Source organism: Triticum urartu, chromosome 6A (assembly GCF_056163025.1).
Source record: "Triticum urartu cultivar PI428250 chromosome 6A, HENAU_Tu73, whole genome shotgun sequence".
In the NCBI taxonomy this organism is placed as follows: Eukaryota; Viridiplantae; Streptophyta; class Magnoliopsida; order Poales; family Poaceae; genus Triticum; species Triticum urartu.
Genome location: NC_141878.1, coordinates 426,868,438 through 426,932,047, shown reverse-complemented (window position 1 = coordinate 426,932,047; position 63,610 = coordinate 426,868,438). Strand labels below are relative to the sequence as shown.

Genomic DNA, 63,610 nt, shown 5'->3' with positions numbered 1-63,610 from the left:
AGAATGTGAGATACAACTCTCTGTTTTTCGTTAAGGTGCTCCAGAAACTCTAGTTAAATAGTCCTTATGGAGTTGAAGAGAAATTACCCATCATTACCACCGGTAAATGAATACCCTTTCTTTGTTTTCCCACATAATCCAACCAAATAGACCTTTCTCACAAAAAAAATCATTGTTGAAGCTGAAGTTAGCTGAAAGCTAAACATGATAAACTGTTATTTGCTGGAGCTGCAACTCCTGAGTGAAATTGCTTTAAAATGGATTTGATAGTGTGAAAGCTGATTTTGGTGTAGCGGAGTAGTCCCAAACAGGGCTTAAATGTTTTTTTTTCTAATTATACAATCTCATTGGAAAACAAGAGTTATTTCTTGGCCTCTTTGGTCACACGAATTTTAGTGCAGCATGCTAGACGGTTTTTGAAATTATTTAGGAATTCCATTAACTCCTTGTATAATACTTCCTCTGTTTCTTTATATAAGGTGTATTTGTTTTTTATAATATTTTTTAATATAAGGTGTATTTCTTCTAATTTCTCATAATTTTATTTTTAGCCCTTTAAAAAAAGGATAGTATCTCTCCCCTAATTGCATGTATATCTCCTTGTAAAAAAGAAAAGGAAAGTATCTCTCTTGATTACGTATATTTCTTTCTTTCTTAGGCTAAATGATTTACTTGCCGATAATAAACTAATTAGCCAAGGGTAATTTCGTTCTAGATTGTCTATAATTATGTGTCTTAGTCATCATGCCGAAAATAATACTACTTACATGACAAAATGGAGGGAGTAACTAGTCTAAGCTTTTTCTTTGCCTAAATTCTAAAAAGTGCTTACGGACTAATTAGAAGAAACGAGCGGCCGGTCTTACACACGCATGCATGTAGTTTTATAGTCTAAATTTCGTCTTTATTCGTGACGTGGCATGTACTACTAGGATGGTCATATGGGCAAGACACCGCATTATTGCATGGATGCGCATGTCCATTTATCCGGGTTTTCAAAATTTTAAAAAGTCATATCTTTTAAACCGTGCTTTGGAATTTAGATCCGTTTTCACTATTGAAATCCTCTCGACGAGATCTTTGAAACTAGATCCCGCATGGGTATGTTTTGACGAAATTTTTTTGATACCAACTTTGACGCTATATTGTGCAACTCTATTACCACATGGTGCAACTTTAGTACCGAATTGTGCAACTTTTTTGAAAACCAAGTTTGCAGCTGCATGATCCAATTCTTTTGATATTGCAACAAAGAAACCATGACAACCAACTTTTTATGCCGTGCAACTAGTCTACTACCTCGGCCAACTATGTAGTGGTCGATATGTAACCCTTCCCCACTTTCCCTACCAATGGTTTGTGCAACTTAGTCTGTTGTTTACGCCAACTGCCTATTAGTCAATGTGCAACTCCTTCCCCTACCAACTTGTGGATACGTATTAGTTTTAGTTGGCGGGAGCAATAGACGGAGTTGCACATAGTTTGCTAGGCAGTTGGCCGGGGCAACACACGAAGTTGCACATCCACGAGTGATAGAAGAGAAAGTTGCACACATTGTTAGATAGTTGGCCATCGTAGCATATGAAGTTGCACATCTACTGCTAGGCAGTTGGCCGATGCAGTAAATAGTGAAAGCACATCCACGGATAGGAGAAAAGTTGCACGTCAACTACTAGACAGTTGGCCTCGACAAGAGACGAAGTTGCACATCTCACTCCAAGTGGGTACTTTTGGGGGTGGAGGCGCCATTAGTAAAAACTGCACGTCCACATGGTAGGTGCGAAGTTGCACATCCATTATGGTTAGTTGCACATTGACTGCTAGATGGTTGCACAAAATATGTACTAAAATTGCACAAAAAATATTTCATAGAAACATACCCATGCGGGATCTAGTTTCGAAGAGCACGTCGCAAGGATTTCAAAGGTGAAAACGGATCTTAATTCGGATTCATGGTTTAAAAGTTATGGCTTTTCAAAAATTCATAAATCATGAATTAAATGCTAGAAAGTCATCCACCCACGCCATGCAGGAAAAAGCCAACAACCGAATACATGCATGTGGATCATTTAATGCCCTGTTAATGGGTTGTTTTTGTTTAGTCATTTGAGACAATAAAATCTTTTCTAATCAGATGGAGGAGACAAATACTTGCCAAAAAAGATCAAAGTTTTTTTTATTTTTGCCGGCTACTCTGGAACGTCAGGGAGCAGTCGGCCGCTGTGTAGACGCGTCCTTTTCTTTGAGATGTAGACCTCAAAACAAACATACTAAATATTCAAGTCCGATGGTAGTTATACTATTCCATTTCGTGTTTAAAAAATACTTTTCCATTTTGTCCAAAAAAATCAAAGGCAATTCTTTAAAATTAAATATAGTTTTTAAATATAAAAAGAAAACATGGTGTTCTCTTAAAAAAATGCATGCACATATATACCTAATAGATTCATCTCTACTATCTTATTTACCTTGACAATGCAGTCTATCCACATCATCAAGTAGGCCCACCATCTAAAAACGCTGTCCAACTAAGGCTGGTCATAGTGGGGAGTAACTTATAGGGTGTGTCTAGGATACATCTAGATGTGCTCTAGTTATTGCACATCTAAATGAGTGAATCAAGCATAAAGAGAAAAAAAAAGAAAAAAAATATTCACACGAATCTTAATGTAAGATCAATGACATATGAGTGAATCAAGCATATGACACTAGTGTCGTGCATATGACACTAGTCTAAATTACTACCTCCATAATGCAAAGTATCTTAGTAGTAGTGTCATAGATTGTTTCATTTATTGCCTTATAGACTCATTTTACCTAGGGAAACGCTACGTTACAGTAACATATTATGTTACTCCAAACACCTCTCTCCTTATTAAATACTTGCCACATAAGCAAAATTATCCTGGGGTGTGTTAAGTTACTACCTAAGTTACCCCCACTATGGCTAGCCTAACTCTTCGTCCACATGCTATCACCTGCCATAAATAACCATTAATTATTTTTTTCATACACTCTCAAGCACTTTACTACCTCTCCCTCAGTTTATAGGGTGTGCGCGTGCCCTTAGGTCGTCAATTTGACCAACCTAATACAAGTCATATATTATAAAAAATATACCAATATAAACTTCAGATGTTCTATTTTCAAACCGTATAATTTTTGTGTTATATAGTTTATATTAAAGTGATAACATTGACAACCTAAATATATGCGTAGGACTTGTAAACCGAAACGGAGGTTGTATCTTAAGTTTCTTTTAAGTACTACTCCCTCTGTTCCAAATTACTCGTCACAGAAATGGATGTATCTATAACTAAAATACATCTAGATACATCCATACTTGTGACAAGTAATTCGTACGGAGGGAGTATTTGTATATGTCTTGAAGTCATCTGATTCACTCCAAAAATCCAACAACCATTTGGTTATACTTGTGACATCAAGTCTGACGAGAGTAATATTCTACAACTAATAACTCATTTATTTTGAGACCAACCCACTTCCTATCTAGGATTTTATTTACAAGGTCAGCAATACCCCCTGTGAATACTCCGCCAGTATGAAAAGTTCTTAATATTAGTTGAGTCTCTGGCTCCCTAATTGATTGACACCACTTAATCTTAATTTATTGTATCTTCCCGGAGTTTTCTCTCCGGAATTTATCTTTTATTATTTCAGTATATTACTTTATTTATACCTTTAATTGATGCGATCGTCTGATTCCGAAAGCCAAACGATCGTTTTTTCTGATTCCCATTCTCTTGCGCTTCCTGTCCATCTCTTTTGCTCCTCACATGCTATAAAATTCTTTTTTTTTTTGCGGGTGACATGCTACAAAATTCTTAACTGCCCCATCTCTGTTGTTCATGCCACGCTACAGTCAGAATACTTGTAGATTTAGCTGTTGCATGCGGTTGACTCCTTTTGACATTTTCTTGTGCTGCTCACTCCTCGTGCCCAGCTCTTTAGAGCAAGTGTAGTAGAGTCCTTACATCCTCAAACCCCTAAAAATAACTGCTTTTTTTTACAGTTTTTATCGAAAAAAAGCCGTAGACTAGAACCTCTAAATCCTCAAATCCGTAAAAGAAATTAGAGGTCCAACTCTCAAACTGTTTCCCAACCTGTAGAAGTGAGGGTTGGGAGGAAAAACTCCCCCAACCCGCACTCCTCTTTCCTCTCGCGCGGGAGGGAAAATTCATCCCCGCCTCCCCGGCTCCTCCCGCCGTCTCGCCCCGCGCCGGCCATGGAGGCCTCCGCCGCCGCCGCGCCCTCGCCCGCCGCCACGCCCGCCCCGCCCGACTCGGGCCCCGCCCCCGCCCCCGCACCCGCACCCGCCCGTGGCCGACGTGGTGGCGGCGACCCACGTCGGGGCCAAGCGGCGGCGGGCGGGCCTCGCACCGCCTCCCCGGCTCCCGCCCCGGCCCCCGTCCCCGCCCCGGCGCCTGCCCCCAAGAAGAGTCGGTCGAAGGCGGCCTCCCGTGGGCCGCGAGGGGCTTCCTCCAAGGTCGTCGGCTCGTCCCCGGCCGTGAAAAAGCCGCGGAAGAAGCCCGCAGCCCCGCCCGCCACTGTCGCCGAACCTCCTCCCGCCGCGCACGAGGTGTTCGAGGAAATGGCAACCCCATCCTCGTTCATGGACCTCCTCCAAGACGCGGAGGTGGACCTCGGGGCTCCGCCTCTAAAACCCTTTACGGTTGGTGACGACTTGGAGGAAGATGAGGAGGATGAAGGGGGTGACGAGGAGGAGGTGGCCAAGATAGGGGAGGAGACATTCACCGCCGCTTCCCGCCCACACGCGCGGTCGACAAACTACACAGAGGCGGAAGATATCCTCTTGGTTCGTGCTTGGGCAGCTGTGGGGATGGATGCAACCACCAACACCGATCAAACCGGTAAACGGTATTGGTAAAGGATCGAGGACAACTATTGTAGGATCAAGCCAAAGAATAGTGGGTTCATCTCTCGCACTTACCGGTCGCTTCAAGGCCGGTGGGAGTTGATGAAGCCCGCTTGTGCTCGTTGGAGTGCGGCCATGTCACATCACAACATGCCCTGCAAAAACAAGTTAGACGTCCTCTACTTTATTGTTGCAAGTTTTACGTGGCTGCTACGGGCTTAAGTAAGAACCAATCTCACCTACGCATCAAAACCACAACGATAGTTTGTCAAATAGACTCTGTTTTAACCTTCGCAAGGACCGGGCGTAGCCATACTTGGTTCAACTAAAGTTGGAGAGACAGTCGCCCACAAGCCATCTATGTGCAAAGCACGTCGAGGGAACCGGTCTCGCGTAAGCGTACGCGTAAGGTTGGTCCGGGTCATCTCGTCCAACAATACCGCCGAACCAAAGTATGACATGCTGGTAGGCAGTATGACTTGTATCGTCCACAACTCACTTGTGTTCTACTCGTGCATATAACATCAACATAAATAACCTAGGCTCGGATGCCACTGTTGGGTTTCGTAGTAATTTCAAAAAAAATTCCTACGCACACGCAAGATCATGTGATGCATAGCAACGAGGGGGAGAGTGTTGTCTACGTACCCAACGCAGACCGACTGCGGAAGCGATGACACATCGTAGAGGAAGTAGTCGTACGTCTTCACGATCCAACCGATCAAGCACCGAAACTACGGCACCTCCGAGTTCGAGCACACGTTCAGCTCGATGACGATCCCCGTACTCCGATCCAGCAAAGTGTCGGGGAAGAGTTTCGTCAGCACGACGGCGTGGTGACGATCTTGATGAACTACAGCAGCAGGGCATCGCCTAAACTCCGCTACAGTATTATCGAGGAATATGGTGGCAGGGGGCACCGCACACGGCTAAGGAATAGATCACGTGGATCAACTTGTGTGTCTAGAGGTGCCCCCTGCCTCCGTATATAAAGGAGTAGAGGGGGGAGGCTGGCCGGCCAAGCTTGGTGCGCCAGGAGAGTCCTACTCCCTCTGGGAGTAGGATTCCCCCCCCCCCCCCCAATCCTAGTTGGAATAGGATTCGCGGAGGGGGAAAAGAGGAGGAGGGGGCCGGCCACCTCTCCTAGTCCTAATAGGACTAGGGGAAGGGGGGAGGCGCGCAGCCCATCTAGGGCATCCCCTTCTCTTTTCCACTAAGGCCCACTATGGCCCATATAGCTCCCGGGGGGTTCCAGTAACCCTCCCGGTACTCCGGTAAAATCCCGGTTTCACCCGGAACACTTCCAATATCCAAATATAGGCTTCCAATATATCAATCTTTACGTCTCGACCATTTCGAGACTCCTCGTCATGTCCGTGATCACATCCGGGACTCCGAACAACCTTCGGTACATCAAAATGCATAAACTCATAATATAACTGTCATCGTAACCTTAAGCGTGCGGACCCTACGGGTTCGAGAACAATGTAGACATGACCGAGACACGTCTCCGGTCAATAACCAATAGCGGGACCTGGATGTCCATATTGACTCCTACATATTCTACGAAGATCTTTATCGGTCAGACCGCATAACAACATACGTTGTTCCCTTTGTCATCGGTATGTTACTTGCCCGAGATTTGATCGTCGGTATCCAATACCTAGTTCAATCTCGTTACCGGCAAGTCTCTTTACTCGTTCTGTAATACATCATCTCACAACTAACATATTAGTTGTAATGCTTGCAAGGCTTATGTGATGTGTATTACCGAGAGGGCCCAGAGATACCTCTCCGACAATCGGAGTGACAAATCCTAATCTCGAAATACGCCAACCCAACATCTACCTTTGGAGACACCTGTAATGCTCCTTTATAATCACCCAGTTACGTTGTGACGTTTGGTAGCACCCAAAGTGTTCCTCCGGTAAACGGGAGTTGCATAATCTCATAGTCATAGGAACATGTATAAGTCATGAAGAAAGCAATAGCAACATACTAAACGATCGGGTGCTAAGCTAATGGAATGGGTCATGTCAATCAGATCATTCAACTAATGATGTGACCTCGTTAATCAAATAACAACTCATTGTTCATGGTCAGGAAACATAACCATCTTTGATTAACGAGCTAGTCAAGTAGAGGCATACTAGTGACACTTTGTTTGTCTATGTATTCACACATGTATTATGTTTCCGGTTAATACAATTCTAGCATGAATAATAAACATTTATCATGATTATAAGGAAATAAATAATAACTTTATTATTGCCTCTAGGGCATATTTCCTTCAGTCTCCCACTTGCACTAGAGTCAATAATCTAGATTACACTGTAATGATTCTAACACCCATGGAGCCTTGGTGCTGATCATGTTTTGCTCGTGGAAGAGGCTTAGTCAACGGGTCTGCAACATTCAGATCCGTATGTATCTTGCAAATCTCTATGTCTCCCACCTGGACTAGATCCCGGATGGAGTTGAAGCGTCTCTTGATGTGTTTGGTATTTTTGTGAAATCTGGATTCCTTTGCCAAGGCAATTGCACCAGTATTGTCACAAAAGATTTTCATTGGACCCGATGCATTAGGTATAACACCTAGATCGGATATAAACTCCTTCATCCAGACTCCTTCGTTCGCTGCTTCCGAAGCAGCTATGTACTCCGCTTCACATGTAGATCCCGCTACGACGCTTTGTTTAGAACTGCACCAACTGACAGCTCCACCGTTTAATGTAAACACGTATCCGGTTTGCGATTTAGAATCGTCCGGATCAGTGTCAAAGCTTGCATCAACGTAACCTTTTACGGTGAGCTCTTTGTCACCTCCATATACGAGAAACATATCCTTAGTCCTTTTCAGGTATTTCAGGATGTTCTTGACCGCTGTCCAGTGATCCACTCCTGGATTACTTTGGTACCTCCCTGCTAAACTTATAGCAAGGCACACATCAGGTCTGGTACACAGCATTGCATACATGATAGATCCTATGGCTGATGCATAGGGAACATCTTTCATATTCTCTCTACCTTCTGCAGTGGTCGGGCATTGAGTCTTACTCAACTTCACACCTTGTAACACAGGCAAGAACCCTTTCTTTGCTTGATCCATTTTGAACTTCTTCAAAATTTTGTCAAGGTATGTGCTTTGTGAAAGTCCAATTAAGCGTCTTGATCTATCTCTATAGATCTTAATGCCTAATATGTAAGCAGCTTCACCGAGGTCTTTCATTGAAAAACTTTTATTCAAGTATCCCTTTATGCTATCCAGAAATTCTATATCATTTCCAATCAGCAATATGTCATCCACATATAATATCAGAAATGCTACAGAGCTCCCACTCACTTTCTTGTAAATACAGGCTTCTCCGAAAGTCTGTATAAAACCAAATGCTTTGATCACACTATTAAAACGTTTATTCCAACTCCGAGAGGCTTGCACCAGTCCATAAATGGATCGCTGGAGCTTGCACACTTTGTTAGCTCCCTTTGGATCGACAATACCTTCCGGTTGCATCATATACAACTCTTCTTCTAGAAATCCATTCAGGAATGTAGTTTTGACATCCATCTGCCAAATTTCATAATCATAAAATGCGGCAATCGCTAACATGATTCGGACGGACTTAAGCATCGCTACGGGTGAGAAGGTCTCATCGTAGTCAATCCCTTGAACTTGCCGAAAACCTTTTGCGACAAGTCGAGCTTTGTAGACAGTAACATTACCATCAGCGTCAGTCTTCTTCTTAAAGATCCATTTATTTTCAATTGCTTGCCGATCATCGGGCAAGTCAACCAAAGTCCATACTTTGTTCTCATACATGGATCCCATCTCAGATTTCATGGCTTCAAGCCACTTTGCGGAATCTGGGCTCACCATCGCTTCTTCATAGTTCGTAGGTTCATCATGATCTAGTAGCATGACTTGCAGAACAGGATTACCGTACCACTCTGGCGCGGATCTTACTCTGGTTGATCTACGAGGTTCAGTAGTTTCTTGATCTGAAGTTTCATGATCATTATCATTGGCTTCCTCACTAACTGGTGTAGGTGTCACTGAAACAGTTTTCTGTGATGAACTACTTTCCAGTAAGGGAGCAGGTACAGTTACCTCGTCAAGTTCTACTTTTCTCCCACTCACTTCTTTCGAGAGAAACTCCTTCTCTAGAAAGGATCCATTCTTAGCAACGAATGTCTTGCCTTCGGATATGTGATAGAAGGTGTACCCAACAGTTTCCTTTGGGTATCCTATGAAGACACACTTCTCCGATTTGGGTTCGAGCTTATCAGGTTGAAGCTTTTTCACATAAGTATCGCAGCCCCAAACTTTAAGAAACGACAACTTTGGTTTCTTGCCAAACCATAGTTCATAAGGCGTCGTCTCAACGGATTTTGATGGTGCCCTATTTAACGTGAATGCGGCCGTCTCTAAAGCATAACCCCAAAATGATAGCGGTAAATCAGTAAGAGACATCATAGATCGCACCATATCTAGTAAAGTACGATTACGACGTTCGGACACACCATTACGCTGTGGTGTTCCGGGTGGCGTGAGTTGCGAAACTATTCCACAGTTTTTCAAATGTACACCAAACTCGTAACTCAAATATTCTCCTCCACGATCAGATCGTAGAAACTTTATTTTCTTGTTACGATGATTTTCAACTTCACTCTGAAATTCTTTGAACTTTTCAAAAGTTTCAGATTTATGTTTCATTAAGTAGATATACCCATATCTGCTTAAATCATCTGTGAAGGTGAGAAAATAACGATATCCGCCACGAGCCTCAATATTCATCGGACCACATACATCGGTATGTATGATTTCCGACAAATCTGTTGCTCTCTCCATAGTATCGGAGAACGGTGTTTTAGTCATCTTGCCCATGAGGCACGGTTCGCAAGTACCAAGTGATTCATAATCAAGTGGTTCCAAAAGTCCATCAGTATGGAGTTTCTTCATGCGCTTTATACCGATATGACCTAAACGACAGTGCCACAAATAAGTTGCACTTTCATTATCAACTCTGCATCTTTTGGCTTCAACATTATGAATATGTGTATTACTACTATCGAGATTCAACAAGAATAGACCACTCTTCAAGGGTGCATGACCATAAAAGATATTACTCATATAAATAGAACAACCATTATTCTCTGATTTAAATGAATAACCGTCTCGCATTAAACAAGATCCAGATATAATGTTCATGCTCAACGCTGGCACCAAATAACAATTATTTAGGTCTAATATTAATCCTGAAGGTAGATGTAGAGGTAGCGTGCCGACCGCGATCACATCGACTTTGGAACCGTTTCCCACGCGCATCGTCACCTCGTCCTTTGCCAGTGCCCGCTTATTCTGTAGTCCCTGTTTCGAGTTGCAAATATTAGCAACAGAACCAGTATCAAATACCCAGGTGCTACTGCGAGCTCTAGTAAGGTACACATCAATAACATGTATATCACATATACCTTTGTTCACCTTGCCATCCTTCTTATCCGCCAAATACTTGGGGCAGTTCCGCTTCCAGTGACCAGTCTGCTTGCAGTAGAAGCACTCAGTTTCAGGCTTAGGTCCAGACTTGGGTTTCTTCTCTTGAGTAGCAACTTGCTTGCCGTTCTTTTTGAAGTTCCCCTTCTTCTTCCCTTTGCCCTTTTTCTTGAAACTAGTGGTCTTGTTAACCATCAACACTTGATGCTCCTTCTTGATTTCTACCTCCGCAGCTTTCAGCATTGCGAAGAGCTCGGGAATAGTCTTGTTCATCCCTTGCATATTATAGTTCATCACGAAGCTCTTGTAGCTCGGTGGCAGTGATTGGAGAATTCTGTCAATGACGCAATCATCCGGAAGATTAACTCCCAATTGAATCAAGTGATTATTATACCCAGACATTTTGAGTATATGCTCACTAACAGAACTATTCTCCTCCATCTTGCAGCTATAGAACTTATTGGAGACTTCATATCTCTCAATTCGGGCATTTGCTTAAAATATTAACTTCAACTCCTGAAACATCTCATATGCTCCATGACGTTCAAAACGCCGTTGAAGTCCCGATTCTAAGCCGTAAAGCATGGCACACTGAACTATCGAGTAGTCATCAGCTTTGCTCTGCCAGACGTTCATAACATCTGGTGTTGCTCCAGCAGCAGGCCTGGCACCCAGCGGTGCTTCCAGGACGTAATTCTTCTGTGCAGCAATGAGGATAATCCTCAAGTTACGGACCCAGTCCGTGTAATTGCTACCATCATCTTTCAACTTTGCTTTCTCAAGGAACGCATTAAAATTCAACGGAACAACAGCACGAGCCATCTATCTACAATCAACATAAACAAGCAAGATACTATCAGGGACTAAGTTCATGATAAATTTAAGTTCAATTAATCATATTACTAAAGAACCCTCTAATCTTCTAAGTGATTACGTGATCCAAATCAACTAAACCATAACCGATCATCACGTGAGATGGAGTAGTTTTCAATGGTGAACATCGTTTATGTTGATCATATCTACTATATGATTCACGCTCGACCTTTCGGTCTCCGTGTTCCGAGGCCATATCTGTATATGCTAGGCTCGTCAAGTTTAACCTGAGTATTCTGCGTGTGCAAAACTGGCTTGCACCCGTTGTAGATGGACGTAGAGCTTATCACACCCGATCATCACGTGGTGTCTGGGCACGACGAACTTTGGCAACGGTGCATACTCAGGGAGAACACTTCTTGGTAATTTAGTGAGAGATCATCTTATAATGCTACCGTCAATCAAAGCAAGATAAGATGCATAAAAAGATAAAACATCACATGCAATCAATATAAGTGATATGATATGGCCATCATTGTCTTGTGCTTGTGATCTCCATCTCCGAAGCATCGTCATGATCACCATCGTCACCGGCGCGACACCTTGATCTCCATCGTAGCATCGTTGTCGTCTCGCCAATCTTATGCTTCCACGACTATCACTACCGTTTAGTAATAAAGTAAAGCATTACATCGCGATTGCATTGCATACAATAAAGCGACAACCATATGGCTCCTGCCAGTTGCCGATAACTTGGTTACAAAACATGATCATCTCATACAATAAAATTCAGCATCATGCCTTGACCATATCACATCACAACATGCCCTGCAAAAACAAGTTAGACGTCCTCTACTTTGTTGTTGCAAGTTTTACGTGGCTGCTACGGGCTTAAGTAAGAACCAATCTCACCTACGCATCAAAACCACAACGATAGTTTGTCAAATAGACTCCGTTTTAACCTTCGCAAGGACCGGGCGTAGCCATACTTGGTTCAACTAAAGTTGGAGAGATAGTCGCCCGCAAGCCATCTATGTGCAAAGCACGTCGAGGGAACCGGTCTCGCGTAAGCGTACGCGTAAGGTTGGTCCGGGTCGTCTCGTCCAACAATACCGCCGAACCAAAGTATGACATGCTGGTAGGCAGTATGACTTGTATCGTCCACAACTCACTTGTGTTCTACTCGTGCATATAACATCAACATAAATAACCTAGGCTCGGATGCCACTGTTGGGTTTCGTAGTAATTTCAAAAAAATTTCCTACGCACACGCAAGATCATGTGATGCATAGCAACGAGGGGGAGAGTGTTGTCTACGTACCCAACGCAGACCGACTGCGGAAGCGATGACACATCGTAGAGGAAGTAGTCGTACGTCTTCACGATCCAACCGATCAAGCACCGAAACTACGGCACCTCCGAGTTCGAGCACACGTTCAGCTCGATGACGATCCCCGGACTCCGATCCAGCAAAGTGTCGGGGAAGAGTTTCATCAGCACGACGGCGTGGTGACGATCTTGATGAACTACAGCAGCACGGCTTCGCCTAAACTCCGCTACAGTATTATCGAGGAATATGGTGGCAGGGGGCACCGCACACGGCTAAGGAATAGATCACGTGGATCAACTTGTGTGTCTAGAGGTGCCCCTGCCTCCGTATATAAAGGAGTAGAGGGGGGGAGGCTGGCCGGCCAAGCTTGGTGCTCCAGGAGAGTCCTACTCCCTCTGGGAGTAGGATTCCCCCCCCCCCAATCCTAGTTGGAATAGGATTCGCGGAGGGGGAAAAGAGGAGGAGGGGGCCGGCCACCTCTCCTAGTCCTAATAGGACTAGGGGAAGGGGGGAGGCGCGCAGCCCATCTAGGGCAGCCCCTTCTCTTTTCCACTAAGGCCCACTATGGCCCATATAGCTCCCGGGGGGTTCCGGTAACCCTCCCGGTACTCCGGTAAAATCCCGATTTCACCCGGAACACTTCCGATATCCAAATATAGGCTTCCAATATATCAATCTTTACGTCTCGACCATTTCGAGACTCCTCGTCATGTCCGTGATCACATCCGGGACTCCGAACAACCTTCGGTACATCAAAATGCATAAACTCATAATATAACTGTCATCGTAACCTTAAGCGTGCGGACCCTACGGGTTCGAGAACAATGTAGACATGACCGAGACACGTCTCCGGTCAATAACCAATAGCGGGACCTGGATGTCCATATTGACTCCTACATATTCTATGAAGATCTTTATCGGTCAGACCGCATAACAACATACGTTGTTCCCTTTGTCATCGGTATGTTACTTGCCCGAGATTTGATCGTCGGTATCCAATACCTAGTTCAATCTCGTTACCAGCAAGTCTCTTTACTCGTTCTGTAATACATCATCTCACAACTAACATATTAGTTGTAATGCTTGCAAGGCTTATGTGATGTGTATTACCGAGAGGGCCCAGAGATACCTCTCCGACAATCGGAGTGACAAATCCTAATCTCGAAATACGCCAACCCAACATCTACCTTTGGAGACACCTGTAATGCTCCTTTATAATCACCCAGTTACGTTGTGACGTTTGGTAGCACCCAAAGTGTTCCTCCGGTAAACGGGAGTTGCATAATCTCATAGTCATAGGAACATGTATAAGTCATGAAGAAAGCAATAGCAACATACTAAACGATCGGGTGCTAAGCTAATGGAATGGGTCATGTCAATCAGATCATTCAACTAATGATGTGACCTCGTTAATCAAATAACAACTCATTGTTCATGGTCAGGAAACATAACCATCTTTGATTAACGAGCTAGTCAAGTAGAGGCATACTAGTGACACTTTGTTTGTCTATGTATTCACACATGTATTATGTTTCCGGTTAATACAATTCTAGCATGAATAATAAACATTTATCATGATTATAAGGAAATAAATAATAACTTTATTATTGCCTCTAGGGCATATTTCCTTCAGAGGGATCAAGAGACCGCACCCCAAGAAGTCGGCAATGCTTAGGATGGATGATAGTGAAGATGAGGAGGAGAGGAACTTGGGCAAGCCTGTGGGAACCAAGAAGGGCAAGCTAAGGGTGAAGATGGAAGGAGAGGCGTCAAGCCTAAGGGAGAAGATGGAGCACATGATGAAGGCAAGAGAGGAATTGACAACAAAGACATCGGAGACGAAGCTTCTTATCACCGAGAAGAAGAAAGAGGTCAAGCTTGCATAAGTTGAAGCAAAGCGTGAAGATGCAAAGCGCAAGGCCGACTTGGAGGAGAGGATGATCAAACTCAAAGAGGCAAAGGTATGGAAAGAACTCATGGTGGAAGAGAAGGAGCACATGAAGATGTCCAAGAGACATGGATGAAGACCAATTGCAATGGTGGAAGGACTACAAGAAGGACATCGCGAAGAGGAAGAGGATGTTCCGTGGTGCGTCCTCTATTTTTCGAGGTGACACTCCGATGAGTAGTTGTGGCGATGGCGGTGCGGACGACTCCACTAGCACCTATGGAGATGCTTGATGGAGCCCGCATGTGGTCTAGGAGATGGCGCCGAGGTGCAACTTTTTGGTGATGGTGCCGATGAGAGGGGGAAGATGATGATTTTGTGATGTAAACTATTAAACCATGCATCAATGATTGTCATTTGGTAGTTTGTTTAGAGGTTGATTGTGTTCTTATAGTCATAATTTGTGAGATGTCAAATGGTAGATTTAAATGTTGGGGTTGAGGTAAAGACTAGAACCCTCAAACCCAACCCTTAAAGCTGTTTTAAGGGTTGGGTTTGAGGGCTCTAGTCTTTGCCCCTGTTTTTCAACCCTTAAAAATGCTAAAAACTGGCACTTCTCAACCCTTAAAATTGCTTTAAGGGTTTGAGAGTTCTACTAGACATGCTCTTACGACGCTCATGACCCTCAACAACTGCGCGAGTGGACAGCCGGCTGACCGGCCTTGACTTTTTTTTTCATTTGGTCTACTACATAAGAAGATACAACAAGATAATAGTTTGTATATTTTATCCCACTTCATTCATCTTTATATGTTTTTTTTGCAAATGATCTTTGTATGTTGTTGACTACAAATAAAAATCAAACCATGTGATTGGATTTTTTTTCCGTCCAAATCAGTTTTTATGTATCATAAATAGAAAACCAAGTCATTTACGCTATTTTTAGTTGCAATATTCAGTCACATTTGTCGAAGGTTTATATATCCTATATTATAGAAAAATCGACCCAAATCAATTTAAAGGTGTGCTTTGTAGCCTTCTTTCTCATTCGTTAAGTTTGACGGCACGATCTTTTGTGGTTATTGTTTATATTAATACCAATTTTACTTGCATACTAGATGAACATTATGTGACTAATTCATGACTAGAAACTATAGTTTAACTGGTGGCATGTACATCTCTATTCCTATAAAAGACTCGATTGATGATGATGGTATGTCTGTCATCTGTCATTTCTGACCATTAGATCAGCATCTAACGACTGTGAGGTAAGTTGTGGCCTTTTTGTAACAATAGCCACTTCTTTTCTACAATTTACAGAAACCCCCTAGTATCTTGAAACCAACGACATCCCTCCCTCACCTCATCAAAACTGTCTGAAGAATATTTTTTTGAGTGAAACATAATATATTTTTAGTGATATATGTATATCAAAACTAGAGTGTTTTCTTTCAAGTTTGATATTACTTCGGATCTGTTGCAACGCACGGATACATTGCTAGTATTGTGAAACTTATATGTTGATAATAGCCCATGCTATAAACTATGAAATTTCATCTCTGTGCTATTTGTTTGTGCATGCTCTTATATATTATTCAGCAAAGGGAAAAAGGATACTGTCAAAGAGATGTATGGAGTGGCTAAACTCTCGGAACCAGAGAGACCTTGTATTACAATTACAACCTGAAGGCACACAACATACCCGAATTTCTAGCTAGCTGTCTAAAAAGCGGCAAAACCAAGCTAATCTTTCGACGGCAGAACTAAGAGTAAAAAGCGGCAAACCCCTGTATTAAATTCATTGATAACAGGAAATGAAGAACAAAGAAAAAAATGACATCAGAGTAGAAAAAAATGCAGCCAAGTAATTCTGGCAAGATAAAAGATACAAATACTTTAATGATCTAATATTTTAAAATAATTTCATGAAGGCATCATCATAAGAACTTCTAATCCTAGGATATTAGGCAACAACAATGTGTATGTGAAACAGAAAATGGTAAACTGCACCAAAAACTACCTGCAGCACAGTGCAACAATGTCCCAAATAATTTGTATTGACGCATACTTGAGAAGCATAGCTAGCCAACATACTATTATTAGAACACACACACAAAAAAAAGGCACCAGGACAAAGTTCCTGGCATTAGGAGAAAAAAGCTAGCAAAGAAATAGGTCGGCGAATGATAGAAGCAGTTACTAGAGGAGAGCCGCGTTTCGGTGCCCGGGTGCATCTGCACCCGCTCAAAAAAAAATTCATAAATCTTTTAGAAAAATTCAAAAAATTTCAAAAAAAATTAGGGTGGTAGACAATTTGATGCGTGAGGTACGCTCCAATTTTCAAAACATTTGAACTTCTGTGCAGCTCTCAGCAAAAAAGACAAATCAGACCAGAACAGTATATAAACAGTACACATTTTTACAGACCTCTGATTTGCCTTTTTTGCTGAGAGCTGCACAAAAGTCTAAATGTTTTGAAAATTGGAGCGTACCTCACGCATCAAATTGTCTACCACCCTAATTTTTTTTGGAATTTTTTGAATTTTTATAGTATTTATTTTGATTTTTTTGTGAGCGTAGGTGCAGATAAGCTCGGGCTCAGATTCGAATTTTCGTTACTAGAGCTGCTTGGTCGGTTCAGTTTAGCAAACGACTTGCTCTGTACTCCTTCCATGTCAAAATAAGAGCATTACTAGTAGAATCCTCAAACTCTCAAATTCTTAAAGCAGTTTTAAGGATTGAGAAGTGCCACTTTTTGACACTTTTAAGGGTTGAAAAACAGGGGCAAATACTAGAACCCTCAAATCCAATCCTTAAACTGCTTTAAGGATTAGATTTGAGGGTTCTAGTCTTTGCCTCGACCCCAACCTTTAAATCTATCATTTGACATCTCACAATTTATAGCAACAAGAACACAATCAACTTCCAAACAAACTATCAAATGACAATCATTGATGCATGGTTTAATAGTTTACATCACAAAATCATCATCTTCCTCCTCTCATCGGCACCATCATCAAAAAGCTGCACCTCGGCGCCATCTCCTAGACCACAAGCGGGCTCCATCAAGCATCTCCATCGGCACTGGTGGAGTTGTACACACCGCCATCACCACAACTACTTATCGGAGTGTCACCTCGAAAAGTAGAGGACGCAACACGGAACATCCTCTTCCTCTCCGTGATGTCCTTCTTGTAGTCCTTCCACCATTGCAATTGGTCTTCATCCATGTCCTTCTTGGACATCGTCATGTGCTCTTTCTCTTCCACCATGAGTTCGTTCCATACATTTGCCTCTTTGAGCTTGATCATCCTCTCCTCCAACTCGGCCTTGCGCTTTGCTTCTTCACGCTTTGCTTCGACTTGTGCAAGCTTGACCTCTTTCTTCTTCTGGTGATAAGAAGCTTCGGCTCCAATGTCTTCGTTGTCAATTCCTCTCTTGCCTTCATCATGTGGTCCATCTTCTCCCTTAGGCTTGACGCCTCTTCTTCCATCTTCACCCTTAGCTTGCCCTTCTTGGTTCCCTCGGGCTTGCCCAAGTTCCTCTCCTCCTCATCTTCACTATCATCCATCCTTAGCATTGCCGACTTCTTGGGTGCAGTCTCTTGATCCCTCAACTTCCACTTGTCAAAGGTTTGAACAATTGACCAAACATGCTTAAATGGGAATGGCTTGCCCTTGGAAGCGACCATCTCCTTGTACCTCATGCCGGCAATTGTCTCCTATCAACCACACATAAATCACATAAGAACCCACCAATAGCATAGTGCACACATATAATCAAAATAGTGAAGAAATATGTACTCACATAGTCACTCTCCACGGTTCCACTAGGTGGTGCATCTATCACTTGGTCCATGGCCGCACTCCAACGAGAACAAGCGGGCTTGATCAACTCCCACCGGCCTTGAAGCGACCGGAAAGTGCGATGGATGAACCCACTATTCTTCGGCTTGATCCTACAATAGACGTCCTCGATCCTTTGCCAATACCGTTTACCGGTTTGATCGGTGCCGGTGGTTGCATCCATTCCCACAGCTGCCCAAGCACGAATCAAGAGGACATCTTCCGCCTCGGTGTAGTTTGTCGACCGCGCGTGTGGGCGGGAAGCGGCGGTGAATGCCTCCTCCCCTATCTCGGCCACCTCCTCCTCGTCATCCCCTTCATCCTCCTCATCTTCCTCCTTTTCCTCCAAGTCGCTACCAGCCCTAAAGGGGTCTAGAGGCGGAGCTCTGAGGTCCACCTCCGCGTTTTGGAGGAGGTCCATGAACGAGGATGGGGTTGCCATTTCCTCGAACACCTCGTGCGCGGCGGGAGGAGGTTTGGTGACGGCGGCCGCCGCGGGCTTCTTCCACGGCTTGGTCACGGCCGGGGACGAGCCGGCGACCTTGGAGGCCGCCCCTCGCGGCCCATGAGAGGCCGCCTTCGGCCGGCTCTTCTTGGTGGCCGGGGCGGGCGGCGGGGAGGCGGCGAGGGCGGGCGCCGGGGCGGTGACAGTGGTCGGGGCGGCAGGAGGAGGTGCGAGGCCCGCCCGCCGCCACTTGGCCCCGACGTGGGTCGCCGCCACCACGTCGGCCACGGTCGGGTGGGCGGGGGCGGGGGCGGGGCCCTCCATGGCCGGCGCGGCAGGAGGCGGCGGGAGGAGGAGGCCGGGAGGAGGAGGCGGTTTGCTCCCGCGCGAGCAAGGAGCGAGCGAGGAGGAGGAGTGCGGGTTGGGGGGCGATTTTCCCCTCAACCCTCACTTCTACAGATTGCAAAGTGGTTTGAGGGTTAGACCTCTAAATTTTTTTACGGGTTTGAGGGTTTAGAGGTTCTAGTCTACGGTGTTTTTTTGGCGAAAACTGTAAAAAAGCGGTTATTTTTAGAGGTTTGAGGGTTTGAAGGCTCTACTAGTAATGCTGTAAGTGTCTCAAACTCTCAATGGAGGGAGTACTATATATATTCGAGCAGCAATACAAGTCACAGCTTCAGAAAAACAGTACCCTGTGTTCAGCCCCAGCTCCCCACTGCTTCTCTACTTCAGCTTTTTTTCTAACAGATTGTTTTCAGTTCAACAGCTGTCGTACTCGAATTTCATATTCCACGGAAAACCTTTAAATTACAACAAACACAAAGTCTAACCGACATCAATTCTGTTATTATGGAAGAACAATACAGGTAAATAAATGGGAGTAAAATCTATAAGACAGGCCATATTCTAGGATACCATGCAACTTAAAATATTTGGACTAAACCAGAGCAACATACTGGGCAAATACACCTATTTATATTTTTGGGGTTTGGTACAAAGAAAATCCTGAAGCAGGAAATACCTAAAAGAAGGTTAACATAGAGCTAACACTGTATTAAGGAAAAAAACACAAATAGATTACCACTAACCAGACCTAAAGGCATACCATCTCCTACATTACCAAAGTAAAACTAACACCAGTATCATGAACGGTGAATCAGTGATTGTATCAATTCCCTTGTGAAGTAGGATATCTGGATTCATCACTTTCTGTCCCTAATGTCTTGCTGATCTTCCAGGAAGTATTTGGTATAATATTTAGTTGCTTAAAATTTAAATGCTGACTACCCAAATTACCAAGTTATTCCCATTTTACTCTTCTTCTAATTATGCAATGCCATCGCAAGACAAGAGTTGCATGGAGAATGGCATGACAATATCTCTTGGGCTCTTTGATCACAAGGTATTTACAGCAGCATGATTTGGCAAACCTGGCAGCTGCAGACTCCTGAAATAAATTACTACACACAACTCCAAAACATTAGAACATCTAAAATGCAGTTTTTTTTATTACCACAGGTAGTTCACGGAAGCAAAGCAGGAACCAAACTCTTCTTAATTCGCGATAGAGAAGACAAAGTACCAGCACCAACACTGTTAATGGTGAAGCAGTCACTTCACTCACTTGCAGTGCTGCTGGTTTCACTGCACACCCTTGCTGCTAATAATAATTCAGACATCCATAGTACTATTGATACAAAGTAAACTTGGATACACAAAACCATAATAACAATAAAAATGGCAATGCCCAATGATTTTAATTGAAGGCAAGCATCACCGGAACAATATCTCCTAACATCACGCACACTGCTCACAGTAACAGCCGACTCTTAATTCCGAAGTGACATAATCCTATAACTTATTCACGTTAGCATCCCACGAGCCCTTATAAAAAACAGCAACACCTTAGTGTTTACCTCTCCCCAAAGCAGCATTAACAATTCTTCAATATTGAGAATGAGCTCAATTCAAACATTCTAACCAAACTGAAACAAAGTACTCTTCAATTAAGCAGGACCCCTCGGCACTTCCTCATCAGTGGATGTCTCAGGTGAGGGCGTTTCATCATCATCAGATTCTTCAGACACACCTGTTTCCTCAGCAGCAGAATCTTTGAGTTCAAGTGCCTCGGTGGTAGCAGGCTCAGCCTCAGAGACTGGTTCTTCAGCTGTACATTCTGCATGAGGGGTTGTATCTCCGTTATCTGAGCAGAACCCAAGCTCCTTTTCCAGCTTCTTCCATCCGGACAGCATAGTATCAGGGAACTTCTTCATCACCATGTAAATAACCTCCTTCGCCTCAGCCACCCTGCCTCCCTTCGCCAATCCTTCAACAAATCCTTTCATTGTCTTGAAGTCTGGCACCTTGTGCTTGCTCATGCTTTCCCTGAAGATCTCCAAGGCAGTATCAAAATCGCCATGAGCAAACAGCGCTGCAAGCATGTGCTTATATGTGGCTGCATTCGCTGAGCACCCTTTGTCACCTAGCGAACGGTACAGCGCCTTGGCATCCTCCATCTTTCCATCTTTGCAATAGGCAGTCATGAGGAAATTGTAGGTGATGGTGTCTGGCTTTACTCCAGCGGCCTCCATTTCCGCCATCACCTGGAGAACACCTTCGGGCTTGCCATTGAGTCCGTGGTGCATGGCCTTCACATTATATGTTGCATGGTCCGGCTTGCACCCGCTCTCCAGCATCTGCTTCCACAAAGTCTGGGCCTCCTCTACCTTCTTCTGCTTATACATGGAATCAATCATTGTGGTGTAGATGGTGGTGGTCGGCGAGATACCTTCCTCACGCATCCGAGCTATCACTTCGTGTGCCTTGGCGTCATGGCGGACCATACAGTGAGCCTTCACCAGTATGGCGTAGGAGATGGCGTTGGGGGTGATGGAGAACTCCTTGGAGAGCTCCTCGAAGAGGACCGGGACGCGGCGGTGGCGGCGGCACCGGACGAAGGCCGATAGGAGGGCGTTGAAGGGCATCGGCGAGATGGGGGACGGGAGGGACGGCGCGGCGGAGCGGAAGGCTTCGAGGGCCTTCTCGGGGAGGCCGGCGGAGGCGTATGAGCAGAGGATGGCCGAGAGATGCGGCTCGGTTGGGGAAGCTGGGATGTGGGACGAGAGGAGCGCCTCGGCATCAGCATGCCGTCCGGCGCGGGTGAGGCGGCGTGCGGCAAGGGAGAGCGCATGGCGAGTAGAGCCGGCGGAGAGGGAGGCGGTGTCGATGGCCTCGAGGAGGGAGACGGCGCGGTCGGCGTCGTACTCGCGGCGGAGGCGAGTCTTGGCGGCCGAGGACGTGAGGGGGGGCGCAGTGGCGGTGGCGCAGAGCGTGCGGAGGAGGACGTCGGCGCGGCGGCCGCTGCGGCGGCGGAGAAGGGAGGCGAGGGCTGCCATTTTCGGGGGTGGAATTGGATCACAGCAAGGTTTGGGGTTTTAGGTTTTGGGCGACAGAGCACACAGAGCACAGAGTACAGAACAAGAGGAGTCTTGCTATGGAAATGGCCAGTGTTGGGCCTACCTGGGCCGTACTGTACCAATTTTCTTCGCTAAGCCGAAATCCTAAGCCCAGAACGTATCGACGGTCCAACTCCTATACCATCACCACGTTCTCACCGGCCTTCGCCGTCACTGCGCCGGCGCGGCTACCGGCGAACGCCCTCGACTCGTCGTAGCGCTTAAGCTTCCTCTCCCCCGACCTCACACTCCCCAGTCCCCATCGTGTGTCGGAACCGATGCGGCTAGAGCCAAAACCCTAACCCCTCGAAACAGCTGCCTCCTACTCGAGCTGCCGGCATGGACGCGCTCATCTCGGCGGCGCTCGAGGAGGTGTGCGCCCGCCTCTCCTACGGAATCCCCGTCACCGACCTCTGGCCGGCGCTACGCGGGGCGCTCGAGGCGGCCGGCCTCCCGCTCAGCCCCGCCGTCAAGCGCGTCCTGTGGGCTCGCCTTCTCGCGCTCCCCGTCATCAGCCTCGTGGTGGGCGACGGGGATGGATCGCCCGTCGCGCCCGGCGACCCTGCGGAGAAGGACGTGGAGGAGGCCGAGCGGCGGGGCGTGCGGCTGGTGTCGAGCGCGCCGCTCAGGGACAACTTCCTTGGGATGTATGACCACAGGTTCGCCAAATCGGAGCTGAGTGCCGTCCAGAAGGCCGCGCTAGAGCTTGTCGGGGCAAGCAGGTGCGCTCCGATGTACATTTGAGCAAAGTATCATATTGGTTGCTTACTATCTCCCCTTCTTTTCCTATTTATCTGTGCCGAATTTCTGGCCCCCTTCGTTTTTGTACATTTATTTATGCCGACTTACCTGTGATCTTGTAATTCTTTGGGCTTAGGGGCTTCTGAGTATTGAGTCAGTATTTTACATGTCTCCGTGACTATTTTAGTTATGAAGATTGGAGAATGTTCTCTATTCGGTGTATATATGAACCTCATTTTGGGATGTTTTCATGTGTATGCTATAGAATTATTTTTGTCCGTCGGGAAATTATCCGATTTTACTCCCCCCCCCCCCCCCCCCCCACACCAATAAGTTTCACATACGACCACACATGTCAAATAGTAGGTTCATCTGTGTCAGAGTGTCCATGCTATCTTGCTTTGCCAGTCAAATAAGTTCCAGGCCGACATTGGCTCCCTTTGACACGTTTTAAGGGGTTTAAAGCCTGTTTCTTAAGTTTAACCAAGTCAACTGATAGATTTGATTTGGTAAAAGTTGATATGGCATCTCCCTTTGGCCGCTAAAAGTTTCAGGACTACTTTCTCTCACTTACCAAGTTTAGGTAGCATAAAATTCATTTCTCAAATTTAACCACATTCTCCAACACAATTGCTACTGCTTTTTTTGACCTATCTGTCTTCGCCATAATATATGAATTTGCAAATTGGCAACAAGATATCATGACTTCGGTAATAACACCTGCGATATTTGTTTACCTGTTGTCATAATAGGACTGTTGGTGTAACACAGAATGATCTATGCAAAAAATTTCACATGAAAGGAAACAACTTCCATTTTATTGTAAAAAGCCTTGTATCACAGCGGCTGATAGTTAGACAATCAGCTCTCATAAAGGTGAAAGACAATGGGGCTGAGGGGGAAGAGGTTTCACATAATAAGCAGGTTATTAACACCAACTCATTATATCTGTCCCGATATGCCAAAGACATGAATATGAATTCACAACAAAGAATTGAGATTACAAAACCAGAACTACTGGGGAGCAATGAAGAGACCAACATTGCTTTGCAAGAAGATGGAGCTCTGGCTGTAAATTTGAAGAATGACATATCTGTTCATGATTATCTTCCAGCAATGGAAGCCATATGTGAAAAACTTGAAAATGCCAGTGGAAAGGTTAATTGTTCCCTTCTTTTTCCATTTGATACTCTGTTTTATTTGTTTCTGATTTGCACGTTTGCTAACCTGGGGCAATTATTTCGCTGTAGGCTCTCGTTGTGTCAGATATAAAAGTTGATCTGGATTATAAGATGGCATATGGACACAGAGCATGGAGAAATGTAGGTTTGTTTATTATTGGTTACTGCAGATGTTCTCTATTTCCCTATTTCCTTCCTTATGGAGTGTTCAAAGATTCCTTTTTCTTCAGGTATTGCATAGGCTAAGAGATGCACAGCTTGTTGAAGAATTCGATGCCAAAGTTGATGATAAGGTGATGTCAATGTTTCCTCCTGTTTCATTGTTATTTTCAGTTATTATTTATGCCATTATTTCATATTTTTTAGGGTTCATTCTTGTGGTTGCCCATGAATCTCTAATTAGCAAACCATCTATCTGTTGGAAGTCTGTTCTTCCTGGGATCTCCAATAATGCTAGAGTGCTAGGCGGCACTAGTTACTGTTACTAGCATCATTCAATTCCCTTGTTCAGTTCCTGCTGGAAACTTGCATATTCTTTTAGATCGAAGATTCAATTCGCCCCAAGCCCCAGGTCCATATTTCATCAAATAAACAGAAGCTGAACACATAAGGTGACTCTAGAGCCCAGAGAGTACCATCCAATTTAAAGACAGGAAAGGTCAGACTAGAGACACCACCATGACAGATACAGTCATGGATAGACAGCTATGAACTCATACATATGTAAGGACAGACCCAGTGCATAGAAGCTCCCACACAAGGTGGGGTCTGGAGAGGGATCATAGGAACCTAGTCTTACCCCTGCAAAGTGCAATGCAGAGAGGCTGGTTAGAACCCAGGGCCTCTTGGCACAAATGGGGAGGACTTCACCACTGCGCCAGGCCTGCCCTTGAACTCATACATATGTAACAACAATAAAACCATGGATAGACAGCTTATGAATGGCCTTAGTGATTATGAACTGCCTTATTAATTCAAGCAGTTTCATCCACCTTCCGGGCATTCTCCAACTGCAATGCTTCTTTCAGAGCTGCAAGAACACAATTTATTTGGCATAAGACTGCAGAATATTCAACTGCAATGCTCTGCCCTGCTGTACTCTATTACTTTGTTATATTTCTGCATACTTTGTTAATGAACTAGCTAGACCCTTTTCAGGTTGTTCGCTGTTTACGCTTGTTGAAGAAATTTGATCCAGTTGAGTTCCAGTCGAAAAGTACAACCCAAGACTACAAAATTGGCGAGAAACGCCAGGCAAATGATCAAGTTATGGAGCTTCCATTAGAGAACTGTATATATGATATGATCAAAGCTGAAGGGTCAAAAGGTATAACCCTTGTCGAGGTACTTCTCTGACCCTTTCAACAGTACCGCACAGTGCGCTACATTCCCTCATAGCATTGACACATTGCAGTGGTATTCTGCTTCATTTCCAGGAGTACTGCTTTTCTCTGGTAGTTGAATACTTGAATCTAGTTACGAGTCAAAACCAGATGAAATGTTGACAGATTTGGTTGTTTTAGCAACTTCTTAGTTAATTTAGCAACTTGGAGGACATCAATAATTCCCACGTCAAGATAGGACAAGCTCCTGAAAACAAACTTTTACAGCTTACTTTGGTTCTAAACTTAATTTTTTGATGTGCTACAACAGATTGGATAGTGTTCATCCACTTAAATATCTTTCTCAGTACCTATATGGTTTGCATTATCGTTATGACAAATCCCCATAATCCATATTCAAGGATGTGAGAATTTCCATTGTCCAGTTCGAAAGGACTTCCAATGTTAATAATCATAGCTGTAGTTCAACATCTGCACTATCAGGAATACGACGTGTATAGTGGCCTGCAGACTAGTTTGCTACCCACAGCTGTTAAAAAGTTTTAGTCATAGTGTCATACGGCACTACTGGCAGAATTCTGGTTATACTTGGACATAAACATGTGTCTTAATGTTTTATTAGCAGGCGTATTTGTGCTTGTACCTAGCTCATATTTAGCAGTACTTTTTTTTTGCTTGCTTCTAACTGCATGGCCTTAACGAATTTATTTATTGAAATTTCATTTACTGCCCAACTTAAAAATGACATATGATCTTTTCTTTATGGCATACTAGCACATATGCCCGTGCGTTGCAACGGGAAAAATTGATGTTTTGTGCAAGTATAATGTCCCACGGCATTGGATTCACTATGAAAAAAATGTTGCAACGCTCCTACAAAATGAACATAAAAAATACGATGCAATTTAGCCGTGTTCATATTTTCTTTGTTGGGCATAATCTCCCACTGATTCCATCTAAGTATAATCCTTCCTTTAGTTACCGTGACGTCCTCACCCGTTTTAGTCGGGAATCAAATCCTTCCTTTTCTAATTTATTATCCCCAAGACGTTGAAGCATACAGATCCTTCCTTTTAACTATCCTACCTTTTTACCTCAAGTCCTTCCTTTAATTAGCCTCATCTATTTGAAAATTATATTTATTAAGACCACAATCTTTCTTTTAATTATTCCACCGGTTTACCCAGAATCCTTTTTTTAATTAGCCACATCCGTTTAAATGAATTACCCATAATCCTTTCTTTAATTAGCCATATCCGTTTAAATATTTTCTTTTCTTTAATTAGCTCATTTGCTTAAACATGAGGACTGTCACTCATATATTTAGAGTGAGTTGCATCAAAGATCCAGATAGGAGGTCCTGTTTAAATTCCCACAATGTTAATTTATTTTGACCTAATTATTTTTCACGGACTCTATGAAGCCCATAAAAGGCCCATCGAAATGAAAAGGACTGAACCAAACCAAGAATATATATTCCTTTTAATAGTTGGACTGAACCAAACCAAGAATACCTACTCTCTTTAATAGTAGGTATAGATATAGATATAGATATAGATATAGATATAGAATATTCTTGCCAATACAATAGCCTTCTGATTGTGGTTTCTAATGAAAAATTAGCTGCATGCCACAAAACGTCCTTGCACTATGAACCCAACAATGTGTTGTTGGTGGTGAATATACAAGGCATCTTTAGTGCACATCATTATGTAATACACATTGGTGTTGTTTATCTCATCTAATGTGGCATATTAGTTCTTTGTATTTCCTGAAATTAGTAACTTGTGTTCTCATATTATATACAACCAGCTTGGCAAACGTCTTGGGCATAAGAATTCTAGAAGGCTTCATAAAAGAGTGTCATCCATGCGCCAAAAATTCAATTTGACTTGGGATGCTGAAGTTTCAGATAAGACATCTCAGTACCGAGTTTGGACTTCAAAAGACTTTTTGCACTACAAATCTGGTACTGCTCTGCAAAGTTTTGAGGCGCTCCCAGGTGATCATGTCAATCATTCCGATTCGTGGTCACTAGTTCCATCTAGCGGATTGGATTCTCATAGCTCTCATGGCAACAATAATGAACTCTTGTATGAAGCGGAATGCCATGATGAGCCAGTTGGACATTCTCTCCAAAGCAGTCATGAAGCTTGTGTTGGAGTTTCCCAACTAGTTAAACAAGGTACAGTATCTAAATTCCTGTCGCTAACTGTGTATTCTCTCTGCGCTTTACATTTGTTTGTGAACTGCAAGCTGCTGTAAATGCTTATGGTACTTGACTATTTGTCCACAAAATTTTAAATATCATTGGCTTCCACAGATTTGAGTTATGACCACTATCCAACAAAATCATGTGCATGAGTTCCCAAAATTATCACATATGGAAGGGTATATTGTACAAACATGCAAAATTTCAAGACCACAATACATTGTATTTGTGTGATATGAAAAAGACATACTCTGTGAACACTATGCAATCTATATTCACTGAATACTATGAAATTTCAAACACCCTCTACCCTAAATTTTTCAGATAGTTCAAAACTTCTTTTATGATTTTCACACATTTGCAACATTTAGGGAATTCTTACCTAATATGTCTGCAATCAATAAGTATTGCAGCAACCTTGAGTGTACAAAATATTTCCTATTTTTATTTATCTGTTGCCCTTTTTGTATGTACCCTCTCAGCCTCTCCATTGTTTCTCTAAGACACAGTTTGACTTAGAATGGTCTATGGTCTTCTTTAATCCTGACCATTTAATTTATTTCACAGAACATTTTTTTAGTAATGGCAAAATCATGATCGTAAAAAGGACTTTGAAATGCAAATCTACCGGTACCATTTTGGTGCCAGCCAACCTATATATTATTTCCATTCTGAATAAATGTTGGTAGAAAATTACAAAAAATGAACCTCAAAATACATGGATGCATTATTAAAATGTGTAGATTGCACAAAATCACATGTTTAGGTCATATGGGTTGTAGAGAGGAAATACTGGCCAGTTAAATGCAGATAATCACATGTTTTCTCTTCTCTTTTAGATAAACTTGCTTTTGGTCGGAAGAAGCATCGGTGCCCCCCTTCAACTTCTGATGATCGACGACAGAGAAGGATTCTACACATGTTGAAGGTGCTTGCTAAGTATTCATCAATCAGTTTTTTTCATATGAACCATCTGTTCAAATACAAATGTGCCCTAAATTACCACTTTTACCGTGCTTGATCTGTGGCATGAAGTAACGCTTGCTCTTGACTGATGCACTTCACAAGTTCACAAGGACATTAACATCGCCTGTGTCCTACTTGCATACCTTTAGTTGCATTGCTTTGCAAACATGAGCTCAGTTTATGTATTGTAACCATTTTCGTGCACTTTTTTTTACAATTTACAGGAACATGACATGGTCTAAGCTTTCTGTAAACACTAGTAATTACAACAACAACAACAACAACAACAACAAAGCCTTTAGTCCCAAACAAGTTGGGGTAGGCTAGAGGTGAAACCCATAAGATCTCGCAACCAACTCATGGCTCTGGCACATGGATAGCAAGCTTCCACGCACCCCTGTCCATAGCTAGCTCTTTGGTGATACTCCAATCCTTCAGGTCTCTCTTAACGGACTCCTCCCATGTCAAATTCGGTCTACCCCGCCCTCTCTTGACATTCTCCGCACGCTTTAGCCGTCCGCTATGCACTGGAGCTTCTGGAGGCCTGCGCTGAATATGCCCAAACCATCTCAGACGATGTTGGACAAGCTTCTCCTCAATTGGTGCTACCCCAACTCTATCTCGTATATCATCATTCCGGACTCAATCCTTCCTCGTGTGGCCACACATCCATCTCAACATACGCATCTCCGCCACACCTAACTGTTGAACATGTCGCCTTTTAGTCGGCCAACACTCCGCGCCATACAACATTGCGGGTCGAACCGCCGTCCTGTAGAAGTTGCCTTTTAGCTTTTGTGGCACTCTCTTGTCACAGAGAATGCCAGAAGCTTGGCGCCACTTCATCCATCCGGCTTTGATTCGATGGTTCACATCTTCATCAATACCCCCATCCTCCTGCAACATTGACCCCAAATACCGAAAGGTGTCCTTCCGAGGTACCACCTGGCCATCAAGGCTAACCTCCTCCTCCTCACACCTAGTAGTACTGAAACCGCACATCATGTACTCGGTTTTAGTTCTACTAAGCCTAAACCCTTTCGATTCCAAGGTTTGTCTCCATAACTCTAACTTCCTATTTACCCCCGTCCGACTATCGTCAACTAGCACCACATCATCCGCAAAGAGCATACACCATGGGATATCTCCTTGTATATCCCTTGTGACCTCATCCATCACCAATGCAAAAAGATAAGGGCTCAAAGCTGACCCCTGATGCAGTCCTATCTTAATCGGGAAGTCATCGGTGTCGACATCACTTGTTCGAACACTTGTCACAACATTATCGTACATGTCCTTGATGAGGGTAATGTACTTTGCTGGGACTTTGTGTTTCTCCAAGGCCCACCACATGACATTCCGCGGTATCTTATCATAGGCCTTCTCCAAGTCAATGAACACCATATGCAAGTCCTTCTTTTGCTCCCTATATCTCTCCATAAGTTGTCGTACCAAGAAAATGGCTTCCATGGTCGACCTCCCAGGCATGAAACCAAACTGATTTTTGGTCACGCTTGTCATTCTTCTTAAGCGGTGCTCAATGACTCTCTCCCATAGCTTCATTGTATGGCTCATCAGCTTAATTCCACGGTAATTAGTACAACCCTGAACATCCCCCTTGTTCTTGAAGATTGGTACTAATATACTCCGTCTCCATTCTTCTGGCATCTTGTTTGCCCGAAAAATGAGGTTGAAAAGCTTGGTTAGCCATACTATTGCTATGTCCCCGAGACCTTTCCACACCTCAATGGGGATACAATCCGGGCCCATCGCCTTGCCTCCTTTCATCCTTTTTAAAGCCTCCTTCACCTTAGACTCCTGGATTCGCCGCACAAAACGCATGCTGGTCTCATAAAGGAGTCGTCTAGTTCAATGGTAGAACTCTCATTCTCCCCATTGAACAGCTTGTCGAAGTACTCCCGCCATCTATGCTTAATCTCCTCGTCCTTCACCAAGAGTTGGCCTGCTCCGTCCTTGATGCATTTGACTTGGCCAATGTCCCTCGTCTTTCTCTCTCGGATCTTGGCCATCTTATAGATGTCCCTTTCACCTTCCTTCGTGCCTAACCGTTGGTAGAGGTCCTCATATGCCCGACCCCTTGCTTCACCAACAGCTCGCTTTGCGGCCTTCTTCGCCATCTTGTACTTCTCTATGTTGTCTGCACTCCTATCCAGGTATAGGTGTCTGAAGCAATCTTTCTTCTCTTTAATCGCCTTCTGGACATCATCATTCCACCACCAGGTATCCTTATCTTCGCTTCTCCTTCCCCTGGACACTCCAAACTCCTCCGAGGCCACCTTACGAATGCAAGTCGCCATCTTCATCCACACATTGTCCGCATCCCCTCCTTCCTCCCAAGGGCCCTCCTTAATGACCCTCTCCTTGAACACCTGAGCTACCTCCCCCTTGAGCTTCCACCACTTCGTTCTAGCGACTTTGGCACGCTTATCCCGCTGGACACGAATCCGAAAGCGGAAGTCAGCAACCACCAGCTTATGCTGGGGTACAACACTCTCTCCAGGTATCACCTTACAGTCTAGGCACGCACGCTTATCTTCTCTTCTCGAGAGGATGAAATCAATCTGGCTAGAGTGTTGGCCACTACTAAAAGTCACCAGATGTGATTCTCTCTTTCTAAATAGGGTGTTAGCTACAATCATGTTGTAGGCTAGAGCAAAGCTTAAGACATCTTCTCCTTCTTGATTCCTGATGCCATGGCCAAAGCCCCCATGCGCCCCTTCAAAACCTGTGTTAGATGTACCCACGTGGCCATTGAGGTCTCCTCCTATGAAGAGCTTCTCACCAATCGGTACACTCCTAACCATGTCTTCCAGGCCTTCCCAGAACTCCCTCTTGGTGTTCTCATTGTGGCCTACTTGCGGGGCATACGCGCTGATAACATTGAGAACCAAGTCCTCAACTACCAGCTTGACCAAGATAATCCGGTCCCCACGTCTCTTGACGTCTACCACTCCATACTTGAGGCTCTTGTTGATCAAGATGCCTACGCCATTTCTGTTTGCAGCCATCCCCGTGTACCACAGCTTGAAGCCGGTATCCTCCACCTCCTTCGCCTTCTGTCCTCTCCATTTGGTTTCTTGGACGCAAAGGATATCAACACCTCTCCTCACCGCTGCATCAACTAGCTCCCGAAGCTTCCCTGTCAGAGACCCTACGTTCCAGCTACCTAAGCGAATCCTCCTAGGCTCGGCTAGCTTCCTTACCCTTCGCACCCGTCGAGTCAAATGCGAAGACCCTTGCTCATTTTCCACTACACCCGGGCGCCGATGTAGCGCGCCACTAAGGATGTGACGACCCGATCCTCGCTCACTTGCCACCGTATCCGGATCAAGATACGGCGCGCCACTTGGGGGGTGACGGCCCGGCCCTTGCCCACTTTCCACCACACCCGGGTTCCGATGTGGCGCGTCGCTGAGAGGGTTACGCCCCAACGAAAATCTTTTGGGTTTCATCTCCATAAGAGTGGCTGAGTTTTTACGTTGGCTCGCCAAGCCTATCACAACCCTCCTCCTTTACCCGGGCTTGGGACCGGCTATGTTGAGACAACATAGGCGGAGTTTAAACACTAGTAATTACAATTAAACTAATTTAATTGTAAGTGTTACTTTGTGCAATATGTTGTTTTCGGCAATTGTATCATAAGCCACAAAATCCCCTTCTCATTTTACCCTTTTTAATAGGACTTCAATTATCTGTTCACTTCGTGCACCAATCATTTGAAACTGCTGAAATGTGTTCATTAAGAGTTCTTTTAGTGAAAAAAAAACCCAACCCCCTTCCCTAGTAGTCACTCCTTTTGTCACTTACCACCCTATTAAGTTATTCGGGTCCATTGACTCATCTATAAATCATTCTACCATCTTAAGACACTCTTGGAGGGTTCATTTATCTCATTTTCTCACGAATTTCTCTTGAATTCGTGACACGTCAGCAGCCACAGACGAATGGGATCGAGCAGACAGCCTCGTCTGGTTTCTCTCCGTCTTTCTTAACAGTAGCTTCCCTCTTTCCTCACTGTGGCGTCGCTGTAGGTGAGACTGATATGGCTGTGTCCCTGTGTATCCCATGTGTCATGTGACATTGGGATGGTTGCATGGCCTCTAGTATGTCATGCTTCAATAAAAACCACCAGAATTTCACGATAAATTGTAAAAATGAACAGGTAGGTGGGTATGTCTATGGTAAAATGCTTACTGGTGATGCTAATAAACTAGAATGGCTTATAGGAGGCTACATTATCCCATGTAAAACTATGTCTGCCTGTGGATTTCTGGCCTCAATATTCCTTATACCAGCATGCTTCTATCTGGGAAGTACAGCTCTATGGTACCAGTACAAGACTATCATCCTTCTTTCTTTTTTAATGTTTCATGTTTATCATTTATTTATTCCTCTTCATTTTTTTATTTGTAATAAATGAAAGCACTTCATAGTTATCTTAGTTGGACTTGCAAGAAGTAACATCATTTTTTGTTCATTTGTGTACACATGGTCATGTCCATGCATGTTCATGCACCCTTGAATATCTTCTTGCATTTCATTGTTTTGCACCTTTTCTTCCTTTGCAGAAAAAGAAATTTGTGCTAAAGGTGGAGTTACATAAATGGTTAGAGAGACTTGAAAAGGAAAATGGCAAAATGATGGATAGGAAAACATTGGCCCGCACGTTGAATAAGCTTCAGCAAGAGGGCAGCTGTAAATGTATCAAAGTCAGTGTCCCTTTGGTTACAAACTACACCCGCAATCGTCTCATTGATGTAATACTGCATTCCTCTGTTGGGGACTTATCACCAGAACTTGTTGATCAAATTAGGATGAGGCAACGGAACTTTGACACTGAAACTCGTTCTGGTGCAGCAGCTAAACTGAAGCAAAATCAACATAAGACAGCCATACCTGGTCTGAGGATTTCACGCAGAATTAAGGATAACAAACCGTTAATAATAGAAGCTATGCATGCCAATGGATTTATAGGTGCAAAAATGATCCGGGTGAAGCTGTTCCATAAATTTCTGTGGGCATATGTCAGTTGTTTGCCAGGTTGCTGCATACCAGCTGGTTATGCCGAAGAAGGGCAGCATACCAAGGACCTTAATCAATCATCTCCGTTATTTTCGATGGCAGCAGCTATAAATGAAATGCCTGTCGAACTCTTTCTACAAGTTGTGGGATCAGCCAAGAAAATCGATAACATGATAACTAAGGTGCTTTCAGAACTTCCTACTGAGGAATACAACCAGCTCATGGACACTCATGCTAAGGGACGACTCTCACGCTTAATAAATATTTTAGATAAGCTCAAGGTAATGTTCCTTGTCTTCGATGTTTGCGAGAATCTAGAAAATTAGGCGTTTTTAAAGGAAAAAACTAAGAATACAAACCTGAAGTTCTTTTATGTTGATATTTGCCTGATGCATATTCTTATTTAGCAAAGTCAACTTCATGTTTATTGCGATTCAACTTCCATGGTATCTTAATTCACTAGGGCACAGCGGACTTGTAATGACCCAGTTCTGCACTTCTGTGGCTTTGTTTGCTAGTTGCTCCAACTTGCAAATGAACTTGTAGATGAGTCAGGTGTACCATCAGATGCTGCGCCTACACATTCAATGGAGCTCAGGCCTTACATTGAAGAACCAATAAGAAGAATTCTTCCATCATCCCATGTTAATTTGAATCATCGCCCAAAAATTCGGCATGATTTTGTGCTTTCAAAGCAGGAGTTTGTTGATGCTTACTGGGAAACATTAGAGTACTGCTATCTGACAGCTGGCTTGACTGAGCCGTTAAGTGCTTTCCCTGGCTGTTCTGTACCTGAGGTTGGTTATCATTGATGTGCATTGTTGCAATATTATCTCAAAATAGTACTCCCTCCGATCTATAATTAGTGTTGTTTTAGTTCAAATTTGAACCAAAACCACGACACTTATTATGGATCGGAGGGAGTAATATTTTACTGTTGGTTTACCTGTTACCATCTTTAAATGCTCACTTGCTTTCTTATCCCGTTATGTACTTTGAAAATAATATGTGTATATATATTTGTCAAAATTTGACTGCTGCATCATTGACTTAACTGTATAGTTCTGTTTACACTAACTTATGTTTCATTCTCTACACGTCTTGCATTTCATTGTCCTTTCTGGTTGTGGTAAATGGTTTTGCCTGTAAGACCCTTTCAGCTAAAATGTTCCTGTTCATTTGAACGTGCAATGCTGGTCTGTTTTATAAATTCACGGCCTTCCAATTTTACCTTCTGAATATATCTCAGTATCGTATTTGGCTGCTGATGCTGTTAACTGCTCCATCAATATTCATGATTTGGTGTTGCATTGCTGGCTGCTGCTGCCCAAATCTAGTCAACAGTGTCGGCAGGATCTCGATATTGTCATACTGATATGTGCTTTTTAGTTCCTTGCTAATATGCTCTTCTTTTATCATAAATGTTGCCAACTGCAAGCATTTTGCCAATTGCCATTTTTTGTTATATAATCTGGAAACAATATTTTCTGGCATTGGCAGTTCTAGTTTATCAAGCTTTATATCGTACCATGTTTCATGCAGGTTTCTCATCCTCGTTCATGGAGTTCTCGTAGAGTAATGACTATTGAACAACGGCGGGAGTTACAAAAGCGTATTAGAAAAATCAGTGAGGAGGGGAGAATTCCTTTCAAAGATTGTCTTGTAATCGCAAAAGAGTTGAATCTCTCTCTAGAGCAGGTATGAGCTTGTAATTTCCCTCCATCTTCATGTGAGGGCAATTTATTTGCAGCATTAGTCTGAATAGTATTTGACTTGGTTTTGCACTACCATTGAACTTATATGCTAGTGCTTTTCTACAACTTTGTGTTTTCGGGCATTCCATATTGAGGAAGGGAGAAAATATATATTTCGAATTAGTTAAATCCAACGGAAAAATTAAAATGAAGGGTCAGCACAAAACCAGATAAATTGAACATCAGATTAAGTAGGAACCACCTAATGCCTCAGCAATTACATACTCCCTCCGTTCCATAATGTAGTGCATATAGATTTTTTGAAAAGTCAAACCTCGCAAACTTTGACCAAGTTTGTGGAGAAAAAATATTTGCATCTAGAATGCCAAACATATATCATTACATTCATCATAAGATGTAGTTACATATTTTATATATTTGGTATTGCAGATATAGATAATTTTCTCTATAAACTTGGTCAAAGTTTGACTTTTGAAAAAAAAATCTATATGCACTACATTATGGAGTGAAGGTAGTATAAGTTTGTTGCTGAGGCAATCCTATGGTCTACACCCTTCTTACATACTGTAATCAAGATGGAAGTTGACCACACGGTAGTAAGTTCCATCATGTGCCCCCTTTGTCATGGAAATTGGGCATGCGACGAATGCTGAGCACGGGAAGGTGGGCGCTGCTCTAGTACCACCTGAGAGAGTAGAAAGCATTTCAGGAACAAGTCCAAATGTGTGCAACTGCTCATACAAAGGAACATCATGAACTGTTGAAGGAATAACTTTAATAAGACCCGCTAAATGTTTTTAGAGACATAGAAAACCAAAGGCAGTAATAACTTGATCCAAATATCTAAGGGGCATGGTGTGTAAATTCCAAAGGATAACAAGAACTGTAGTTTTGTATTTGGACTTTTGGAGGAAATTTAATTCAAATTTTCTTCTTATTGGAGTAGAAAATTGAATTACTAAATGTCTGCTTGGGTTTAGCTACCACAGTTGAATTGAGTTTGTAAAAATGGAGGCCCAATGTGTTTCCAAGTTGAAATGGAATTGGGCTTACAATTCAACTTTCTGTTTGGTTGTGCTAAAGAATCCACAGATAACATATAGGTCACCACCCAAAACCAAATCATATTTGGCTGCCGGAGAAATGGAATCACACAAGTGGTCGAGTGGCTTCGCCGTGAATGCTCCCCGGTGGCAGCAGAAGAGGTGGTGGGAGCTGGTTGGCGACGGAGGCTGTGGGCTGTTGCCACCCGAGCCGAAGACAGGGATGAGGAAGAAACAGTTCATGATGTCGGATGTACTTGAGATCTCGCTGGTTGCTGTCAGTGCCACAGGCTGCCATCTGAGCGTTATCCCCACCTAATAACTCAAAGGTGGAGGAAGAAGCAACCATTGTCAGAGGGGAGAATAAAGGAGGCGGCCAGAGGTGGAGGATGGAGATGCTGTACCAGATCCTGATGGAAGGAAGGGAAGAAGCAAGAAGATGAGGCGAGCGACTGTAGAGGTAGATGGAGGCAGGGGGCCTGTGGAGGTCAAGGGGACACGGGCTGACTGGTGGCCGGTGGCGGAGGTTGACAAAGGCACGGCATCGGATATGAGAGGAAGTAGGGGCGGCCTTCGAGCAAGCAGATCTTGCATTCAATTCTAAAGAATTCAGAGTGTTATTGCTCAGTACTTTGCAAGGCCTTCCCTACCCCCCCCCCCCCCCCCCCAAAAAAAAAATTCCGCTTCCAGATCCTAATAGCATTTGAACAGCCGATATTCAGAAGACTCGATTTGAGTTCCTGAATTCCAAGTCTAGTTCCAACATCCAAGCAGGGTGTAATACAATATGGCTGACCTCATATAACTAAGAGTATAATTTTGACAAGCTAACATAACAAAAATGTGCAGTCTGTCTCTTTTGATTTGTCAAGGTTAAAGTTTGACTCCGCGTCACGAAATTCATAACTAGGCAGGCTTGCTTGTTACACTCTGCACTGTGGGATGAACGGGCAGATGGCCTCTTTAAGCCTATCCTAGTGAATCTTCATTTGACTTATTTTCTGCCATGCACATGCGTGTGCTCTTCGAAGTTTATGTGGCACATTTTTTTCCGAACATGTACTTAAATGCATGCTATTTTGTATTAGAAGAAACCGTCAAGAAGGCGGCAAAAGTATACAAAACCACCAAAAGTGGCTGTCCTAAAAACCAAAACTAGAGGTATGAAACAAATAAAAACAAAACTGCCTAGCTAACCAAAACAGAAAGGAAACTAGGGGTGAGGGGCTAGTATTTAAGGAGCTCTGGCATACAATGGCAAAGTCAGAAGATCCTTTGTTTCTGCTAGTTTCAGGAGATCAGCTTTGCTGAGGATGCTATCAGCCAGTGATTGGCCAGTTAACTAGCTCATGGTATGATACTATAAATGGAATTGAACAACAAATCTGAGCCCAGTGCCCCAGTGGGAGGTAGGCAGGGAGGGGATTTAGGCCATATTGCAAACCCTGACTGCTGCTGCCAGTCATTGTACCTTTATTTTTCGCATCTTACCCACAGTACAGAAAGGGAATTAGGGAACTCGAGAGAGTACTTAAGCCTGATGGCATACCCCAACAGCCTCCACTTGTCTGGTCCTTCCTACCTTGCATCTGCATCTGCTGCTGCTCTCTGCCCTGCTGCTTGTTGTGGCGGCTGCTGCTGTTCGTGGTGGAGGCCTGGTAATATTAGGGCACAGGATTTAATGTATAGGACCACACTTAGAGAAGATACAACATTCATAGCATATGATTTGTTGATACTAATGAACCATGAAAAATCATGGAGCAATTGTAGCATATCTCCAACACAGGTCCACCTTTATTTCCTTTTTATGGCTTTCTTCACATATGGCCATGATTTTTTCAAGCAGCCATATCTTAATTAGCACAACACGCAGGACTTTTTTTCCATTGTGTTGGTACAATAAAAATATACAACTGCTAATTGTCTGATATGTGTAGATAGGCTACTCATAAGGTGTAAAAATTATATGGTCAGGAAGGCATTTTCTTGCATTTTTTCTTCAGTTTCAGTTAGTAATAGTGTCCTTAATTGCTTATCCTGTCAGCAGTCACTGCCTGCTTGTTTCTTAAGTTATGATTGTTTCATTATCCTAGTTAAAATATTGTTTATATCTGATTTGTTTTGTCCATTAGTTCCTATTCAGTATTACTGACTGGCAGGATTTTTTCTATTAATGTAGGTGCTTTGTGTTTCGTACTCTCAGAATAGACAGCTCAGCTTTCCTACACAAAAGCAGCAACGAGCTAGTTCTGGATCGATCTGTCAGAAAAGGAAAAGATCTGCTAATAAGGTTACCCTACGGTTTATTAAACAAAAAGTTGAAGCCAGTGGATCCTCTGGAAAGGCATCAACCCAGTCTACCCTGGATGAGGGATTACCAGGGAGCATTTATGCATCATCCACTGGTAAAAAGTTCATGTGGACATATGAATCTGACAGGTATAGTTTCATTTTGCACCTACTACAGACCTTACTACTGGAGCTAAAAAAATGTTTTGGAGCCTGATCGGTTATTATTATCTGCAGAAAACTGCTGATGATCTACACTAGATTTTGTGCAGCACGCGGACCCAAATGTCAATGGAACACTCTCTCTGGTCTTCCAGCTGCACCACCTACATGTCGTAGAAGGATGGCATATTTAAATAAAAACATAAACATAAGAAAAGCTGTCGTCCGAATCTGTAGCCTTCTCAGAGAGGAAAGGAGATCGAAAGAGAGGGAATCCCATTCCCATATGTCAAATTCTAGTCATGAGAACTGTGTGGATTCAGATTCTGAGATATTCAATTGGGATTATTTTGAAGATCCAGAAATAAAAAATGCACTTGATGAAGTCCTTGAATTCATCCGAGTAGAAAACGTGAACCAGACCAGGGAAGTTGAGCCTAATAATTCAAAGTGCAACAATGATAATAATGCCAATGAGGAAATTCCAAGTGGGCAGAAAGAGCAGGTAAGTAATTGTCATTTAACCTCAACTTCTAACCTATGTTTTGGTTAATACCGATCTTTCACCTTGAATTAATCAGGTTATGCAAGGTGTTACCAGTACAAGCGCTGCAGTTCCAGAAACTGGATCATGTGAGCTTGCAGAATTGCCTAGACAATCAAATGCACCCCATGCTAGTAACAGCGTGGACGGTCCCTGTGCATCTGATGAAAACATCATTAAGGTCAACAAAGATGAAACTACTAGAAGATATGGATGCAAATCTTTAGCAGTTGCCAATGCGATAGAGCTTCTGAAGTTGGTTTTTCTCAGCACATCATCAGGATCAGAAGTACAAGCTTCATTAGCTACAACCCTCCAGCTTTATTCACAGAGCGAAATTGTGGCTGCCTTTTCCTTTCTTAGTGAGAAGAAGTTCACGGTTAGTATTTGCGGACTTATGCAGTTAAGTTCCCATTGAACATTGAATATCCAGTCTCTGCTATTGTTCAGTATGCTCAGCCCAGCTCAGGTCTTTTGAACCATATTAACTCCACTTGCTTGCAAAGTGCAACATTTAGCTTCATTGCTTGTGAAACCTAGATATTTAACCATGGTTTGTGATCACAAAAATTATACTTCATCTGAAGCATGGTCCTATCAGTCCATCACAAATCACCATTCAGAAAGTAACTCGATATAGAACTAACATGTACAAATATAAGCTTGTGGTGGGGGAATAGCATGAACGTAGATGTTGGGTTCTGATGTTGATAACTGGAAATTCATTATGAAGCCGGAATCTAAACACGATGTGCTTGCCTGGCTAACGTTGTCTGGATTTATGAATGTGGTGATCAATGCTGCATGCACTTATGTTTATGCCCGTGTTATCACAGCCTTTACTTTCCCCATGTTATAAGCACCTGAGTTTGCAGTGGAGCTATGCTGATAATCTTTATTCTTAGCATGTGCTGTAAAGGATGATTAGTCTGTTCAGCATCTTCACTGTTATCCTGCCTGTAATCATGCCAGGAATCATAGAGTTCCTTCAGTTCTGTAATGAGCTGGAGCAGACAGTTTGATTTAAGTCTAATATGTGATATAAGACAACAGTTAATTTGTACCGCTATTCTTACTTCTCACTGCATTTTGCAGGTTAGTGGACATGGAACAAAGCCATACACCCTTTCTAGAAAATTCTTCTTCAAGGCTTCTCATTCACCCTTCCCATTTGGTTCTGGAAAAAAGGCTTCTGAATTTTCCAACTGGCTTATAGGGCAGCAAAGGAACACTGCAGACAATAGAATTTATTTGTATCCAGATGTAGAATGTGGAGAAATTGTTTATCTCTTTTCGCTGGTTTCGTCTGGAGAGTTGTTCATTTCACCTTCCTTGCCAAGCGAAGGAGTTGGTGATGCTGATGGGCCTAGTAGTTCCAATCCTTTGGTTGAAGATACCAGTGGACTAAATGATGGTACTCACAAACGCAAGGCTGATACGGTGGAACAGGAAAGCAGTGCGGCTAAGAAAAACAAGCTTTGTTACCGCCGTGAGAAAGGTTTCCCTGGTATCCAAGTTGCTCTGAATCAGGAGAGAATTGAAACAAGCTATCTCACTCAAGAGTTACATGATAAAGAGTGCCTTATTTTTAGTTTAGCTCAGGAAATGAGCATGAAGGATGTTGATTCACAGGTTGAAAGCCCCAACACGTTACTGTATTTAAACAACTCCAGTTCATGTCGACATATGCTGTCTGAATCTCATTTGGAAAGCTCTTATAATGGATGGCCTTGGGATGCTATGAAAATATATGCGGACCAGTTACCATCATTATCTTGTAATCAAAATGAATTGTCCATATTGTCTTCTGATCTGTTCAGAAATGCATTTTATGTTATTTATCAAGGTGGCGAAGGAGGAGTTAATTTGAGAGAATTGTCACAGGAACTGCATCCATTAGGTACTTGCTGTTCTCATGAATAATCATTTGCGTAGTTTTTTATAACTTACTTGTTGCATAAGGTACAGTCTTTTTTTTTGGTAGGTATAGTTCATTTTTGTTTTGATCTTATCCAATGCAGGCACACAGTTAGTTGATGTGATTGTTCATACACTCAAGAGATTTCATCTGGCCATGGAGGTAAATCTATAAACTTTTGTATAATAGACTAGTTGTGTACTTGTTTATCTACATATTTATCACTGTTTAGCAAGAGGTCATTCAATTCACTTCATTCAACACCTAGTTGTGACTATTTCCACTGTGTTCTGGTTTGTTATCAGTTGTCTATAAAATTCAACTAACAGATTTGTTACCAACATACACTTTCTTTCTTCATATTTATAGAAATCTGTAGAGGGTAACATAGCTAAAAATGTACATCTGTAGGATTCTGCTACAAACTTTTGGTCATGCCAGTGGAATAACAGAGAAAACATGAAAAACAAAGTCGAATGTGTACACTCAAAATTCTTCAATTTTTTTACTATACATAAAGCATTTTAATTTTAAAATGAAATCGGTTTTCATATTTTTCAAGCATGTGTATTGGAGACCTTGCAGATCTATCAAACAACAAATAAAAAAGAGCAGAGGAGTATATATATGCTTCATAGATGTGAGAGAATGTAGCACCTTGTACATACTAGGCACTTCTTCTTTTTTTGTGGGAAGTACGTACATACTAGGCACTTTAACTGTGGTAAGATGGAGAAAACCAAGTACAGATCATGTGGCATTCTTCAATCCTGTGGTGTTCACCTTTTTTAAGGATGCTAGCTGTCTTGCCTGTTTTCTTTCCTTTTTGAGATGAAGCCTTGAGTTGTTAGAGCAATGCATTACTTTTAAAATTCGAAGCTATCCACGGCTTCTGTTATTTCATCCCTATTTATTCATATATGGGAGTCACCATGTCTGCTCAATTGTATTTCATCCCTATTTATTCATATATTGGAGTCACCATGTGTGCTCAATTGCTTTATAGGTCAATGCGTACGATGGTTTCCAGATCGTTGACTCATTACATAAGTCAAAGTATCATATAACCACACTTGCAGAATACAGCCATTGCAGCTGTTCACAAACTCCAGGTTCGCAAATAATGAAGACTGGAGGCACAGAAAATGTATTGAAAGAGAAGCATGCCATGTCTAGTAAGCAGGGAACTGTAAAAAAACTTGGTGATGGGCACACAGTCACAATTATTAGTGGTGAAAGCAAGTCAAGTTCATCTCATATGTGCAGTCAAAATTGTGGAGATAAGGAAATACTGTCTACTCCATCACAAGACAACATGGAGAGTGATTGCTGCCATGCTTGTGGAAGGCATATTTATCACCCTATATTGCCATGGATAAATGGTGATGGCAGCATCAATAGTACCGTCTATGAAGGTTTAACTCGTCGAATTATTGGCTATGTGATGCAATATCCAGGAACAGTAGAGGTGCGTATCTATTTTTATCATTTATATCTGCTTTTTATGTATTTGGAAAATTTTGTGTACCACTAATTGTGAACTCTTGAATCAGCCCTAATTCATAATGATAGTGTATTTTGTCATGATTTTGACCAAGCATCCTGTTATTAAGATCGTAGGAAAACTTGTTTTACTTCACGCATTCCAAACAACTTAACATGTGAAACCTATACTGAGAGAATTGCAGCTTTCAAGTCGTAGTTCGAAAAGAATGCACCGTTGCTTTGTAAAACAAACATATTCCTTATACACGAGAACCAAACTTATTATGTTTGTGTCCTTCTTACTTTTTGAGGAAAGGTGACACTTCACACATTTACAAGAAAAATCTCAGGTCTTCCTATTCGTATGGTCTTCGAAATTGCGTTATGTTTAACCTATCGTTGTCAACATGGTTATGTTAGAAGTTCTGATCGTATGCTTTGCTGTTATGTTAGGAGGATGTTATCCACAAGATGGATGTATTGAATCCTCAGGTATATTACCTTTGTCTATTTGTGCCAGTATCATCTATATTCAAACGATTGCTGTTTAATGACAATGATGTATGCTTTGCCTCGTACATTGTCTTGCTGTTTTCGCAGACATGCAGGACCTTGTTGGAGAAGCTGACACTTGATAAACACCTCTATGTTCGGGTGTTCGAAGAACCTGTGCCTACGGCTCCCACCATATTGCAGAGTCTTTTCAGTCGGGACACCTGTACACAACCATGCAAGCGTAGAAGGCGTTACTTCTCTAACTCAACGAGCACATTCATGTTATAAGAGGAACTTGGTTTGTGTGCGAAGTTTTGAAAAGCGTTGCCTTGTCTGCTTGTGTGGAATTGTAAACTACATCCGCGGTCACTGAATTTGAGGCATATATTCTTTTTGGTCACTGGACTTAAATATACTCGAAATATGTTCACTAAGAGCTTCTGAGTTGCACTTCATCCTCCTGTGAGGACTCGTTGTCTCTCCCTGCCAATGCCGGGGGTCCAATCCTGTGGGAAATGAATCAAACGCTTGTGGATGTTGTAGACCTTCTGTCACATCCTAGATTTTTCCCAAATCTGGTATGTTAAAATTTTCACAGGATTTTTTTTAGGAAACACCCATGTTTGCCTAGGATTTGATTGTGATTGACTTTGAATTGTTTGATTGTTTGCCTAGAAGAATGAAAATCCAAATGCAACTAGTGAAACCATAGGAAGCCTTAGTAGGAACCCAAGCTATTTTGAAAATATTGTTTGGGCAAAAGTATTTATTTTACAATAAGTCCCAAGTAATATTCAAGTCGTGATGATTCTCCCAAAAGAATTGAGTTGGATTCATTTGAGTCAATTCAGGACCAAAAGGAATTATTCAAAAATGGCTTTGCATTTTATGTAGCAGGAAGATGAATTTCATAAGTCCAAATAATATTCTTGACCCTCTTCCTATTTTCTAAAATAAATTTGAAACATATTTGGTTTTGAAACCAAATTCAAATTCAAAAGGGAAAAATATAAGTGTAATAAATATAAGTCCAAATTGCCCAAACAAAATATTCAAACATTCCCAAATATTTCATTTGAAATTTAGGACATATTCTTTATTGGAAGAAAATCAAATTCAGAATCATTTGAAAAGACTGAACAAGACAAAAAAGAAAAACAGAAAAATGGATGCAGAAATCAAATAAAATGAAAAGGCCACCCACCTCCCGCAATCGCTCGGCCATGACCTCGCCCACCTCCAAATTCCAGTGAAGCAAGTCTATCAACATAGCCAACAAGCTTCACTATATGCTCACTCAACGAGGAACCCTCTTTCATCTTGCATTTGATCAGGGCCTTGGTTAATTCAAACCGTTTGGTCTTTGCCTGTTTCTTGTATAGAACTTCTAGTGACCCAATTATAAATTGAGTGGTAGATCGTTCAAAACGCTTTTGTAGTTCAGGATCCATGCAAGTTAACATGAGACAGTGGACTGCCTCATAGTCATCACTACAAGCAGTATAAGTAGCAACTTCTTTTGGTGGTACGTCCTTTGAGGGAGCATCACCTAGGGGCTGATCCAGCACGTACTCCTTAGCATTCCTGAGAACAAATCTCAGGTTGTGGATCCAATCCGCATAGTTTCCACCATTTGCAGCCAACTTTTCTTTCTTAGGCATAGGGGATAAGTTGAACATATTGCAAGCCATTTAATCTACAATGATAAACACAAATAAGTTTTTAGACATAATTCATAATTAATATTGCACTAATTTATTAAAACAAATTTTAATATTAAAGTGCACTCCCACTCAAATTAATATCTCTCATAATTAATAGTGAGTGATTCAAGATCCAAGTCTAGTTCTCAGACATTGATGTGGACATCATTGATGACGAGAATTTTGACTGGTGGGCAAACTTTTGCCGATCATATCTCCATATGACTCTTGTTCATCTTTCGATGCTTTGTGTTCCGAGCTTAGAACGAGTCTGCTAGAACTTCAAGACAAAGTGTTATCTGCATACATGGTCAGATCATCCCCGTCTTACACCTCGCATCCCGTTTGTACTCATGCGGACATGACGCACTCTGGAACGCTACGTGTTATAGACGGTTGCAACACTGGGAAGAGCACCTTTTAACTTGATATTTACTGTGAGAGATCACCCTAATAATTGACTACTGCGCAACCAAAGGGTGCAAACAATAAAGGGATAAACATCTCAGGCAATTCATAAAAGCATGACATGGTAAAGCCATTGGCGCGGGGAGTTCTATGATCGTCTTCAATCTTAAGTTGAAGCAACGTGACAGCCAATATTTCATTGTCATGGCAACCGTTTCAAAAACATTACCGTGGTAACCGTTTCAGAAAACGTTTCCATGGCACCAAAATCTGAAATTCTGCCGTGGCACGAAATTATAACTCCTCGTCCCGCGCCTTGGTACACCTTCTCCTTGTCGGGGTCCTCTGTGTACGTCTTGCCACCGTCACCTGTAACCTATCTCTATGATATTTACATTAAGGTCGCAATCTCATGGCTCCAGCCATCATGCCGTGACGCGTAGGCCACTTAACATTACAACATATAACCATCTCATACATAAACTCATTATCATGACGAAGGTTGTACCACATCATATGCAACCCCTGCAAAACCAAGTTAGACGCCCTCTAATCGGTTTGGCAACTTTTAATGGCTTCTAGGGTTTATGGATAAACCTAGCTACCTACATGCACACCATAAAGTGATAATCCTTATTGCTAGATTAACTTTTGGGGTGTGTGAAAGAAGAGACTTAATTAAAAATCTTGTTCCCCCACACTAAACTTCATCTAATACACGTGACCCCCTAGAAGATCATCCATCTTCATCTCGTCTTGCGTACGCGACAGTTCACTATTCTTGACTATGGTGAAGCCCAAGGAACTGTTAGCATATCGTCGACAGCCAAAGCCGAGCGATTGTCAGAACCTTGTAGAAAGTGACACCATGCCGTCAATGAACTGAACCGAAGCAACACTCGACAAAAGTGTAGCAAGAACATCACCCTCACATCCACATGTAATCTAGATCACAACCTGCATCTACTCATAGAACCACTCATGATGTCAATGTTGGGAAACGTAGTAGAAAACAAAAAAAATCGCCCTACGATCACCCAGGAACAATATGAAGATGCATAACGGGTTGTGATCAGCGATCGTTACCGACTCTAGGAATGCAGTGGAAGTAGACGAGTCGGTGTAGATCGTACTTGAAGTCCCTCAAACGTTGATGATGATCCCATGAACCACCCACGAATGATCCCTCGAATGGAAGACCGAAAGCACGACCTCTCTACTTGGTTGCAAGCGTACGGTCTTCACGATCCAGCAGCGCTTTGCCGTCCAAAGCTAATCGTCGCTGGAGAATTAGAGGGAGGGGATTAGAACCACACATGGCTTCTAATTATGAGGATTAGAGGTGGCTAGGGATCGCTCTAATTAGCCACCTGGAACCAACTAGAATGTGCACTAGATCAACTAGAGGAGGCTCCAAAATTTGCGTGTCCATAAGATGGAAATCCTGTAGTATATTGCTACTTCTTGAGCTTGCGTTGGTTTTTTCCTTGAAGAGGAAAGGGTGATACAACAAAGTAGAGATAAGTATTTCCCTCAGTTTGAGAACCAATGTATCAATCCAGTAGGAGACAATGCACAAATCATCGAATACCTGCACAACAATCAAACAACTTGCACCCAACACGATAAAGGGGTTGTCAATCCCTTCACGATTACTTGAAAAAGTGAGATCTGATAGAGATAGATAAATGGTAAAGTAAATATTTTTGGTATTTTTGGTTCATAGATCGGAAAGTAAAAGATTGAAAAAATAGTAGATCTGAAACTAATATTGTAGATCGGAAACTTGTAAGATGGAAAATAGAAACTTATATGATGGAAAATAGACTCGGGGGCCATAGGTTTCACTAGAGGCTTCTCTCAAGATAGCAAATAATACGGTGGGTGAACAAATTACTGCCGAGCAATTGATAGAAAAGCGCAAAGTTATGACGATATCTAAGGCAATGATCATGAATATAGGCATCACATACGTGTCAAGTAGACCGAAACGATTATGCATCTACTACTATTACTCCACACATCGACCGACTCCTGCCTGCATCTAGAGTATTAAGTTCATGAAGAATAGAGTAAAGCATTAAGTAAGATGACATGATGTAGTGGAATTAACTCAAGCAATATGATCAAAACCCCATCTTTTTATCCTCGATGGCAACAATACAATATGTGCCTTGCTGCCCCTATTGTCACTGGGAAAGGACACCGTAAGATTGAACCCAAAGCTAAGCACTTCTCCCATTGCAAGAAAAACCAATCTAGTTGGCCAAACCAAACCGATAGTTCAAAGAGAAATACAAATATATAAAATCACGCATAAAATAATTCAGAGAAGATTCAAATAATATCCATAGATAAGCTGATCATAAATCCACAATTCATCGGATCTCGGCAAACACACCGCAAAAAAGTATTACATTGAATATATCTTTTTTTGACAGAAAGACTGTAAGGAACCCCCTACAGTATAATTGGTGCAACAAACCCAAATTGCAAGTGCCATGCCTTGAACCTGGGTGGGTGGGAAGGCATCAGCCCCTTCCGACCACTAGGCTATGCCTTAGTCTGCTAAGGCATCGGATATATCTCCAAGAACATCGAGGAGAACATGGTATTGAGAATCAAAGAGAGAGAAAAAACCATCTAGATACTAGCTATGGACCCGTAGGTCTATGCTAAACTACTCACACTTCATCGGAAGGGCAATAGAGTTGATGTAGGAGCCCTCCATGATCGAATCCCCCTCCGGCAGGGTGCCGGAAAAGGTCCCTAGATGGTATACCACGGGTATAGAAGGTTGCGGCGGTGGAGAAGTGTTTTAGTGGATGCCTCTAGTGGTTTGGGGATATTTGGGAATATATAGGCGAAAGAATTAGGCCAGGAGGGTCACGGGGGGCCCACAAGGGTGGGGGCGCCGTCCATCCTTGTGGCCGCCTCGTGGCTCCTCCGACTTCATCTGCAAATCTCTTGGTGTCTTCTGGTCCAAGAAAAATCATCGCGAAGGTTTTATTCTGTTTGGTATTCCTTTTTTGCGAAACTCGAAAACAAGGAAAAAACAGGAATTGGCACTGGGCCCTAGGTTAATAGGTTAGTCCCGAAAATAATATAAAATAGCATATTAATGCATATAAAACATCCAAAATAGATAATATAATATCATGGAACAATCAAAAATTATAGATACATTAGAGACGTATCAAGCATCCCCAAGATTAATTCCTGCTCGCCCTCGAGTAGGTAAATGATAAAAATAGAATTTTTGATGTGGAATGCTATCTAACATATTTATTCATGTAATTTTCTTTATTGTGGCATGAATGTTCATATCGATAAGATTCAAAACAAAAGTTTAATATTGACATAAAAACAATAATACTTCAAGCATAATAACAAGGCAATTATGTCTTCTCAAACTAACATGGCCAAAGAAAGCTTATGCCTACAAAATCATATAGTCTGGCTATGCTCCATCTTCATCACACAAAATATTTAAATCATGCACAAACCCGATGACAAGCCAAGCAATTGTTTCATACTTTTGATGTTCTCAAACTTTTTCAACTTTCACGCAATACATAATCGTGAGCCATGGACATAGCACTATAGGTGGAGTAGAATATACATGGAGGTTGTGGAGAAGACAAAAATAGGGAGATAGTCTCACATCAACTAGGTGTATCAACGGGCTATGGAGATGCCCATCAATAGATATCAATGTGAGTGAGTAGGATTGCCATGCAACAAATGCACTAGAGCTATAAGTTTATGAAAGCTCAAAAGAAACTAAGTGGGTGTGCATCCAACTCGCATGCTCCCGAAGACCTAGGGAAATTTGAGGAAGCCCATCATTGGAATATACAAGCCAAGTTCTATAATGAAAAATTCCCACTAGTATATGAAAGTGACAACATAGGAGACTCTCTATCATGAAGATCATGGTGCTACTTTGAAGCACAAGTGTGGTAAAAGGATAGTAACATTGTCCCTTCTCTCTTTTCTCTCATTTTTTAAATTTGGGCCTTCTCTCATTTTCTGGCCTTTTTTTATTTTTCGCCCGGAGTCTCATCCCGACTTGTGGGGGAATCATAGTCTCCATCATCCTTTTCCTCACATGGGGCAATGCTCTAATAATGAAGATCATCACACTTTTATTTACTTACAACTCAAGAATTACAACTCGATACTTAGAACAAAATATGACTCTATATGAATGCCTCCGACAGTGTTCCGGGATGTGCAATGAATCAGGAGCAACATGTATAAAAAATGATGAAAGGTGGCTTTGCCAAAAATACGATGTCAACTACATGATCATGCGAAGCAATATGACAATGATGAAGTGTGTCATAATAAACGAAACGGTGGAAAGTTGCATGGTAATATATCTCAGAATGGCTATGGAAATGCCATAATAGGTAGGTATGGTGGATGTTTTGAGGAAGGTATATGGTGGGTTTAAGGTACCGGCAAAAGTTGCGCAGCACTAGAGAGGCTAGCAATGGTGGAAGGGTGAGAGTGCGTATAATCCATGGACTCAACATTAGTCATAAAGAACTCACATACTTATTGCAAAAATCTATTAGTTATCGAAACGAAGCACTACACGCATGCTCCTAAGGGATAGATTGGTAGGAAAAGACCATCTCTCATCCCCGACCGCCACTCATAAGGAAGACAATCAATAAATAAATCATGCTCCGACTTTATCACATAACGATTCACCATGCGTGCATGCTACGGGAATCACAATCTTTAACACAAGTATTTCTCAAATTCACAATTACTCACTAGCATGACTCTAATATCACCACCTTTATATATCAAAACAATCATAAGGAATCAAACTTCTCATAGTATTCAATGCACTTTATATGAAAGTTTTTATTATATCCCTCTTGGATGCATATCATATTAGGACTAAATTTATAGCCAAAGCAAATTACCATGTTGTTTTAAGACTCTCAAAATAATATAAGTGAAGCATGAGAGTTCAATAATTTCTATAAAATAAAACCATCGCCGTGCTCTAAAAAGATATAAGTGAAGCACTAGAGCAAAATTGCCTAGCTCAAAAGATATAAGTGAAGCACATAGAGTATTGTAATAAATCACGATTCATGCGTGTCCCTCTCAAAAGGTGTGTACATCAAGGATGATTGTGGCAAACTAAAAAGCAAATACTCATATCATACAAGACGCTCCAAGCAAAACACATATCATGTGGTGAATAAAAATATAGCCTCAAGTAAAGTTACCGATATACGAAGACGAAAGAGGGGATGCCTTCCGGGGCATCCCCAAGCTTAGTCTCTTCGTTGTCCTTGAATATTAACTTGGGGTGCCTTGGGCATCCCCAAGCTTAGGCTCTTGCCACTCCTTATTCCATAGTCCATCAAATCCTTACCCAAAACTTGAAAACTTCACAACACAAAACTCAACAAAAAATCTCATAAGCTCCGTTAGTATAAGAAAATAAATCACCACTTTTGGTACTGTTGGAACTCATTATTTCTTTATATTGGTGTAATATCTATTGTATTCCAACTTTTCCATGGTTCATACCCCCCGATACTACTCATAGAATCATCAAAATAAGCAAACAACACATAGAAAACAGAATCTGTCAAAAACAGAACAATCTGTAGTAATCTGTAACTCTCGAATACTTCTGTAACTCCAAAAATTCTGACAAATTAGGAAAACCTAAGAATTTTTTTATTAATATTCTTCAAAAAAAATCATTATTTTATCACGCTTCTGTTAAAAATGATAATTGTTTTCCTGAGTGCAAAAGTTTCTGTCTTTCAACAAGATCAAATCAACCATCACCGTAAGCCATCCTAAAGGTCTTACTTGGCACAAACACTAATTAAAACAAAAAAAAAACCACATCTAACCAGAGACTACATGAATTATTTATTCATCATAATTGGATCTTCGAAAAAGATTAGCAAGTGGATGGGGATCCATATCAATAGATTTTTTAGCAAGCGAAGATGCAAGCAAATAAAAGGCACATGGCAACACAAGAAAACATAAGATCGAACGAAAGAAGGGCGAAGAAAAGGGAAAATCTTTTCGAAAATTGTTTTAGAAGTGGGGGAGAGGAAAACGAGAGGCAAATGGTGAATAATGTAATGCAAGAGATGAGAGTTTATGATGGGTACTTGGTATGTCTTGACATGGCATAGATCTCCCTGGCAACGGCGCCAGAAATTCTTCCTGCTACTTCTTGACCTTGCGTTGGTTTTTCCCTTGAAGAGGAAAGGGTGATGCAGCAAAGTAGAGATAAGTTTTTCCCTCAGTTTGAGAACCAAGGTATCAATCCAGTAGGAGACAACGCACAAATCACCGAATACCTGCACAAACAATCAAACAACTTGCACCCAACGCGATAAAGGGGTTATCAATCCCGTCATGGTTACTTGCAAAAGTGAGATATGATAGAGATAAATAAACGATAAAGTAAATATTTTTGGTATTTTTTGGTTTATTGATCAGAAAGTAAAAGATTGCAAAAATAGTAGATCGGAGACTAATATTGTAGATCGGAAACTTGTAATATGGAAAATAGAAACTTATATGATGGAAAATAGACTCGGGGGCCATAGGTTTCACCAGAGGCTTCTCTCAAGATAGCAAATAATACGGTGGGTGAACAAATTACCGCCGAGCTATTGATAGAAAAGCGCAAGGTTATGACGATATCTAAGGCAATGATCATGAATATAGGCATCACGTCCATGTCAAGTAGACCAAAACGATTCTGCATCTACTACTATTACTCCACACATCGATCGACTCCTGCCTGCATCTAGAGTATTAAGTTCATGAAGAACAGAGTAACGCATTAAGTAAGATGACATGATGTAGAGGAATTAACTCAAGCAATATGATCAAAACCCCATCTTTTTATCCTCGATGGAAACAATACAATATGTGCCTTGCTGCCCCTACTGTCACTGGGAAAGGACACTACAAGATTGAACCCAAAGCTAAGCACTTCTCCCATTGCAAGAAAAACCAATCTAGTTTGCCAAACCAAACCGATAGTTCGAAGAGAATTACAAAGATATCAAATCATGCATAAAAGAATTCAGAGAAGATTCAAATAATATTCATAGATAAGCTGATAAGAAATCCACAATTCATCGGATCTCGGCAAACACACCGCAAAAAAAGTATTACATCGAATAGATCTCCTAGAACATCGAGGAGAACATGGTATTGAGAATCAAAGAGAGAGAAGAAGCCATCTAGCTACTAGCTATGGACCCGTAGGTCTATGGTAAACTACTCACGCTTCATCGGAAGGGCAATAGAGTTGATGTAGAAGCCCTCCGTGATCGAATCCCCCTCCGCAGGGTGCCGGAAAAGGTCCCTAGTGTTGGGGAACGCAGTAATTTCAAAAAAATTCCTACGCACATGCAAGATCTATCATGGTGATGCATAGCAACGAGAGGGGAAGAGTGTTGTCAACGTACCCTCGTAGACCGTAAGCGGAAGCGTTATGACAATGCGGTTGATGTAGTCGAACGTCTTCATGATCCGACCGATCCTAGCATCTAAAGTACGGCACCTCCGCGATCTGCACACGTTCGGTTCGGTGACGTCCCACGAACTCTTGATCCAGCTGAGTGTCGAGGGAGAGCTTTGTCAGCATGATGGCATGATGGCGGTGATGATGAAGCTACCAGAACAAGGCTTCGCCTAAGCACTGCAACGATATGACCGAGGTGGATTATGGTGGAGGGGGGCACCGCACACGGCTAAGACAATTGTCAACTTGTGTGTCTATGGGGTGCCCCCTCCCCCGTATATAAAGGAGTGGAGGAGGGGGAGGGCTGGCCCTCTATGGCGCGCCCTGGAGGAGTCCTACTCCCACAGGGAGTAGGATTTCCCCCCTTCCCTAGTTGGACTAGGAGAGGAAGGAAGGGGGAGGAAGGAGGAAGGAAAGGGGGGCCGGCCCCCACCCAATTCGTATTGGGCTTGGGGGGCACGCCCCCTCCTAGGCTTCCTTCTCCTCTCTCCCACTAAGGCCCAATAAGGCCCATATACTTCCCGGGGGTTCTGGTAACCTCCTGGTACTCCAGTATATTCCCGAACTCACCCGGAACCATTCCGATGTCCAAACATAGGATTCCAATATATCAATCTTTATGTCTCAACCATTTCGAGACTCCTCCTCATGCCCGTGATCACATCCGGGACTCCGAACAAACTTCGGTACATCAAAACACATAAACTCATAATATCGATCGTCACCGAACGTTAAGCGTGCGGACCCTACGGGTTCGAGAACTATGTAGACATGACCGAGACTCATCTCCGGTCAATAAACAATAGCGGAACCTGGATGCTCATATTGGTTCCTACATATTCTACGGAGATCTTTATCGGTCAAACCGCATAACAACATACGTCGTTCCCTTTGTCATCGGTATGTTACTTGCCCGAGATTCGATCGTCGGTATCTCAATACCTAGTTCAATCTCATTGTCGGCAAGTCTCTTTACTCGTTCCGTAATGCAACATCCCGTAACTAACTTATTAGTCACATTGCTTGCAAGGCTTATAGTGATGTGCATTACCGAGAGGGCCCAGAGATACCTCTCCGATACACGGAGTGACAAATCCTAATCTCGATCTATGCCAACTCAACAAACACCATCGGAGACAGCTGTAGAGCATCTTTATAGTCACCTAGTTACGTTGTGATGTTTTATAGCACACTAAGTGTTCCTCCGATATTCGGGAGTTGCATAATCTCATAGTCATAGGAACATGTATAAGTTATGAAGAAAGCAATAGCAGTAAACTAAACGCTCATCGTGCTAAGCTAACGGATGGGTCAAGTCAATTGCATCATTCCCTAATGATGTGATTCCGTTCATCAAATGACAACTCTTTGTCCATGGCTATGAAACTTAACCATCTTTGATTAACGAGCTAGTCAAGTAGAGGCATACTAGTGACACTCGGTTTGTCTATGTATTCACACATCTACCAAGTTTCCAGTTAGTACAATTCTAGCATGAATAATAAACATTTATCATGATATAAGGAAATATAAACAACAATTTTATTATTGCCTCTAGGGCATATTTCCTTCAGTCTCCCACTTGCACTAGAGACAATAATCTAGATTACATTGTGATGATTCTAACACCCATGGAGTCTTGGTGCTGATCATGTTTTGCTTGTGAGAGAGGCTTAGTCAACGGGTCTGTAACATTCAGATCCGTATGTATCTTGCAAAACTCTATGTCTCCCTCCTTGACTTGATCGCGGATGGAATTGAAGCATCTCTTGACGCGCTTGGTTCTCTTGTGAAATCTGGATTCCTTTGCCAAGGTAATTGCACCAGTATTGTCACAAAAGATTTTCATTGGACCTGATGCACTAGGTATGACACCTAGATCGGATATGAACTCCTTCATACAGAATCCTTCATTTGTTGCTTCCGAAGCAGCTATGTACTTCGCTTCACATGTAGATCCCGCCACGACGCTCTGCTTGGAACTGCACCAACTGACAGCTCCACCATTTAATAAAAATACGTATTCGGTTTGTGACTTAGAGTCATCCGGATCAGTGTCAAAGCTTGCATCGATGTAACCGTTTATGACGAGTGCTACCTCTTGAGCTTGCGTTGGATTCCCCCAAAGAGGAAAGGATGATGCAGCAGAGCAGCGTAAGTATTTCCCTCAGTTTTTGAGAACCAAGGTATCAATCCAGTAGGAGGCCACGCTCAAGTCCCTCGTACCTGCACAAAACGATAGCTACTCGCAACCAACGCAATTAGGGGTTGTCAATCCCTTCACGGTCACTTATGAGAGTGAGATCTGATAGATATAATTGTTGGAAATATGCCCTAGAGGCAATAATAAATTGGTTATTATTATATTTCCTTGTTCATGATAATCGTTTATTATCCATGCTAGAATTGTATTAATAGGAAACTCAGATACATGTGTGGATACATAGAAAACACCATGTCCCTAGTAAGCCTCTAGTTGACTAGCTCGTCGATCAATAGATGGTTATGGTTTCCTGACCATGGACATTAGATGTCGTTGATAACGGGATCACATCATTAGGATAATAATGTGATGGACAAGACCCAATCCTAAGCCTAGCACATAGATCGTGTAGTTCGTATGCTAAAGCTTTTTCAAACGTCAAGTATCATTTCCTTAGACCATGAGATTGTGCAACTCCCGTATACCGTAGGAGTGCTTTGGGTGTGCCAAACGTTACAATGTAACTGGGTGGCTATAAAGGTACACTACAGGTATCTTCGAAAGTGTCTATTGTGTTGGCACGAATCGAGACTGGGATTTGTCACTCCGTGTAAACGGAGATGTATCTCTGGGCCCACTCGGTAGGACATCATCATAATGTGCACAAGGTGACCAAGGGGTTGATCACGGGATGATGTGTTACGGAACGAGTAAAGAGACTTGCCGGTAACGAGATTGAACAAGGTATCGGAATACCGACGATCGAATCTCGGGCAAGTACTATACCGGAAAGACAAAGGGAATTGTATACGGGATTGATTGAATCCTTGACATCGTGGTTCATCTGATGAGATCATCGTGGAACATGTGGGAGCCAACATGGGTATTCAGATCCCGCTGTTGGTTATTGGCCGGAGAGGTGTCTCGGTCATGTCTACATGTCTCCCGAACCCGTAGGGTCTACACACTTAAGGTTTGATGACGCTAGGGTTATAGGGAATAGATGTGCGTGGTTACCGAATGTTGTTCGGAGTCCTGGATGAGATCCCGGACATCACGAGGAGTTCCGGAATGGTCCGGAGGTAAAGAATTATATATGGGAAGTCCTGTTTTGGTCACCGGAAAAGTTTCGGGTTTTATCGGTAATGTACCGGGACCACCGGGAGGGTCCCGGTGGTCCACCAAGTGGGGCCACCAGCCCCGGAGGGCTGCATGGGCCAAGTGTGGGAGGGGACCAGCCCCAGGTGGGCTGGTGCGCCCCCCCACAAGGGCCCAAGGCGCCTAGGGTTTGGGGAGGGGTCGCCTCCACCTAGCTTGGGGGGCAAGTTTCCCCCTCTCCCTCCCCTTGGCCGCCACCCTAGATGGGTTTGGGGCTGCCGCACCCCTTGGGGTGGAAACCCTAAAGGGGGCGCACCCCCTCCCTCTCCCCTATATATACTTGAGGACTTTGGGGCTGCCAACACATGAGTTTTGACCTCTCCATGGCGCAGCCCTGCTTCTCTCCCTCCTCCTCTCCCGCGGTGCTTGGCGAAGCCCTGCAGGATTGCCACGCTCCTCCACCACCACCACGCCGTCGTGCTGCTGCTGGACGGAGTCTTCCCCAACCTCTCCCTCTCCCCTTGCTGGATCAAGGCATGGGAGACGTCACCGGGCTGTACGTGTGTTGAACGCGGAGGCGCCGTTGTTTGGCGCTTAGATCGGAATCAACCGCGATCTGAATCGCTACGAGTACGACTCCTTCATCCGCGTTCTTACAACACTTCCGCTTAGCGATCTACAAGGGTATGTAGATGCACTCTCCTTCCCCTCGTTGCTAGATTACTCCATAGATTGATCTTGGTGATGCATAGAAAATTTTGAATTTCTGCTACGTTTTCCAACAGTGGCATCATGAGCTAGGTCTATGCGTAGTTTCTATGCACGAGTAGAACACAAGTTGTTGTGGGCGTCGATTTTTTCAATTTATTTGCCGTTACTAGTCTTATCTTGATTCGGCGGCATCGTGGGATGAAGCGGCCCGGACCGACCTTACACGTACTCTTACGTGAGACTGGTTCCACCGACTGACATGCACTAGTTGCATAAGGTGGCTAGCGGGTGTCTGTCTCTCCCACTTTAGTCGGATCGGATTCGATGAAAAGGGTCCTTATGAAGGGTAAATAGAAATTGGCATATCACGTTGTGGTTTTTCACGTAGGTAAGAAACGTTCTTGCTAGAAACCTATAGCAGCCCGTAAAAACTTGCAACAACAATTAGAGGACGTCTAACTTGTTTTTGCAGCATATGCCTTGTGATGTGATATGGCCAAAAGGATGTGATGAATGATATATGTGATGTATGAGATTGATCATGTTCTTGTAATAGGAATCACGACTTGCATGTCGATGAGTATGACAACCGGCAGGAGCCATAGGAGTTGTCTTAATTTATTTATGACCTGCGTGTCAACATAAACGTCATGTAATTACTTTACTTTATTGCTAATGCGTTAGCCATAGTAGTAGAAGTAATAGATGACGAGACAACTTCAAGAAGACACGATGATGGAGATCATGATGATGGAGATCATGGTGTCATGCCGGTGACAACGATGATCATGGAGCCCCGAAGATGGAGATCAAGAGGAGCAAAATGATACTGGCCATATCATGTCACTATTTGATTGCATGTGATGTTTATCATGTTTTACATCTTATTTGCTTAGAACGACGGTAGCTTAAATAAGATGATCCCTCACTAAAATTTCAAGAAAGGTGTTCCCCCTAACTGTGCACCGTTGCGAAGGTTCGTTGTTTGGAAGCACCACGTGATGATCGGGTGTGATAGATTCTAACGTTCGAATACAACGGGTGTTGACGAGCCTAGCATGTACATACATGGCCTCGGGACACATGTGAAACACTTAGGTTGACTTGACGAGCCTAGCATGTACAGACATGGCCTCGAAACACGGAAGACCGAAAGGTCGAGCATGAGTCGTATAGAAGATACGATCAACATGAAGATGTTCACCGATGTTGACTAGTCCGTCTCACGTGACGATCAGACACAGCCTAGTTGACTCGGATCATGTTTCACTTAGATGACTAGAGGGATGTCTATCTGAGTGGGAGTTCATTAAAAAAATTGATTAGATGAACTCAATTATCATGAACATAGTCTAAATTGTCTTTGCAAATATGTTGTAGATAAATAGCTCATGTTGTAGCTCCCTGTTTCAAATACGTTCCTAGAGAAAGATTAAGTTGAAAGATATTGTAAGCATTGATGCGGACTAGGTCCGTAGTCCGAGGAGTGTCCTCACTGCTACACAGAAGGCTTATGTCTTTGATGTACCGCTCGATGTGCAATCCCCTACAACGTCGTTTGTGGATGTTGTGAACACCTGACAGACACGTCCTGATGACTACTTGATAGTTTAGTGCACCATACTTTACGGCTTAGAATCGGGATTCCAATGACGTTTTGAACACCATAGAACATATGAGATGTTCCAAGAGCTGAAATTGAGATTTCAGGCTCATGCCCGTGTTGAGAGGTATGAGACCTCTGACAAGTTCTTTTGCCAACAAGATGGAGGAGAATGGCTCAGCTAGTGAGCATGTGCTCAGAATGTCTGGGTGCTACAATCACTTAAATCAAGTGGGAGTTAAACTTCCAGACAAGATAGTGATTGATAGAGTTCTCTAGACAGTGTCACTAAGCTACTAGATCTTCGTGATGAACTATGGCATGCAAGGGATGGAGTTGATCCTGGAGCTGTTCGCGGTGCTTAAGACCGCAAAAGGTAGAAATCAAAGAAGGAGCATCAAGTGTTGATGGTTTAACAAGACCACTAGTTTCAAGAAGGGCAAGGGCTAGAAGGGAAACTTCATGGATGGCAAACCAGTTGCCGCTCCAGTGAAGGAACCCAAGGTTGAACCCAAACCCGAGACTAAGTGCTTCTATTGTAAGGGGAACGGTCACTAGTAGCGGAATTAAACCAAATGCTTGGTAGATAAGAAGGCTGACAACTTCAACAAAGTATATACGTGTTATTAATGTGTACCTCACCAGTACTCCTTGTAGCACCTGGGTATTGGATACCGGTTCAATTGCTATTATTGGTGACTTGAAGCAAAAGCTACGGACTAAACGGAGACTGGCTGAGGGCGAGGTGACGATGTGTGTTGGAAGTGTTTCCAAAGTTGATGAGATCACCATCGCACGCTCCATCTACCTTCGGGATTAGTATTGAACCTAGATAAATGTTATCAAGTGTCTACGTTGAGCATGAATATGATTAGATCATGTTCAGTGCAATACGGTCATTCATTTAAGTTAGAGAATAATGGTTATTCTGTTTACATGAATGATACCTTTCATGGTCATGCACCCTATGTGAATGGTTCATTGAATCTCGGTCGTGGTGATACACATGTTCACGCCAAAAGATGTAGAGTTAATAATGATAGTACCACTTTCTCGTGGCACTGCCGCTTAGGTCATATTGGCGTAAGATGCATGAAGAAACTTCATGTCGATGGATGTTTGGAGTCACTTGATTTTGAATCACTTGACACATGCGAGCCATGCCTCATGGGCAGGATGACTAAGACCCCGTTTTCAGGTACAATGAAACGGGCAAGTGACTTGTTGGAAATCATGCATGCTGATGTGTGTGATCCAATGAGAATTGAAGCGTGCGGTGGATATCGCTATTTTCTCATCTTCACTAACGATTTGGGTAGATATAGGTATATCTACTTAATGAAGCACAAGTCTGAAACGTTTGAAAAGTTCAAGCGATTTCAGAGTGAAGTTAAGAATCATCATAACAATAAGATCATGTTCCTACGATCTGATCAAAAGGGGATTTTCCGAGTTATGAGTTTGGCAATCACTTAAGACATTGTGGAATTGTTTCACAGTTGAAGCCACCTGGAACACCACAAGGTAATGGTGTGTCCGGACGTCGTAATCGAACACTATGAGATATGGTGCGATCTATGATGTCTCTTATCAATCTACCGTTTTCATTTTGAGGTTATGCATTAGAGACAGCTGCATTCACTTTAGATAGGACACCATCTAAGTCCGTTGAGACAACGTCGTATGAACATTGGTTTGGCAAGAAGCCAAAGTTGTCGTTTCTTAATGTTTGGGGCTGCGATGCTTAAGGCTTCAGCCGGAGAAGCTCGAACCCAAAGCGGACAAACACATCTTCATAGAATACCCAAAGGTGACAGTAGGGTATACCTTCTATCTCAGATCCGAGGGCAAATTGTTTGTTGCTAAGAACGGGTCCTTTCTCGAGAAGGAGTTTCTCTCGAAAGAATTGAGTGGGAGGAAGATAGAACTTGATGAGGTTGTCGAACCTTTACTTCAACCAGAGAGTGATGCAACACAGAAAGATGTTTTATGTGGCGCCTACGTCTGTTGAATAGGAAGTTAATGATAGTGATCATGAAGCTTCGGATCAAGTTGCTATCGAACCTCGTAGGTCGACAAGGATATGTACTACTCCTAAGTGGTACGGTAATCCTGTCTTAGATATCATGTTGTTAGACAACAATGAACCTACGAGCTATAGAGAAGCAATGGTGGGCCCGTATTCCGACAAATGGTTAGAAGCCATGAAATCCGAGATAGGATCCATATATCAGAACAAAGTATGGACTTTGGTGGACTTGCCCGATGATCGGCAAGCCATTGAGATAAATGGATCTTTAAGAAGAAGACGGACGTGGGCGGTAATGTTACCGTCTATGAAGCTCGACTTGTGGGAAAGAGTCTTTTCACAAGTTCAAGGAGTTGACTATGATGAGAATTTCTCACCCGTAGCGATGCTTAAGTCCGTCGGAATCATGTTAGCATTAGCTGTATTTTTTGATTATGAAATCTTACAGATGGATGTCAAAACAAGTTTTCTTACCAGTTTTCGTAAGAAAAGTTGTATGTGATACAATAAAAGGTTTTGTCGATCCTAAGGATGCTAAAAGGTATGCTGGCTCCAGCAATCCTTCTATGGACTAGAGCAAGCATCTCGGAATCGGAATATATGTTTTTATGGAGTGATCAAAGCTTTTAGGTTTATACAATGTTTGCTGGAAACTTGTATTTACAACAAAGTGAGTGGGAGCACTACAACATTTCTGATAAGTATATGTGGATGACATATTGTTGATCTGAAATAATGTAGAATTTCTGGAAAGCATAAACGGTTGTTTGAAGAGTGATTTTCAAAGGAAGACCTGGATAAAGCTGCTTACATATTGGGCATCAAGATCTATAGAAATAGATCAAGACACCTGATGATACTTTCAAAGAACGCACACCTTGACATGTTTTTGAAAGAGTTCAAAATAGATCAGTCAAAGAAGGGGTTCTTACCTGAGTTGTAAGGTGTGAAGTTGAGTAAGACTCAAAGATTGACCACGGCAGAAGAAAGAGGAAGGACGAAGGTCGTCCCCTATGCTTTTGTCATAGGCTCTATACAGTATGCCATGCCGAGTACCGCACCTGAGGTGTGCCATGCCACATGTCTGGCAAGAGAGTACAAAGGTGATCTAGGAGTAGATCACCAGATAGCAGTCAAAATTATCCTTAAAGGAATAAAGAAATGTTTCTCGGTTATGGAGGTGATAAAGAGTTCGACATAAAGAGTTACGTCGATGCAAGCTTAACACCTATCCGGATAGCTCTGAGTAGAGATACTGGATACGTATAATGGAGCAATAATTTGGAATAGCTCCAAGTGGAACGTGGTAGCAACATCTACAATATAAAGTTTTGCGAAATTCATAGGGATCTGAATATGGCGAGACCCGTTGACTACAACCACTCTCATAAGCATAACAAGATCAAACCCAGAACTCTTTGAGTGTTTATCACATAGTGATGTGAACTAGACCATTGAGTCTAGTAGACTCTTGGATGTTGGTCACATGGAGATGTGACCTGTGTGTGTTAATCACATGGCGATGTGAACTAGATTATTGACTCTAGTGCAAGTGGGAGACTGTTGGAAATATGCCCTAGAGGCAATAATAAATTGGTTATTATTATATTTCCTTGTTCATGATAATCGTTTATTATCCATGCTAGAATTGTATTAATAGGAAACTCAGATACATGTGTGGATACATAGACAACACCATGTCCCTAGTAAGCCTCTAGTTGACTAGCTCGTTGATCAATAGATGGTTACGGTTTCCTGACCATGGACATTAGATGTCGTTGATAACGGGATCACATCATTAGGAGAATGATGTGATGGACAAGACCCAATCCTAAGCCTAGCACATAGATCGTGTAGTTCGTATGCTAAAGCTTTTTCAAATGTCAAGTATCATTTCCTTAGACCATGAGATTGTGCAACTCCCAGATACCGTAGGAGTGCTTTGGGTGTGCCAAACGTTACAATGTAACTGGGTGGCTATAAAGGTACACTACAGGTATCTCCGAAAGTGTCTGTTGGGTTGGCACGAATCGAGACTGGGATTTGTCACTCCGTGTAAACGGAGAGGTATCTCTGGGCCCACTCGGTAGGACATCATCATAATGTGCACAAGGTGACCAAGGGGTTGATCACGGGATGATGTGTTATGGAACGAGTAAAGAGACTTGCCGGTAACGAGATTGAACAAGGTATCGGAATACCGACGATCGAATCTCGGGCAAGTACTATACCGGAAAGACAAAGGGAATTGTATACGGGATTGATTGAATCCTTGACATCGTGGTTCATCCGATGAGATCATCGTGGAACATGTGGGAGCCAACATGGGTATTCAGATCCTGCTGTTGGTTATTGGCCGGAGAGGTGTCTCGGTCATGTCTACATGTCTCCCGAACCCGTAGGGTCTACACACTTAAGGTTTGATGACGCTAGGGTTATAGGGAATAGATGTGCGTGGTTACCGAATGTTGTTCGGAGTCCTGGATGAGATCCCGGACATCACGAGGAGTTCCGGAATGGTCCGGAGGTAAAGAATTATATATGGGAAGTCCTGTTTTGGTCACCGGAAAAGTTTCGGGTTTTATCGGTAATGTACCGGGACCACCGGGAGGGTCCCGGTGGTCCACCAAGTGGGGCCACCAGCCCCGGAGGGCTGCATGGGCCAAGTGTGGGAGGGGACCAGCCCCAGGTGGGCTGGTGCGCCCCCCCACAAGGGCCCAAGGCGCCTAGGGTTTGGGGAGGGGGCGCCTCCACCTACCTTGGGGGGCAAGTTTCCCCCTCTCCCTCCCCTTGGCCGCCACCCTAGATGGGTTTGGGGCTGCAGCACCCCTTGGGGTGGAAACCCTAAAGGGGGCGCACCCCCTCCCTCTCCCCTATATATACTTGAGGACTTTGGGGCTGCCAACACATGAGTTTTGACCTCTCCATGGCGCAGCCCTGCTTCTCTCCCTCCTCCTCTCCCGCGGTGCTTGGCGAAGCCCTGCAGGATTGCCACGCTCCTCCACCACCAC

The 63,610-nt window shown here is 42.9% G+C and overlaps 2 protein-coding genes and 1 pseudogene across 2 annotated transcripts; 1 reads left to right on the top strand and 2 right to left on the bottom strand.

Annotated features, from left to right (window-relative positions):
* Positions 1-17,484: 17,484 nt before the first annotated feature.
* On the bottom strand, positions 17,485-18,706 carry LOC147965523 (uncharacterized; annotated as a pseudogene).
* A 1,657-nt stretch (positions 18,707-20,363) lies between these two features.
* On the bottom strand, positions 20,364-22,184 carry LOC125513779 (pentatricopeptide repeat-containing protein At2g18520, mitochondrial-like). The gene has a single exon (XM_048678968.2). It carries the CDS (start codon positions 22,102-22,104, stop codon positions 20,716-20,718), a length of 1,389 nt encoding a protein of 462 aa, XP_048534925.2. The 5' UTR covers positions 22,105-22,184; the 3' UTR covers positions 20,364-20,715.
* A 137-nt stretch (positions 22,185-22,321) lies between these two features.
* On the top strand, positions 22,322-43,759 carry LOC125513778 (uncharacterized). Its single transcript, XM_048678967.2, has 18 exons — positions 22,322-22,886; positions 23,658-24,063; positions 24,156-24,227; positions 24,317-24,379; positions 25,245-25,430; positions 27,242-27,614; positions 28,481-28,569; positions 33,197-33,931; positions 34,169-34,447; positions 35,193-35,348; positions 38,591-38,850; positions 38,938-39,367; positions 39,444-39,785; positions 40,502-41,306; positions 41,428-41,486; positions 42,331-42,792; positions 43,263-43,301; positions 43,410-43,759. The coding sequence occupies exons 1-18, from the start codon at positions 22,504-22,506 to the stop codon at positions 43,590-43,592; spliced, it is 5,322 nt and encodes a 1,773-aa protein (XP_048534924.2). The 5' UTR covers positions 22,322-22,503; the 3' UTR covers positions 43,593-43,759.
* Positions 43,760-63,610: the final 19,851 nt, after the last annotated feature.

Excerpts from the sequence above, each read along its gene's own strand:
- LOC125513778 (XM_048678967.2), top strand. The coding sequence starts at position 22,504 with ATGGACGCGCTCATCTCGGCGGCGCTCGAGGAGGTGTGCGCCCGCCTC. Across the intron at positions 24,380-25,244 it reads ATGCCAAAGTTGATGATAAG|GTTGTTCGCTGTTTACGCTT; the intron begins GTGATGTCAATG and ends GACCCTTTTCAG. Across the intron at positions 43,302-43,409 it reads TGGATGTATTGAATCCTCAG|ACATGCAGGACCTTGTTGGA; the intron begins GTATATTACCTT and ends CTGTTTTCGCAG.
- LOC125513779 (XM_048678968.2), bottom strand. The coding sequence starts at position 22,104 with ATGGCAGCCCTCGCCTCCCTTCTCCGCCGCCGCAGCGGCCGCCGCGCC.